Consider the following 72,089-nt stretch of genomic DNA (forward strand, 5'->3'; position numbering starts at 1 on the left):
CTCTACCTCTCATTTCAACCAGATGATGCCACAGTAGCTGCACGAATCTCAAGCTGTCTGGCGGACATCTCGGCATTGATGAAAAAACATCACCTGCAGCTTAATCTAGCAAAGACTGAGCTGCTTGTTTTCCCTGCTAATCCCACCATACAACACGATTATACCATCCAGCTAGGTTCATTTTTGATTACCCTTTCAGGGTCGGTCAGAAATCTTGGAGTAATCTTTGATGACCAGCTGTCCTTCAAAGACCACATCTCAAAGACAGCTCGGTCATGCAGGTTTGCATTGCACAACATCAGGAAAATCAGACCATTCCTTACGGAGCATGCAACACAGCTTCTTGTCCAAGCCCTGGTCATTTCTAGACTTGACTATTGCAATGCGCTTCTGGCTGGACTTCCATCTTGTGCAATCAAACCGCTGCAAATAATCCAGAACGCTGCGGCACGTCTTGTATTCAATGAGCCCAAAATGGCTCATGTCACACCTCTATTCAACTCTCTGCATTGGCTACCACTTGCTGCCCAGATCAAATTCAAAGCTCTGACTCTTGCTTATGGATCTTCCACAAGCTCAGCACCCGCATACCTCGACTCACTCCTACGAGTCTACATACCCACCAGAAGCCTTCGCTCAGCTAATGAGCGAAGGCTTGTGGTACCATCACAGAGAGGCATGAAATCCCCCTCTAGAACTTTTTCTTTCATTGTTCCTGGTTGATGGAACGATCTTCCGTCCTCCATACGCACGACAGAATCACTCGCTTCATTCAAAAGACAGGTAAAAACTCATCTAAAAGACAGGTAAAAACTCATCTCTTCCATGAGCACAAAAAGTAATTCCTGTAAATTTAATAGTCAAAATTTAAATTACAGCAAATATCTGTAAAACAACAGGCATTTTACTGTATAATTAAAAAACGGGAAAATTCTGTAAAAAAAATACAGACCATAAATTTTAGTTTGTTACATAGTTTACACAGTGAAGATGCCATGAGAGCTTTGCAGGTCAGGTTCTTCACTCTGAATTAACCTCAGACACAAAACCCATTGTGTTTTTTTCATGTTTCTTGTAAGTGCGTGCATCAGCTCAGGTGCATGCTTTCAGAAAGTCCTCCAGTGAAAACCACAATACCACAATACTGAAGGGGTTTTATGACGCTGACTTCAAATAAGAATCAGGCCATATCCATAACTCTCTGTAATCTTCATAACAATGTACAACATTGAAACTCAATAGAAGTTCTATAATGCAAACTTTTCATCTAAAATTCTGAATAATTATAAAGACATTGATTTTCTCCATATCTCCATGGAGATGGAGATGTTTTCTCCATAGCGCATCTTAAAAAATAAATAATTAAAAACACAAAAGGTTGGTCTTAATTAGTTTTAGATGGCCAGTGCTGGTCTTTTACTGGTACACACTCCATAACTACAGTCATAATGAGCTCTAGAGTCAGGAAAATTGGATTTTGATTCCTAAAATCTGATAAAACTCTGTTCTTCCTTCTTCACTCAGTCCCGATGAAAAAGTTTCAACCTATAATGAATATATTTGTAAAGTTTTAGGATGATCTTGCTCCATTAAAATCTAGAACAGTACTGTTTACTCACTCCTCTCCTTGGTTCACTCCTGAACTAAGAGATTTGAAAACAAAATAGGTGTCTCGAAATCCTCCCTTCTTGTGCATTCCATGGCTTTCTTGGATTCAGTAGTGGAATATAAAGAAGCACTTAACATTGCACGATCTAACTATGTCATCATCAAAGCCAAGTGCAAACCTAAAGTCTTTTTTCTGAAATAAACAAACTGGTTAAACCCTCACCCATATACTGGCTCAGTATATCTTTGTGAAAGTTTGCAGTCATTTTTTCTACAAAGAAATGTATACCATTTATCAAACTTTTCTCCAATTGTCTCTTCCTATTCAACTCCTTGTCTGATAGGTTGTCCACTTGACACTTTTTACTCATAAATACATACGTGGTTGATATATCTTCTAAAAACCTTTCTGCCTTCACTTGTTCAACCGATTACACATATTATAAATATATATCTTGCCACTGGTTATGTTCCGCATGATCTAAAAGTAGCAGCTGTCACTCTAATACTAAAGAAGTCTGGCCTTGATAATACTATCCAGGGGTGCGTTTCCCGAAACCATCGTTCCAACGAACATTCGCAAACAGCATGCTTGTGTGGTTGCAAAGACAGCTCTCGACCTGTGGTTAGAAGCATATTTTCTTTTTTGCATGACGTGGACTAAGATAAATCCTTATCTTGAGCAAAATAAGCAAGCTGACATTTAGTACAATCTATATCTTTTTTCAAAATACATACAAATTTAATTTGTCTTTTAGTTTGTAAAGAGATTTAAAGTGTCAGTTTTGAAGAGTGAGCTTGTGCGGACGTGCTCTACTATGTAAGAACGAGCCTATGACTGTCACGTTTTGTGAATACATTGTCTCACCTTTTCTGTGTGTGTGGTTTCGTTGGAGACGTGGTTTCCGATTACTCTCACTCGGATCACGGACACCTGCTACACTCATCACCGGGGCTATTTATACACGGTTCTCACTCACTTTTGTTGTCAGATTATTGCAGTTCGTGTGGTTCCTGTCTGCTTGGTGTTTCCTGTTCCTGTGAGTCTTGGATGTTCTGCTCGTCACTCCAGAGTCCCGTCTCCCATCGATTCAGATAGCCCATTCGCAGCCCTGCGTCACAGCCCGGCGTGTTCAATCTGCCTGCCTTCCCAGCTGGTTCCTGATCTTCAGCCTGCCTGTTCTATTGTGTTTCTGAGTATTCGTCTCACGTCTTCCAGCGAACTGTTTGTGTTCATTCTGAACTTGAGTATAATAAATCATTTAATTCTCGCTACTGGATTCTCTGTCTCTTTTCCACTAGCAGACGTAACAGAATAATCTGACCACCTCATCATGGATCCAGCGAGAATGGCACAGCTGCAGGAATATTTAACTGCTAGTAGTCAACGTATGGACCAGCAAGCGGGACAGATCTCCGCTATGGCTCAGGTGGTACAGGCTCTTGTGATGCAAGTGGCCAAGCTTTCTACCCAGATCCAACAACGATGGTTGATGATAAGATCGCCCACTGTGCCTGCCACACCACCTGTTCCCCTCAACCCGAGTGACAGCTTCCATCAGCACGAACCCAGGATCCCTACGCCAAAGAAATACTCGGGTGAGATGTGTCGGTCTTTTCTGACGAGATGCTCTTTGTTTTTCTCACTCTAACCAGTAACATTTTCCATGGAGAGTTCCAGAGTGGCGTTAGTGCTGAACCTCCTCTCTGGACGTGTGGCTCAGTGGGGAGCGGCGGTGTGGGAGAACAAGGATCCATGCTGTTCCTCGTTCCATTCGCTCCAGGAGGAGATGAGACGGGTGTTTGACCTGGCGGTGACGGGCCATTGGGGCAGCCTGGAAACTGTCCGATCTCCATCAAGACAAACATTCCGTCTCCGACTATATGATTCAATCCCGCACCCTAGCTGCTGAGTGCCGCTGGAACGAGGAGGCGCAGTGGGACCGATTCCTGCATGGGTTGGCTGACTGTATCCAACGAGTAATATATACGTTGGACCTTCCCAAGAGCCTTAATGGACTGATGGAGTTAGCACTAGGGGTCGATTCCAGGCTGGAACGGTACAATTGCGCCCGAAGGCGACCTGAGACTGTGGAGTTCATCGCGGGGGATACGGTCAGCCCACTCAACGATCCCAACCCCATGCAGGTGGGTAGAGCTCAACTCTCCCGGGAGGAGAGGGAGCATCGGAGAACTGTAGGCTTATTTCTCCACTGTGGCGTGGCGGGGCATTTCCTCAATTGCTGCCCGTTAAAAGATCAAGCCCGCTCAGTAGAGAGGGGGCTACTGTCGGGTGGAGCAGCATTGGGGAAATCCTCGTCTGAGACTCTCCTTCTGAGTAGACTGCAAAGGGCTACCTGATCCCACGACTGCCAGGCCCTGGTGGATTCTGGAGCGGAGGGTAATTTTATGGATTTTGCATTTGCCAGTCATCTCTGCATTCCCATCACCCCTCTTCACAAACCCATTGCAGTTCTAGCACTCAATGGTCAGACACTTCCTATGATTACACTACACACCATGGACACCATTACCTTGACTGTTGCGGAAAATCACACTGAGACACTGGAGTTTTTTTTATCACAGACACCCCCCTCAGCCCCATCGTCCTTGAGCACCCCTGGCTGATGAAGCATAATCCCAGGGTGGATTGGGGTCAAGGCTCCATTTCCACATGGAGTACTCAGTGTTATGCCTCTTGTCTTCTGTCTGCTTGTTTGTCTGTATCTAGTTCTGTGTTTCAGGAGGAGACGGTGGATTTATCTAACGTGCAGATGGAGTACCTCGACCTGAAGGAAGTGTTCAGTAAGTCCCGGGCTGCTTCTCTTCCTCCGCATCGTCCCTATGACTGTAACATAGATCTTATACCAGGTACTTGCCTAAGTGCAAGTTATATTATCTTTCTAATCCCGAGAGGGAGGCCATGGAGAAATATATTTCTGATTCGTTGTCTTCCGGGCTCATCCTTCATTCCTCTTCTCGAGCGGGGGCGGGGTTCTTTTTTTGTGGGTAAGAAGGATGGATCTCTGCAACTGTGCATTAATTACGAGGGCTGAACAACATCACGGTGAAGAACACTTATCCTTTACCGCTGATGTCTTCAGCCTTCGAGAGGTTGCAGGGAGCGTCCATATTCACAAAATTGGATTTACAAAATAATGCTTATCATTAGGTCCGCATAAGTGGAAATGAGTGGATGAGTGGAAAACAGCATTTAATACTCCCAGGGGCCATTTTGAATATTTAGTCATGCCTTTCGGGCTTTCTAACTCCCCAGCCGTTTTCCAAGCACATGTTAATGACGTGCTGAGAGACATGGTAGATCAGTTCATTTATGTCTACCTGGATGACATATTGATATTTTCCTCTTCTCTCCAGTAATTTGTTCAGCACGTCAGACTAGTGCTCCAGAGGTTGCTAGTGAATGGGCTTTTTGTCAAGGCGGAGAAATGCTCTTTTAATGCACAGTCAGTCCCTTTTTTGGGTTACATCATTTCGTCCAAGGGAGTGCGCATGGACCCCGACAAGTTTAAGGCTGTGGTTGATTGGCCAACCCCAGATTCCCGTAAGGCCCTGCAGAAGTTTCTGGGGTTTGCCAATTTTTACTGACGTTTAATTTGTAATTACAGCCAACTAGCTGCACCTCTGACCGTGTTGACCTCCTCCAAGAGTACGTTCAGGTGGTCTGGTGTAGCCGAAGCTAGATTTTCCAAACTTAAGAGCTGCTTCATTTCGGCACCCATTCTCGTGGCCCCTGATCCATCACGTCAGTTCGTGGTGGAGGTGGACGCGTCAGAGGTGGGGGTAGGGGCAGTTCTTTCCCAGCGATCTTCTTCGGATGACCAGATGCATCCTTGTGCATTTTTTTGCATCGCTTATCTACAGGCGAACGTATTTACGACATTGGTAACAAAGAATTGTTGGCGGTTAAGCTCACATTGGAAGAATGGCATCATTGGTTGGAAGGCTCGGGAGTTCCTTTTATCTTATGGACCGATCATAAGAATTTGTCTGGAGTGCATCAGATCTGCCAAAAGACTTAACTCTAGGCAGGCTTGGTGGGCCCTTTTTTTTGGTCGTTTTAATTTTTCTCTATCGTATCGTCCGGGTTCTATCTAACCCGATGCTTTCTCGCGTGTTTTTGACCTTTCCGAGCGCCTGTCTACTCCGAGTGCATTTTTCCAGAGCAACTGATTATCTCTACACTCACATGGGAAATCGAGTTGAAGGTCAGGCCAGCCTTAGAAGAGGTAATGCCTCCGCCCGGTGTCCCACTGAGTTGTTTGTTTGTGCCTGAGGGGATCCGGTCCGACGTCATTCGATGGGGTCACAGTTCCAATGAGGCTTGTCACCCAGGGGTTAATAGAACTAGATTTCCAGTCAAGCAACAGTTTTGGTGGCCAGGGATGGCTTGCGACATTCGGGAATTTGTTTTGGTGTACTCTGTGTGTGCCATAGGTAAGAATTCCAATCAATCACCAGATGGGTTACTCCAGCCGCTGTCTGTTCCTTCGAGACCCTAGTCCCATATCACGCAAGATTTTATGGCCCCAATTTATATTAGCTGGCCTTAAGTACTTTGTACTTACATCAAAATATAAGTACAATGTACTTACTGTGTTCAAATTGTATTGCAAAACACCTTTGCTGATATTCAGGTGGGATACGGGTAGAGATAGCGACAGGTGTGGTGGTATGGGTAAGTTTAAGGGTAGGCGTAAGGGAAGTGTCAACTGTGTAATTACAAATGTAACTACAGAAATTACTTACAGACATAGTTAAATGCAGGCATTTTTTTCAAATGTAAGTACAATTTAAAAACATGTACACAATAAGTGCATTATATCAAATGATTAATTACAATGTTAGTACGTAGTAGTTAAGGCCACCTAATATAAAGTGGGTCCGATTTTATTACCGCCCTCCCGCCCTCCCAGGGCAAGACGGTGTTTTTAACCGTCGTAGACCGGTTTTCTAAAATGGTTTATTTCATCCCCTTGGCCAAATTACCTTCTACAAGGAGACAGCAGTGGCTGTCGTAAATCACGTCTTTTGTTTACATGGTCTTCCGCTAGACGTAGTTTCCGACAGGGGACCTCAATTTGTGTCCAAATTTTGGCGAGAATTTAGTAGGGGACTACTAGGGGCTACTGTGACACTGTCTTTGGGTTTCCATCCCCAAAGCAATGGTCAGACCGAGCGCACCAACCAGGATCTTGAGAGAGTGTTGCGATGTTTGGTCTCCAAGAATCCTTCCTCTTGGAGTCAACAGATTTCTTGGGTTGAGTACGCACATAACTCGTTACCAGTGTCAGCCACAGGCCTATCTCAGTTCAAGTGTAGTTGAGGTTACCAGCAACCTATTTTTTCCCTGTCTGGAATCCGAGGCCGCTGTCCCCTCCGCTCTTGCATTTGTCCAGAGGTGTCGCCAGACCTGGTGTAGAGCACGCAAAACTCTACTCCAGGTGGAAGAGTGCACCAAGGCCCAAGCCGAACGCCACCGGTCTAAGCCTCCCATCCACGTCATGGGTCAAAAAGTTTAGCTTTCTACTAAGAACATTCCTTTGCGGTCCGTGAGTAATAAATTAGCCACTAACTTTATTGGGCCGTTAACAGTCACCAAGATTATTAGTCTGGTGACTGTCCGCCGTGTTCAATCTGCCTGCCTGCCCAGCTGGTTCCTGATCTTCAGCCTGCCTGTTCTATTGTGTTTCTGAGTATTCTTGTCACGTCACATACAAAGGAAAATGGTGCGAGGACTCATGTGCAGGAGAATGACAATTTATTTTCAAAAAACAAAACATAAACTCAAAACAACAACCCACGAGGGGGAAAAACACATAATAGAATAATATAAATACAAACTTAAACAAACCAACAGAATCACGGGGAGGACGGAAGACGCAGACATTACACAAGGATCCAACCCAGACTGACAAACACAAGGAGCTTATAAGGGGAAGAAATCAAGAGGGAACAGGTGGGAGAAATCAACACTAATCAGATAACAAGGGGGAGGGATCTGACAATGACAGGAGCACATGCAAGACATGACACATGTGCACACAAGACAGGACAGGCATGTGACATTACCCCCTCCTTAAGGAGCGGCTACCAGACGCTCCACTAGGGATGGGAGGAACAGACCAGGGCGGGACGGGAGGGACAGACCAGGGCGGGACGGGAGGGACAGACCAGGGGGGCACGGGAGGGACAGACCAGGGGGGCACGGGAGGGACAGACCAGGGGGGCACGGGAGGGAAAGGGGAAACAGACAAGGAAGGAACAGACAAGGGAGGGGTAAACAAGGGAGGGACAAGGAAAACAAAAAGTTCAGGAGGCCATGGTGGCCCACAAAGTTCGAATGGCCAGGGCGGCCCGCCGAGTTCGGGAGGCCCACCGAGTTCAAGCGGCCGGGGAGGCCCGTAGAGTTCAGGCAGCCAGGGCGGCACGGGTAGAGCAGGGCGCCAGGGAGGCACGGTGAGAGCAGGGCGCCTCAGCGGCACGGGGAGAGCAGGACGCCTCAGGGGCGCAGGGAGAGCAGGACGCCTCAGGGGCGCAGGGAGACCAGGATGCCTCAGGGGCACAGGGAGAGCAGGACGCCTCAGGGGCGCAGGGAGAGCAGGACACCTCAGGAGCGCAGGGAGAGCAGGACGCCTCAGGGGCGCAGGGAGAGCAGGACGCCTCAGGGGCGCAGGGAGAGCAGGACGCCTCAGGGGCGCAGGCAGGGCGTCGGGGAAACTTCTCCAGTCCAGCAGTATCCACCGGCACTGGGACCTCCGGAATACGATCTGCCGGCATTGGGACCACCGGAACCCGATCCGCCGGAACTGGGACCACCGGAACACGATCCGCCGGAACTGGGACCACCGGCACACGATCCACCGGCACAGGGACCACCGGAACACGATCCACTGGCACAGGGACCACCGGAACACGATCCACCGGCACAGGGACCACCGGCACACGATCCGCCGGCACAGGGACCACCGGAACACGATCCGCCGGCACAGGGACCACCGGCACTGGGACCACCGGAACACGATCCGCCGGCACAGGGACCACCGGCACTGGGACCACCGGAACACGATCCACCGGCACAGGGACCACCGGAACACGATCCGCCGGCACAGGGACCACCGGAACACGATCTGCCGGCACAGGGACCACCGGAACACGATCTGCCGGCACAGGGACCACCGGAACACGATCCGCCACCACAGGGACCACCGGAACACGATCCGCCGGAACTGGGACCACCGGAACACGATCCACCGGAACTGGGACCACCGGAACATGATCCACCGGAGTGGTGGATGACACCCTGTGCTTCTCCCAAGCATGCAGGACTGCCACCACAAAGCCTCCCATTACAGCCCTCCAGGCCATGTCTGGACTCGGGTTTCCCTGACTCGGGACCCCCGGAACTGGCACCGAGGGAGACCTTCTCTGCTGAGTCCTTATAGTATGGTTGGATCCTTCTGTCACATCACATACAAAGGAAAATGGTGCGAGGACTCATGTACAGGAGAATGACAATTTATTTTCAAAAAACAAAACAAAACTCAAAACAACAACCCACGAGGGGGAAAAACACATAATAGAATAATATAAATACAAACTTAAACAAACCAACAGAATCACGGGGAGGACGGAAGACGCAGACATTACACAAGGATCCAACCCAGACTGACAAACACAAGGAGCTTATAAGGGGAAGAAATCAAGAGGGAACAGGTGGGAGAAATCAACACTAATCAGATAACAAGGGGGAGGGATCTGACAATGACAGGAGCACATGCAAGACATGACAAAACCCACATGTGCACACAAGACAGGACAGGCATGTGACAATTCCTCTCACTTCTTCCAGTGAACTGTTTGTGTTCATTCTGAACTTGAGTATAATAAATACTTTGATTCTCGCTACTGTATTCTATGTCTCTTTCCACCAGCAGACATAACAATGACTAAATCTGGAAATAAAGCAAAATAACCTCGATCAAGTAAATAATAAATAATAAAATAAGAATTAGTCCTCAGATGCCATGTCCATAATTTATAGCAACAACAAAAAAAAATTAAAGCTGCGAGCAGCGATGACGGGCCCAAGCTGGTGGCACCACCACCCCGGTGGCTTCAGGCAAATTGTGCAAGACAGGCAATATGCATTTAAACAGGAGAGTATTTTAAAATCCCTCAAATATGCCACATTTACCGCAGCAGCTGGTGCCGCTATGACCACAAGCCACGCCCATGATGTAATTTAAATTTACATGAATTCTAATGTAATATGACATAATAGGTAATTTTCAAATATGTGTAAAGTCCAGAAGGCCAGTATTTAATTCATGGTCTTTTTATTTTATTAACACAATTATTAAACTAATTTTATAAAACTATATTGTTAGTGCTCTACAAATGAAGTTGGATTCACCACATTAACTGCAGCAGTTGGTGCTGCTATGACAACGAACCACAACAGTCACATCTATGAGATCAATTAAATTGAATTAATCAATTTCATGTCAGATTATGTCACATCAATTTCAAATGAGCGCAGAATACCGTCCGAATGGTGATATTGTATTATCCTAACACTTCTCTTCATGTGTTTTTGACCTACCTTAGCTATTTACAATCTTATGCAATTAAGCATGCTTTCATTTCAATATTTGTAGCATTCAATAAAAAATGTTAATTACAAAATGACCAATTGGAGCCAAATCACAGAAACTGCAGCAATTATTTTAATATTAGTGTCAGGTAAGAGTAAGATGCGCGTCTAAATTTTATGGAAGTTTATTATAAACATTATTATAAAATTTACTTAGACTGACTGGGTAAACCCAGCCTGATCTGCCAGCGATTTGACTTTGCCCTGCAACACAGTCTGAAAACCCGTACATTCATTTCTACTGCTTCTGTTACACTTTTGCGGGAACAAATCACAGACTAACTTATTCACCTGGCACGCTATTGGCAAATTTAGTAGTCTGTTTAGTTGACTATCCAATTGCATACAGAGTCATTCAAATAATGCTCATTGATCAATCTTAAATTGAGCTTGGTCTGGTGATACCAGACAACTTATAAACTAGAAAATCATGTGAAATTCACTTTTTAAATCAATTTGATTTTTATCAGTAAATAATTAATTTTAAGACATGTGTCTTTTCAAAAACAGCAAATGACCTTCTGTAAAGCCCATGTATAAAACACACACACACACACACACACACACACACACACACACACACACACACACACACACACACACACACACACACACACACACACACACACACACACACAATTTCAAGCATGCTAAGTCTCAAAAACACCCAAAAAGATAATTAAACTGACACTTTGCCATAGCAACAGCATATAAAATATCAGGAATCCATTCGTATGTCTATATCTGTCATGTTTTCACATTATACTGATGAAGTTTGAAGTAAATCGGGTGAAAGTAAGACAGTGATTCAAAAATTTTTTAAAAAGTGGCACATCCTGCTGCCAGTTGGTGGCGCTATAACTTTGACTGAATATTGGCATGTTTATGTCTTCAGGCCAGGACTCTTGTCAAACATGTGAAGTTTGAGGCAGATCGGACATTGTATGCCTGAGGTACAACAACTTCCTGTGTCATGGCGAAACATCAACATTTGTGAGGCCGCCACAGACACAACCTGCAGGGAAAACTCAAGATCTTCCCAATTTAACACCACAAAGGCCTTTAGATTAGACTGTGCTAATACGATGTTGATATGATTCAATCTCTAGGAGGAGTTTGTTAAAGTACAACGTCTGGCAATGGCAAAAACTGCACCAATTTACCAAAGAAAATTCAAAATATCTCAGTTCCTGTTGGTTTTTCAGATTTGGCGCCTTGGGTCTTTTTTGTAGGTATTGGGCTGTTGAATGCGTCTACCGAATTTTCATACTCATACTTGAAACGTAGCACGAATGACGCTTAATTTAAATTTTGTAGGTGGCGCTATCGAACCATTTTGCCACACCTAATTCTGAAACCCATATCAGATGTATGTTTTCACCACTTCTGATGCGTGTGCAAAGTTTCATGAGTTTTCATGCGTGTTTAGGTCCTCAAAAATGTAATTCATTTGGGAAAAGAAAAATGATGGTTTGAGCAATTACAGTGAGGTCCTCACACCTTAAGCCCTAAATATCTGAGTTCCTGTTCGTCGGAGCTAATGACTGTAAATTAGAAAGTTGTTTGGCTCAAAGAGAACAATACATATACAGAGTTTGGTGACTGAAGATAAAACTAACCCCCCCACTTTTGACAAAAGATTGCATTACTTTTGTCAAAAGATGGCGCTACTGAGCTCCTCCACCATGCCCGTTTTTAAGTCTTTGCCCATATCTACTGGACAGCATGTCTGATGTGTGTGTTGAGTTTCATGTAATTTGAAGCATTTTAAGAGTCTCAAAAGCAGCGAAAAAGAATGTTATAGTTTGATGTGTTGCCGTGGCAACAGTATATACAATATCAGGAAGTGCTTACCAGCTTTATATCTGCTATGTTTTGACATTATACTGATGAAGTTTGAAGTAAATCGGGTAAAAATAAGATGGTGATTTCAAAGCATTTTGAAAGTGACACACTTCCTGCTGCCAGTTGGTGGCGCTATAACTTTGACTCACAGAAGTCATATCCATGTGATCGTCCTCTTACAACGAACACACAGCTGAAGTTTAATCAAAATGAATTAATGAATGCAGAAGTTATAACACACTTCCTGTTTCCCTTTTCTCGCCATAAATTCTTCTCTTCGCCACGGCCAAACCATTTGAGATATCAAAAAGTTGCTCGCAATTTAGCATCCTCAGTGTCTTGACTTCATGCTGACCGAGTTTGGTGCTGATCGGGTGAATCGTCTAGGAGGAGTATCGCAAATTCCACAGCATGCGTTTTCCGAACAACCCATAACAGCTCACTTCCTGTTGGGCTGACACATAACTTAGAGCACGAAAGTTGTTCGGCCCAATGAGATCTATATGTGTACCGAGTTTCATATATGTACGTGCAAGTGTGTTTGATTTATAGACCATGTTTTCAGACCCCACTTTAGGGGGCGCTGTCGAGCCCCCCTGCCACGCCCGGGTACCAGCATTGGTCCGGCCCTGATGGCCACAGATTCCGATGTGTGTGCAAAGTTTCAAGAGTTTGTGTAAGTCTGAAGAAGCGAGTTTAGGTATATTGGTGCAGAGCCAGATTTGAGACAATATGGTTTCGGGAAACAGTCGTGACTAGTATAGCTAGTCTAGTTTCTACAAATATGCATCGTACCATGGTAATTAAACAGTGAGTTACATAGTTGTTTGGGAAACACACCCCACATTGGGCGCTCAAACATTGGGCGGGCCAGGGACCTCAGGCAGAGTGCTGACAGGGCCAGCGCCATGGCATGTTGATAGTATCCCCAATTCGATGGTCAGTTCTGACAAACGTCAAACATGACCGACTGAAAGGAAATCATCTCGGTCACGTATGTAACCCTCATTCCCTGAAGAAGAAAACGGAGACGTACTTCCCGTCGTCACAGGTGCTTTGCTTCCATTGAAGGACCGAGTCACTAGCTCAGCTCAGAAAAGCAAAGATACAATATTCCACTTCCTTATTTATACCTGTGCTGTGTGAACCGCATGCCAATGTTCACTGGCTTGTTTTTAAAGCTTGGATTAGGAAGGACTTTTTAAAATATAACTGATATTATTAGTCTAAAAGAAGAATTGTTTCTACACCAGATTTTGTTTTAGTGCAGAGAGGATTGTGAGTGTAACTGTTACTGCCATAGTGTTGCCTCTGCAGTTACTTGTAGATGTATGTGTGGTCAAAGTAGGGAAAAAAATAGGCCGTTTCAGTTCTTTACCACATCCCATTGGCATTCAGATGGTTCAGCATAAAAGGCTAAGGTACTGAGAAAAGACTCACAATATTTGATCAGCAAAGCATAGAGCCATATCTAAATAAGAAAGGCGATCAGTAATGGACCTGGCTTCATCTCCATATCCTCAGGGTGGAAATGCTGGAAATCTTTATGCAGTCCACCCCAACAGCGTCCAGCTTAATGCCCAGCTCCTGAATCACCACAATGAGCCTGTGGTCATTGTTCAACCCCCTGTGTACCAGACCCACGCTCCACAGGCTGACCCTGTGCCGGATTACATGTGTTACTCCAAATTTACCACGCTGTGCTGCTGCATCTGTCTGGGAGTTGCTGCTGTTTATTACTCTAAGGCTGTAAGTATTCATTTAGTTACCCATGAATGTATATGTTTTATATTTTTTCTTCTTTTTTTTGCACATGTATTTTTCATATTATGCAAACATATTATGCAAAATTCAAATAAGATGCATTCATACTACCGTTCAAGAAGTTCAAGAAGTCTTGAATGCAATTTTTTTCAATATCATCAGTATTACAATAATTATTTCTGAATTCTGTACAGTTTTTCTCAATCGCTTTGGCTAAATTTTTCAATAAGACTTTTTTTTCTCAATTTTCACAATTTTTTTGTTTTTAACAAGAGTTCAGATCTCTTCAGATCAGATCAGACTTTCTTATTTGTGCAAATTTCATTTGTTTTGGCACATCTGTGCAAAAGAGTTAGTACAATTGTACAGTTTGCAAAATAATTAAATGCACATGTTGAGTTGATTCTCAAAAAAACAGTCAAACTCTTTACAACTTATAAACATTATTTCATTGTGTAAGCCATTACATGCAAAATTATCCATTCAGTTATGAAATCCATTAGACATGTATTCTAAATATTCATGACATGGAATTTTTACACACGCCCACATTGTGTTTCCATGTTTTATTGGGACTTTCCTTAGTTGTAATGGTTTTTATCCCCCTACACTATCCCTACCCATAAACCTGCCCATCACAGGAAACATTCTGCATTTTTACATTTGCAAGTAACATCAATTCGTATGATTTATAAGATGTTTTCCTCATGGGGTCCAAAAAATGTCCCCACAAGGACAAGGATTTCAGATATTGCCATCTTTGTGGGGACATTTTGACCAATTGAACTTACAGTTTAAAGTAAGTTTAGACGAAAAATGCACCAAAGTGATTGAGTAAAAATGTAAAGAATAGCAAGAATATTAAAGACACGACTGTGTGATATTGATGTGGGTCTTTATGCAGCTTAATTTGCCAAAACAAATTTCCCTTAAAAGGGAAAAATAAAGTATAACCAATATAAAACAAGTGTTTGGCTAATATGACATCTAAAAAACAGATGGTCTTCTTGATTAGTTTTAGATGGGCAGTGCTGGTCTCTTACTGGCACACACTGCTTAACCGCAGAGTCAGTAAAATAGAATTCTCCAGAAGCGGTTTCTCTGTCTCTAAATAAGCACTCTTGTTCACAGCATGTGGTTTATGTTTACAGGCCTGATTTTGCAGTAAAATTATTTTACCTTGTACAATGAGTGGTTGACATTTGTGATTTTTACCTTTACTTTCACAGACTCGCAGAGCTAACGGTGCTGGACAGAGGGCAGAAGCAGCGAGCAACTCTCAAACTGCACTCATCCTGAACCACGTCGCTGTTGTTGTGGGCTCCATCATACTTATATTATATTTGCTCAACCTATTTTACTTTGATAGAAAACTTTTTAGTTTCTAAAGTTACACCCAATACTTTTTTGGTAAATTTTCCTATTATAGTGTGATTTGTTTTTGTTCTGTTTGCAGATCTGGATAGTTTTATCACAACATAAGGCATATTAAACTGTATATGCTTTTTAAATTACAATAATTTGCTTTTAATAAAACATACAATGAAAGTTTAAAATGAAATGTGTTATAAAGTTCAATGATGTATTTCATTTTTAATTGTTAAAAATAAATTAGTCAGAATTTCCATCGATATGCTCCATTATCTCTGTGCTGTGTGTTTGTGTGGCGTTTACGATGATGTCACGGCAGCAAAGGTGGCACAACTATAATCCCAACCACTTTGAAGTGGTAGGCCTACTAAAATTGAAAAGCAAACAGGGCCAAAGTAAAGCTAGCAGAGCAGTGCTTTGCTGTGCTGAGTTGTACCACTTAAAAGTGACATACAAATGCATGTTTGAGCTGTTTTAAATGAAAGCAACTTCACTGGCATATCTTTAAATATGCAAGTGCCATTGTTTTGTCTAAAGATTCACACCGGTAATGTTTTATCCCTAAGACATTTAATGATTAAATTATGCGAACAGAGTTAAATCCAGCTACAGCAGCTCTAAAAGAAAAGGTGTTACCCATTATGGAGTTTCAACTAAATAAAAGTAGACAGTTTATAATTATGTCTTGAACGTATCTGTATAGCTAAAAATGACAGAGTATTGTGAATTGTTTCGGCTGTCTTAAAGGAAGAAGGAAAAAATGAGAAAACGTTGGCGCCTTTATCGGCCATGGGTTAAAGAAAACATAGCCTAACTACAAAACTAAATAGGCTACGTTTAGGCCTAAACATTAGCCTGTAATATTATTATTTTAATTTATATGTTGATTATGATAAGTGAGCAGCATGAGTAAGAATCGCAGCCTATGTTTGAGACCTGGGGAGTCACATGATTTTGATCACTTCGAGTTTTATTTTCTAGAAAGACTTTCTTAAAAAAATTATTTAGTTTTGTATAAATTATATTTTTATTTTGATCGATGTTTCATCAATTAATTGCCTGTATATCAAATAAGAAGCAAACTAAGATCGTCTGGAATGGATTGACGTGCGTAACTGGCCTGTTTCCTCTGCCTTTGAGTAAGGCTGATAGGCTAGCTCTTTCTGTTTTAATACATTTCTTGTCTTAATTACAGTATATATAGCCTATAGTCCTTATTAGGAGAAAATATATGTCATTTCAACTACATTATATATTGTTATTACGACACAATTGAGTGGAAAATATAATATATAGGCCCTATGTTGCAGCAATGCGTCACCGCAACAGGTGACATGTAAATGTGAGGGGAAAAAAAAGGTTTCCATTGCAGTTTTGCAAAAATGTCCTTTTTCGAATTGAGAGACCATCTCATGAGAGCGTAAAAACTTTTTTGCGATATATGGGAGTTTTTGCGAAATTGCTGCGTTTCCATTGGGCGTATTTTCAATTCGCAATTTCAATTTGCGCAATTTGAAGGGTAATGGAAACGCGGCTAGTGACTGACGAATGGGGTTTTCGCTTAGAAGCCAATCATCTTCAAGATTTTAGAAAACACCCAATGGCAGTGCCAATTCCATGGGCATGCGAGATTTGCATGCGTAACTCCGCCTACCCACATGGGTATATAAGGAAGTGGCTGGCATGATCGCATTATGTTTACCTGCTGAGGAGCCAAGATTGAACTCTCTGTCGTTCTAGTGGTACAGCGGACCGAGACCGAGACGTTCCCTTTCATTCAGCCACTCCGAGTAACGTCAGTGACTGACAAATGGGGTTCCCAATTTAATCACGCCACTCGGCTCAATTTAAGGACTCCCACTTATCCGAGGTATCCAAGGTACACCGGTAAGCATACTCCAGGTGGAGATATGCGCAAAAATGCCTACAGGTAGGGAGGACTTAGGGAATACACATATGACCCGCTAAGGCCTGCATATGGAAGATCACTGAGGTACCAGCCGCAAGTAGAATTTTAACCCCAGGGGGCGGCAAACTAGCCAAGGGAAGACACCCGCTCATGGAGGCACATGTGGGGGTCGCCCGGTGGGGGAACCATGCACACGGAGGCACCTGGCCGGACACGAGTGTCTGGGCGAGATAGGGCAGACTTACTAGTGTCGGCGTCGACAGTACTGGAGGAGCTCAGGACTTTCAGGGAAGCTCACCTGAGAAGAATATTGCACGTATCCAGTCTGTGGAGTGGAATGGCGAGCAAGTGTCTTATATGACGCTATCTGACGCTAGATAATGTCTTATCTGAGCCTGGTCCATTACCGGCCACTTGTAGAGGCGAGTACATAGTCGGACACTGGCTCCACTCGGAGATTATAGAATCTGGCGAATGTGTTTGGTGTCACCCAGCCTGCAGCTCTGCAGATGTCTGTTAGCGGAGAGCCATGTGCCAAAGCCCAAAAGGAGGCCACACTCTGGGCGAAGTGTGCCCTTACCCCAAGGGGACATGGAAGCCCCTGCTGTTGGTGTGCCAAAACAATGGTGTCCACTATCCAGTCAGACAACCTCTGCTTTGAGAGAGCCTTTCCCTTCAGCTTCCCACCATAACAGACAAAGAGCATGTCTGAGGTCCTGAAACACAGAAAAACGCATTCTGTCTACGTAAACGCGAAGGGCACGTACTGGACAGAGCAGTGCCAAGGCTGGGTCTGCCTCGTCCAAAGGGAGCGCTTGCAGGTTCACCAGCTGGTCTCTGAACGGAGTGATGGGAACCTTGGGCACATATCCGGGCAGGGGTCTCAGGATCACGTGAGAAATGCTCTGCCCGAACTCCAGGCACGCTTTGTCAACCAAAAATGCCTGCAAGTCCACCACCCTCTGGATGGAGGCCAAAGCAATCAGAAGCGCTGTCTTCATTGACAAGAACTTAAGATCAGCTGACTGCAATGGCTCAATGGGAGGCTTTTGCAGAGCATCTAAGACTACTGCAAGGTAGACTCTGCCCTAGCGGAAGTTATGGTAGCTACCACCGCAGGTGGCAGCGTATTCAAACCTGCCGCGTCCCATCCAGGAGCCACACGTGGAGGTTCCAAAGATCGGGACGTGCCCCGTCTCTGAGATAGTTACTTCCTCAGAGGAATTAGCCAGGGAGGGGCTTTCGCAAGAAGTAAGAGTTCTGGGAACCAGGTCCGGCCATGACAATATGGGGCGACCAGAAGGACCTGCTCCTTGTCCTCCCTGATCTTGCACAAAAGCTGTGGGAGAAGGCATCCGTGCCGAGTGTGCCCTTGGTCAGGGAATAGTACAGGCTGCAGTGGGACGAGTCGTGAAAGGCAAACAGATCTACCTGTGCATCGCTGAACTGATCCCAAATCAGCTGGACCGTCTCGGGATGGAGTCTCCATTCTCCAGGGAGGTGCCGAACTCACGACAGCTAGTCGGCTGCCCGGATCAGTTCTCCCGGGATATGGACAGCACGAAGGGACCTCAGATGCTTCTGACTCCATAAAACGAGATGGCGGGCAAGTTGAGACATACAGCGGGCAGCAGGAGCGTAGACCCCCTGGTGGTTGATGTACGCTAATATGGCCGTGTTGTCCGTCCTGACTAGTACATGTTGACCCTTCAGCAGCGCTCGGAAGCGGTGCAGGGCGAATCGTACTGCCAGCAACTTAAGGCAATTGACATGCAGGAGGCGCTGGAGTCCTGTCCAGGAGCCCGCGGCACATGTCCATTGCACATGGCACCCCAGCCTGTGGCGGAGGCATCTGTTGATACAACAACATGCCGGGAAACTCATTCTAAGGGCACACCGGCCCGTAGATAACTGACAACTCGTCAGCTGTGCGTACATGGCGACCGAGTCAATCTCCATACCGAGAAGAGAGATCCTCTGCACTGGGCAGAGTCTGCTCTTCTCCCAGTTGCCCTGAAGGCCCAGACAGGCTAGATGCTGGAGAACAAGATCTTTGTGTTCGCACACCTGGTCCCGAGAGTGACCCAGTATGAGCCAGTCATTGAGATAGTTCAGGATGCGAACCCCTTGCTGTCTGAGCGGCGCAAGGGCTGCCTCGACTATCTTGGTAAAGACCCAAGGGGACAGAGATAGCCCGAATGGAAGGACCGCATACTGATATGCCCGCCCCTCGAACGTAAACCACAGGAACGGACTGTGTCTTGGTAGGATGGACACATGAAAGTACGCGTCCTTCAGGTCAATCGCTGAAAATCAGTCGGCTGGATGAACGCATTCGAACATCTGTTCGAATAACAACTGTTAACATCACGAACGGAAGCCTGTGAAGGGATCGGTTCAGGATGCGCAGGTCCAGGATTGACCATAACCCACCGGTTTTCTTGGGTACAATGAAGTAGGGGCTGTAAAACCCTGACTCCATCTCGGCTGGAGGGACAGGCTCGATCGCACCCTTCGCCAGTAGGGTGGCGATCTCCGCACGCATGACAGGGGCATTGGGCCCCACCATGGTATAGCGGACTCCCTGGAAGCGGGGAGGAGCCTGCGCAAACTGAATCGCATAGCCGAGCCTGATAGTCTTTGCGACCCAGCGGACAGCCCTGGAAAATGAAGCCAGGTTTCCAGGAACTGCACCAGCAGGGTCATTCGGATCACAGACGTACCCTGGGTGGGGCAGCGAGGCAGCATTACCGACCCGGACATGGGAGGTGTAGCGTCCCGGTGTGGGGGAGTGGTTGACGGCCGTGTACTGACAGAGGAGACCAGGGAAGGATGCACGTTCCACAGGGGTCTGCTCTGAGAGGAGGCTGGCGACAGAGAGGGACGAGAGTGGCGGGACCCGAGGGTGGCGTGCACTGTCATCACCGGTCTCTGGTGAACCGTGGGCCAGCAGCTGAACAAAAGATTCTCCCCGGGAGGGCCGGGGGAAGGAGCGGTCCTGCTACCGTCTCCCTGAAAGAACTGCCCATCCCTGAGCTGTTCACGTCAGGAGTGCCGCTTAGCCTGCCGTTTCTTCGCGGGCAGCGGGGCTGGAGCGGACTGGGGCTCCTTCCTGCGGTTTCCTTGGCACGCCCGAGTGGAGGCTGCTGCTGGGGCTGCACACAAGGGGTGGGAACCGATGGAGGGTACCCTTGGCGGTGAGCAGACTGAGACTGCGCGGGCGGCTGGGTGGATATGCTTAGTATAAATGCTTAGTATATGCTTAGCCTCAGTCTGATTCTGGGCGGCCAAGAACTGTTGGCCGCAGTCCTCGGCCTCGCCACTGAAAAGGTTTGAGGAGGTGGGCTCACTCAGCCTTCCCACATCGACCAGGTAAAGCCAGTTGTCTTTCCCGGACCACAGCTGTGGACATCTCCTGACCCCTACACCCCTACGTGTGGTCCCCTACACTGCCCGGGGGGCGGGATCGGTGGTGGCACGCAGCTCGTAAGCCCTGGATCAGTTCTGTCCTCGTGCATACGCATCGGGGCGGCGGCTTACCCAGTAGCACTGATGGACTACACCACCGGAGTAGACGAGCCGACAGGCTTGGGAGGGGGCTTAGGATAGCCTCACCACGTCAGGTCAAAGCACTCCGTGGACACCGTAGTGCGCAACAGAGCATTCGACTGAGGGAGAGGGACCCCAGTGTACCCTTAGGCCACGAACCCATCGAGGGCAGAGAAGGCGGAGGAGGCCACAGAAGTCATGGGAAGACACAAGGATCTTCCAGACCGCGTGCGCTCCTCATGCATCTCGGGAGCAAAGTGGCATTGGGGGTGGGGCCCAGCAGCTGTCAGGAGCCGCCCCAAAAACCAATCGCCCAACTGCGAGCACTCGTAATAGGGCAGAGTTCCACGGAGTTCCACACCAGCCCGAGACCCGCGGCTGCCCGAGATAGCATGGCTGTCAACTCTAGGTCAGATCCAACAGTGCTAACACACCCAGAGGCGGAGCATAGCTGAATCGTCATCCCCAAAGGACTCTAGCCCACCTTGAGATGTGGTAATCGAATTCTCGCTGCTATCTGGAGTGTGAACGAAACAAACAGGGCGTCAGCAGATGGTCCTGCCGCTTCAGTCCAAAACTCGCGGGAAGCGATTTGCGAGAGTGCGGATGTGGCCCGAGGAATGATCGTCAGGGTTCTTAATACCACAGCACCACCCTCAGGTCACCCTGGCCACCAGTCAAAGTACCACCTCTCTCAGAGATGGTAGATCGGGGTGTGGCAGAGGGGACTCTCTCTCTTTACAGAGATCATTTAATCTCAACCACAACATTGTGATGGTCATGTTCCTGCAGAGGGAACACAGCAAATCCACAAACACTATCCGAACGTGCTGAAGCCCAAACACATCGAGCAGTGAATGCGCCCAAAGTCAGCAACGGATATCGATCGCACCCAGAAGTGCGTGGGCAAACCGTCTTGAAAAAGACGTGTCACATGCAAGCTCTTTTGTGAGAGGAAAGCTCTGCAGAGTGCCGAAGCGCCAAGGGAAAACACACACACAGCTGTAGCAAATCCCTGCACAGATCTGCAGGCAGGCAATGTGAGATCGCTGGAACGCGCCATTACACCAACACCCTGGAGAACCACTCGTCTTGAAGACTGAAGAGAGGAATTCAGAATTCAGGCTTGCAGGAGTGAAGAGATGCTCTTGGCTCCAAAGCAGAAACATAATGTGATCATGCCAGATACTTCCTTATATACCCATGTGGGTAGGCGGAGTTACACATTCAAATATCGCATGCCCATGGCATTGGCACTGCCATTGGGTGTTTTCTAAGATCTTGATGATGATTGGTTTCTAAAGCTTTATCTACCGAGCTGACACCAGTCACTTTAATTTAAAGGGAAAATTCACCCATATATGATTTTTGTTTTGTTTTGTTTTTCACAATGATCACATTTTCATGTTTGGGTGAACTTATCCTTTAAATGCTATACATGGACAAGACTTTGTTGAATGAAAAAAGAGAGATCATAGTCAATATGTCTAAACAAGAAAAATATATTTACAATGTGTTTGTGTGTGTTGTTGTGTGTGTGTGTGTTGTGTGTGTGTGTGTTGTTGTGTGTGTTGTGTTGTGTTGTGTTGTGTGTGTGTGTGTGTGTGTGTGTGTGTGTGTTCATATATGTACAAAAATGTCATTCAAAGACTTACATGACATTTAAAACTATAAAAAAGGTCCCTCGCTTCCTCATACCTACCATTACTGAGCAGATGCTTGCCACAATTTAAACAAGCATATTTTGTTCCCACAAATGTTGTGATGTTTTGTTATTGAGAAAGAGATGTGTTATATACAATGTCCCAATTTCACTATTTCTTTTGCATGTCTTTGAATTTTCCTCTATATATTGACAATCATGTGAAACTAATAGTGCACTTTTGTTGCAAACACCAAATAATTTTGATGATTCATAAAAAAGATAATACAATAGATAGATGATCAACTTTAGACAAAGGGAAGAAACCATTGCAGGACCTAACATGCAGTTTAATAATTTTTATTAATAATAATATATATTTAAATAAAAAAAAAATTAAACCCAAATAACCCCCAAAGACTTATCAAGCTGCACTTATAATCTTAAATTTTGCGATCGTTATAAAAGATTTACAAATATTGCACCTGCAGTCAATACGGTGTGTATGTGTAACTTCCTGTGTAGATGAGGAAACTGACGCATGTTGTATTCTTGTCTCTCCTCCTACAATCCGCCTACCATACGATTTCAGTAAATCCTCATGTGACCATAAGAAGACAAAGTCCGTGACAGAGTAAACAGAGGTGTGCCAGCGCTCTGTGAAGTACAAAGGAAATAAGACAGTGCAAGTTTACTAAACAGAACAATGGAGCCTCAAGAAAACTGGAATGCATCTGATAAATCCAAGTTGTTCCAGCCTGAGCCACCACCATACCAGGGCCATTCTGGATACCCTCCTCCAGGGAGCTTTCAGAGCACCTCTGGGTATCAAGGCCAGCAATACGGAACTTCTGGACCATACAGCCAAGGGCCATATCCAGGACATCCTGCTGTCACTGTGCAGCCAGCAGTTTATTTGATCAACGCTCCACTGGCTTATCCACTGCCAGATTACCTGTGCTATTCCATCTTTACCCTGTTGTGCTGCTGTTTTCCTCTGGGCATTGTTGCTCTTATTTACTCTTGCAATGTAAGTATTAGTACACGTATACCTTTCTTAACCCTGAGCACTTAATTGCATAGAACTGTAGCTTTTACTATTACTTTGTCTGCTTTCACTTTTTATGGGTGAAGGTAAAGTTCACCCATAATTGATTTTTTAACATTGGTCACATTTTTATTTGTACATGAACTTCCCCTTTTAAGGCTACATGGACAAGACTTTGTTGAATTTAAAAAGAGAGATCATAGTCAATAAGTCTAAATAACAAGAAACATAATATACAATGTTTTTTTGTGTTCGAATATGTAAAAAAAAAAAAAAAAAAAAAAAAAAATATTATAAGACATAAAAGTTCACTCATGTAGCTTCCTCATTTCTGACATTACTGAGCAGATACGTGTCTCAGTTTAAACAAACATATTTTGTTCCCATAAATGATGTGGCGTTTTGGTAGTGAGAAAGAGATGTGGTATGCAACATCCCAGTTTCACTATTTATAGTGCACATCTGTGAATTTTCCCTAAAGTGCTCTTTTGTTGATCTGCAACAACAAAATTTTGTAACAAAATACAAAATGTATTTTATTCGTACATTACAAATTAAAGACACCCAAATAATTTTCATGATTCATAAAAAGTAAATACAATAAATGATCCTTTGGATAAAGGAAATTAAACCATTACAGGATCAAAAATGCAAATTTATGATTGTCGTATTTGAAACTGGTTCTGGGTTTCCAACACAAAAAGTCACATTAGTAACATAATACACTCTAAAAAATAATTCAGTGGCTTAGTAAATATCACAGTAATAATTAACTTTATTAACTTAATAAAATCTCTCAATATCATTTACTTGATGGTTTTAGTTAAACATACCAAAATAATTGACTAAAAATCCAACAGTTAATTTTGTCTAAAATTTATAGTTATATTTAAGTTTTTTTCACTAAAATAATTTAGTATTCAAATAACCAATTCTTTATTTTAAATATACTTAATACATTTGCGAAATTTATTTCAAAATATTTGAGAATGGAGAATTAAACCGATCTGTTTCAAGAACCACAAATATTACTTAATTAAAATCAAGATTATTAATATTTAACACACACTGAAGAAATTGAGTAAATTTACTCGATTAAAACAATGCACCCCTCCCCCACCCTCTGACGTGACGACAGCTCGACGGTTGAGTGAGTGCGGATATTTGAATTCTCCTCAGTCACCAGAGCAGTTTCTTCTTCTCAGCGTCGCAGAATTGGGGCATTTCCTCTGTGAAATTCAGGTTTGTATGTTTTTTTTTTAAATCTATATAATCATTACTGTGCTAAAAGGCATTTTATTTAATTCAAAACAACATACAGGGACAGTGTGAGTCACCTTAAGTTAACGTGTGGCGTTGGTCTTTGAAACGCCTGCTGTGTTGCTCAAAACACACAACTTTATTCGTAAAGATAATGAATATAATGAATTTGGATGATAAAATATTATTAAAACTGGGCACTGTTTGTTTATTGTCAGGTTATGGAGTCTGGCGCCTCGCAGCATCTTTCAGCTACAAATGAAACGCAGGACAGCGGTCTCAAGTTCAAAGTCCACCCGCAGACCGCTAACGTTAGTCCATCTCAGGCTCGAGAAACAGTGCTGATACGGTGGAAATGGGATAACAGACCGGTTGATTACACTTGAATTACTTTTAAATGTTTAATTTTACTTCTAAAATGTTTGTTACATGAGTTTAAATGTTGTAAAATAACTGTTATTCTTTACATGTCAAAACAGTCATATGCTGTAACGTTATTGCTGTAAGTTACTCGTTGACAATAAAGGCCATGTCATGTATAAGTGTGTTTGTGTGGACTGTGGAGTATTTTACAAAGGTTTAGAGGAAATTAAAGTTATACTATACAAGTTAGTAATACTCATAAATAAAAACAGTTCATATTAGTCATAAATATTGGTTTTTAAAATGCTTTTTACCCAATTTTTTCTACTCAATTGAATTTGTTAATGTAACAAATGCAGTTACTCAGATCTACTTAATTTTTTTACTTACATTTACTCAGTTCATATGGTGTCTATAATTGATTTCACTGCTTTAAAATTTACTCAATTTATTTAGTGTAAAAATGTTTCACCAAAAAAATTGAGTAAATCATAGTATTAGTTTTTAGAGTGTAGCTGGTGTGAAAGTCTTTTAAAAAGTATCTGTTTGAACATCTGTGTTTCCACATCTCGATTCATGAGCATGTGAAACTGTTATTATTGACACGTCACTGCTTTGCTACAATGTTAACCACTTAAGCACTCTTGCTTAGAGAAAACTCAGAATGGGTCATTCTGAAAAACATAAGTAGCAACTGACATTATGTTTCATATTTATTTTCACAGACTCGGAATGCCAACATGTCTGGACAACAACAAATAGCAGAGAAAAACTCCAAAATGGCGCTCACTGTTAACCATGTGGCTCTTGGTATTGGCCTTGCCCTCCTCGTGTTGTACATTGTCCTTGCGGTGGTTAACAATGATCATCATCAAAAAAGACCATAATTGTTATAGATATCATAGCTGGACACCTGAGGGCTTTCCAAAAATAACATCATATAATGCCACAAGTATAATTTTATAACCACATCGTGATGATTTTTAGACTATAAACTAATGTGTAGTTTCGTATGATTGACTATGTTTGATCAGTCTGGCTCATCTCTAATGTAAAATTATTCATGTAACTAAAACATGATTTAAAGTTGATTATCTTATAATCACAAAAAATGTCAAAATAGACATATTGATGTTTGTTTGTCTTCCTGTCTTTTGATTTTATTTAATTAAAACTTTAAATGACTAAAAACCAGTGCTCTTTTCTTTTTTATAGCCATTAATGTTGTTGTCATTTAGATTCCTAAATGAATCACTCTTATGAACAATCTCTGATTAGTCAATCTAAAACAAATACTGAATTTATCTAGCTGATTCACTTAAAGGTGGGGTAAGTGCTTTTCTGGTAACCGTTGTTGATATTTCAAATCACCAAAACAAACACGCCCCTACCCCCAAAAGGGCTCCGCCCCACACATACGTAACCCAGGCAACGACTATGGCAGAATCTGTGTGTTACAGATCGAATATTCAATGAAAAAGTCACCCCTTCTATCACAAAATACAAACTCGATAGTACACGGGCATGACAGTCCAACTAATGAACATTACAATTATGACTAGATTAGAGTTATAGCGATCACAAAAACACAAACAGTTCTCATGAACAACTCAAAAGTACACGAGCCGACAGTCCAGCTAACGACATATTATAATTATAACAAGATTAGAGTTATAGCGATCACAAAAACACAAACCATTCTCATGAAGAACTCGATAGTACACTCGCACGACAGTCCAACTAACGACATATTACAATTATGACCGGATAAGTTTTATATAGATCATGAAAAGAGGAAACAAACATATATTAGGAGTATAGTATCTTACTTGTCGGACACATTTTGTGAGGTGACTCTTGAAAAAGTGAGGAGATTTAGATGCTCCATATGAAATGAACTGGTCTTTATCATCGCTGAAGTGAGTGGCAATACGACCGCAAATGGACAAACAAGCAAATATGACACACGAGCATATTCAAGCAAAAGCCAGCATATAATGTTATTAGTTCTCGGCTAATGTCCGTCCTGTGTGACTCGTGTGTTTTGAATAATGACGTGCATTGAGCATCTCTTTTCACCATCGTAGACACGCCCCTTACCTGCTGATTGGCTGCAAGTTTGTTATTGGACTCGGCCTGAGTCCTTTTTCTGAAGCGTTTTTTTTTAAATAACACTTACCCCACCTTTTACCACAATTTTTATGTTATGTCCCATTTGAAATAAACTAAGCACTGTTATTTAGCTATTTGGAAGCCTAAAAATATGCAACCTGTGATTTTAGAAGTCCAAAGTCACTTATAGGCTAATACACAGTCATTGTGTCACCAAACAGGGAATAAACAGACGGCAGGCAGAGAAGCAGGACCCAAATGCAGGGGAAATTTAATAACCAAAACCACCAAAAATCAGGAACAAAAAACACTGACCGAACGAAAAGAAAACACGGGGAACAGAGAAATGGAAGCTTCAGCTTAAGTTCTGCCAGGAAGACTTAACCACTTCGTCACTTATTATAATAAGGTTATAACCTAATCTCTGGCCAATCACGTCTTCATATTTTCTGTATAAAGGTCTTACTTACACATGTTTGAGTTCGCAGATGCCAATGCGACAATATGCAGATGCCGATGCGACTATTCACCGCATGACGCTCCAATCATGGCAGGTGCTGACGCGACAGTTAGTTGACGATCCTAACGTCTCGTAGTGGTCGATCGAAGGCCCTACTATAAAGTAGCAACGTACAATACAGTGGTGTTCCATGTCAGCTATCATTTGTTCCTTGGGCTGTCGCGGCAAAAGTCGCACGTTCCTTAAGGCGAGCAATCTCGCGTTCAGATCAGACAATCACTTTCACGGAGGACTAACTGGGCACGTTAAAGATACGGCTGAGTTCTTCATCACCATTCTGGCGTCATAACTACATCAGCATTCATCGCAGGGATATGGTTATGCTTGTCGATGGAACTGGGTGTAGTATTTTTCTCTTTCTCATTTTTGTGCAAGCGTGATTAGAGCACACGCACGTGTATGGGACGCAGCACCTGCTCGTGCAACGCGATCGGTCATCATTGTTGTGTCGTAAACTAACCCTATAATACCTTGGAAATATTATGCACGGGCTATCATTAATAATAGTTTTGAACAGGGATTCTCATGGGATTTAAAGTAACATGCACCCATTTAATCGGGGCTTCTCAATGAACGAAGTAAACTGAAGTGCTCAGTGTTATGAGATTGCTGAAGTAAATTAACATGTTAACACGCTCTGAGTCGTCTTAAGTAGGCTACAGCATCGACATAGCCGACATGGTTATATCTGTCGGCTATTGAGGCCTGTCTAAGTCTGGCCTAACGTGGCTACGTCTGTCCGGTCTATCGAGGATGTCTGTCTGGCCTAACGTGGCTATATCTGTTGGTCTATCGGGGATGTCTGTCTGGCCTAACGTGGCTACGTCTGTCCGGTCTATCGAGGATGTCTGTCTGGCCTAACGTGGCTATATCTGTTGGTCTATCGGGGATGTCTGTCTGGCCTAACGTGGCTATGTCTGTCCGGTCTATCGAGGCTGTCTATGTCTGGCCTAACGTGGCTATGTCTGTCCGGTCTATCGAGGCTGTCTATGTCTGGCCTAACGTGGCCATGTCTGTTGGTCTATTGAGGCTGTCTATGTCTGGCCTAACGTGGCTATGTCTGTTGGTCTATCGGGGATGTCTGTCTGGCCTAACGTGGCTATGTCTGTCCAGTCTATCGAGGCTGTCTATGTCTGGCCTAACGTGGCCATGTCTGTTGGTCTATCGAGGCTGTCTATGTCTGGCCTAACGTGGCTATGTCTGTTGGTCTATCGAGGCTGTCTATGTCTGGCCTAACGTGGCTATGTCTGTTGGTCTATCAAGGTCTGTCTACATCCAGGCTAACGTGGCTATATCTGTCGGACTATCGAGGCCTGTCTATGTTGGCTACGTAAGGCTGAAAGGAGAAGAGAGAAAAAAAGGAAAAAAAAGTGTATATATAAAACAGGTAATTAAACAGTCATGGTAACTCCTTCTTTTTATATAGTTATTTATTCATTTTCTATCTTCAGGAACCTCAGGATTCACGTCCAGCGTGTATTCTTTCCGTTTACCATTTTTGGGGGGAAGGCTGGCCCCGTCCGGTGGATGTACAACCACCTGCTTTTGGGGGTCGGCTGCGCCCCTGCCTTCATCTTCAGGCAGGAATATGTTGATCCGCTACCCTCGGATTATAAACTATGGACGGGGCCTATGCCAAAACTTTATTATGCTTGCTGGGCTGTCAATAAATGTATGCTTCATTCATCATTCTGTCTCCCGAGTCTTTCTGGTAGAACTGAGAAATGCCTGCATAACAGCAAACAATGATCGACAGAGAACAACTGAATCACAGAGGTATAAATACACACCAGGGAACAAGGCTAACAAGATAACAAGGGGAGTGGTAAATGGGAAACACCTGGGAAAACTAATCAACATAAAAAACTACAAAAACTACAAACTCCACAGGAAACAGGACACAGAACAAGACACAGATACCTTCAACATAAAAGTCTCACAGAGTGCCAGACACTGAACAGATGTGACATACCTCTCTCGTCTCAGTGCGTGCACTTAATCTCTCTGACGCGCGGTGATGATCTGATAGCATTTAGCTTAGCCCACTAAGCCCAGTTCATTCACTATGGTACCAAACAGAGATCAAGTTAGAAGTACCAAACACCTCCACGTTTCCCCTATTTAAATACAGTTACATGAGTAGTTGAACGATCAAGTATGGTGACAAAATAGAACGTGGCGTGTTTCTAATCTGATTAAAAAGGAGAACTATAATGTATGGCGGAATAGCACTTCTGAGAGTACTTCGGCTCGGCGCAGTAAAAAGTCCCGGCCGAAACATCCCCCTATTGACAGAAATGAGAGAGTGAGGGGGAGATGTGAGGAAAGATGTTTCGGCCGGGACTTTTTACTGCGCTGAGCCGAAGTACTCTCAGAAGTGCTAATGCTGAACTGGGCTTAGTGGGCTAAGCTAAATGCTATCAGATCATCACCGCGCGTCAGAGAGATTAAGTGCATGCACTGAGACGAGAGAGGTATGTATCAACTCGTTTTAGTTAAGGGAATAACATAGTTTAATATGAAAAAGCGGTGAAGTAACCCTTTAACCGGTTCTTTTTAGTGAACCGGGCGAACCAGTTCACCGAATTGGACTGAATCGTTCTAAATGGTTCGCGTCTCAAATCAGCGCTGACGCAGCACACACGTTACTTTAGTTACTCACTTTCTGACAGTCCCTCCGAATATAAATAAACTAATGTCTTGAATTATATGTTGTAACTCCAACCGTTCACTGAACTGAGACATGTTTTGCTGAGAGATCTGATGAACTCACGAGCAGCTGATACTGAGCATGAGCGAGTAACTGAACGAGCAGCAGTCCTCAGGATCAGCAGGACAGAATCGAAAACTATTTCAGGACCAACAAGCCGATGAGCAGCGCCTCTTCATAAACACGATGCTCTTCTTGACTTTCAGGCTGCCGATGAGTCCCCACAGGACTTCAGCACGAGACACAGCTAGCCGGCTAAAACAGGTGAATTTAAACAATGGCTAAGTGGCTAAACGCATCTCGTTGTCATGTGAGGGACCTTTTCATGTTGCACAGACATTTTAATTGTATTTTGTGTCTGTTAAGAGGCACAAAGACACCCTTTACGTCTAACGGTCTATGCCCCAAAAGCTGCCGTTTTAGCTGAGGGGGGGCTCTGGCATAAACTGTAATAACTCCGTGTTGCAAGCACCAATCCGGTTCGATTTTTTTTCTATAGATTATACTCACAAAGATATAACTATCAAGATAAACGTAAACATTTGCCGGAGTTGTCCTTTAAGTCCCACCCTTTAATTTCCGAGCCATTTCACTTAGATATACTTAACAGCAGGGATGAAAATGTAGTAGGATGATGTAGATACAGATGGTCAGAAACAGCATAGCACATTGCATGAGGCAAAGAACCTTTCGAGATGTACTGCCAACGTGGGAATGTAAATGTGTTAAAATGGGTAACACATCTCTTCAGGAAGGTCATGGGTAGCATATCGTGTGAGACGACCCTTAACCTAAAACGATGCAAATATAGCGAGTAGATCAACCTGAGCAGTAGGTCAAACTTTCCAGCCATAGGCCTAATTTAACCCCTGGTGAAGAGTGAGATTATATTGTTCAAAGGGTTGCTTTAGCTTGCTGTTTTAAAAAAAAAAAATAGAACATGGGCAACAGTTCCTCTATTTGTACGTCTATATCCACTGCTTGTTTAACTTTCTAAGGTGCAATATTACACCTATTAATAGACAAGGAATATTATTGTAACACTGGGTACACACTATAAGACAATTGGGGCAATTTTGGGCAGATCTCTCCCCTTCGACCACCATGTTTACTTTGAAGTCACGTTTGATGCGAGACATTTTGCGAGATTTCCCGTGTTCAGAGGTGGGACACTGTTGTTTGTGAAAGGATTCTGTTAGTATGTGGTGTACTTTCCTGTGGTGTATTCCAAAAAGCAAGGTTAACTTACTGGAACATATACCTTGAACTCTCAGTTGATTAACCCACACCTTGTTTACCCAAGGTATGCTAGTTCCTGAAACGAGTCAGGGAGTTCAGCCAACTCAGATGTTAACCATGAACACACAAGACATTCTCAACAGAGCAACAAACCGATGATTCCCAATGTAAACAGACACTAAGAAAAAGTGAGCTATCTTTCTTCTTTAGTTTAATGGTGATTTATATAACCTACTTGGGCTAATGTCGCCAGAGGTGGGTAGAGTAGCCAAAATCTGTACTCAAGTAAAAGTAGCCTACAAGTACTTAAGGAAATATTTACTCAAGTAAAAGTAAAAGTAACAATCGTAATAGTTACTTGAGTATTCAAGGAAAAAAACTACTCGAGTACTTAGTTACTTTCGATCTGATTGATAAGCAAAAACCCTGATTTTCAGACTTGGAGCTTTCACACACCTCCAAATGTGTGTGTGTGTGTGTGTGTGTGTGTGTGTGTGTGTGTGTGTGTGTGTGTGTGTGTGTGTGTGTGTGTGACCTGGTAATCCCTACGTTATGGGGACAAAATGTCCCCACAAAGATGGCAATATCCGAAATCCTTGTCCTTGTGGGGACATTTTTAGGTCCCCATGAGGAAAACATCTTCTAAATCACACAGAAGGAGTTTTTTTGAGAAAGTAAAAATGCAGAATGTTTCCTGTGATGGGTAGGTTTAGGGGCAGGGGCAGTGTAGGGGGATAGGATGTCCAGTTTGTACAGTATGAAATCCATTACGCCTATGGAAAGTCCCCATTAAACATGAAAACACGACATGTGTGTGTGTGTGTGTGTGTGTGTGTGTGTGTGTGTGTGTGTGTGTGTGTGTGTGTGTGTGTGTGTGTGTGTGTGTGTGTGTGTGTGTGTGTGTGTTTTAAATGGTTAAACAGTGTAAATTAATGGTGTGCTGGGCTGACCAGAGCTCTTTTTAAAACATACTTTGTTCTTATATTTTTATAAGTGTGTGCATTCTTTAGGTAGGAATAAAATACAATCCTGTTTTTATTTGTATGTATACACTTCAGACAGGTGTCTGTCCGGATTTATAAATGCAAGACATCACCAGGTTGTTCGTTTTGTGAAGAAAAAAAAAGCATATGTAAAGATGTAATGTTTGTTCGTGTACGTGTGTTGTTTGGAGGATTCAAACGATTTGTCATTGCTTGTACAAGAGCGCATATGAGGCAAACAATCAGACAGTGTGTGAAATAGTATTGCAATAAGGGAAAAGTGGCCATAGTTACCAAATTACCATTAATAGTGTTCAAATATAGGCATCATTGTGACACTTATCGCTATATGTTTTTTCAGGTTTGAGCTGGAATATAAGCGGGTGATGCATAGCCTCTCGCGAAGCAGCCTTTCCAACGTTTTGCGAGATTTTTTTATTAAAGCCACTGAATGTAACGAAGTAAAAGTTAAAAAAAAAATTTCCAAGAAATGTACTTGAGTAAGAGTAAAGTACCCATTTTTAAATATACTCTAAAAGTACAAGTTACCCAGATAATTTAAAGTAAATGTAACAAAGTAAATGTAATTCGTTACTGCACACCGCTGCTTATTATCATCCTGTGGTCTTTCACATTTTGAAAATCTTATAAGATTTTAGTGTGCTGCTGACTGTAAATTGAGTTAGAGGCATAATGTTCCAGACCTTTTTTTTTTTTTTTTGCATGAGGCTCTTAGTGAGGCACTTACCTCTTAAATTTCAGTGCTAACATCTCCAGAGACAATAGCATAGACAAACTGCAGAATAACACCACAATGGATATCAGAAATCTCCATGATTGTCAGAGATATTATACCAGGATGGGCCCTTAAATATAATTAAACAAACACATTTAATAATATTTTAGTTATTTTTTGGTATACTTTTTTATTTTGAATTCAAACTAATGAGCATGGAGAATGAGCCAGTATATGTATTCTATCTGGCTAATGTATTTATGTAATTAAAAACGCAGAAAAATAACATCATGTGAGAGCATACAAATTAAATATTTCAATAAAATGTTCGCTCATAGCTTCAGCCTGGTAACTGTCCGGTATAGCGGGACACTTGGCATGCATTAATTGTTGCCATTTTTACCTATAACATATAGTAGTATTGATTATTCATGTCTCTTATCATGGTCATCGTGAGACCACAAGACAGCTGCTAAAGTAAGATGGGAACAGTGCCAAAGCCACTCCCCTACTCCTAACTCCCATTCCAGTTGCTGCTCCCTTCACAAGACTGTCTGAACCAGAGTACGGCAGTACATACGGCTCTGCAGAGCACAGGGCAAAGGAAATTACAATTCAATTCAAAAGCCAATAATCAGACAAATGGACCCCAGCAATCAGCCCAAAGGCGCCTGGAATTCATCTGAGAAATCAGGAATGCTTCAGCCTACACCACCACCACCAACATACCAGGAATTTCCTGCTGGATACCCTCCCTCATTTCCAAGCCAGCCAGTCCCCCAGGGCCCCTATGCCCAAGGGCTATATCCAGGGCAATCCGTGGTCACCATGCAGCCTACAGTTTTTGTGACCGCCGCTCCGCTGGCCAATCCAGAGCCAGATTACCTGTGCTATTCCATCTTTACCATGCTGTGCTGCTGCTTTCCTCTGGGCATCGCTGCGCTGGTCTTCTCCTTGTTTGTAAGTATTAGTCCATGTACTCTACTTTTATTTATTAACTATCTCATTATTTGAATCATTACATAAGCATAATTAACATAACATTAAATAAAAAATTATCCGAAAAATAAGGTTCCTCTGTTAGACAAAATAGTTAGGAATGTCTATACCGTGCTTTACATTTTAGTTTTAGGTAATGTAAAATATCAAATATATAAAGATCAAGGAGCTTGATAATCATCAAGCTCATAATTACAGGCATTAATTATTTATCCACCATGCATGCAAAGAAAATGATTAATTATTTACACTGTATGAAAAAATGCATATGAGCCATGATCAATGTTTATATGTCCATTAGTCGGGGAAAAATACATTTAAAAAAAATGCATTGGAGTTTGGAGAATGTATTTAGCACTTATAGATGGAATCAGCATCTATAAAAAAAAAAATATATATATATATATATATATATATATATATATATATATATATATATATATATATATATATGAAGATGAGTGTAAAGGATCTTTGTTGTGAAAATAATTTAAGGATAAACAGATAAATACCAACACGAACATCATTTTTGGGATGCGAACAAGTTCTCTGTTTAGTAAACAAATTCAACCCAAACACGCTTTGGTAACTTAAATGCTTACGTTACGGTTTATCTTCTGTCCATCATCGTATAGCCTAAAGCCTGTCCTGACAATTTGATTGGTCCGAACAGCTACGGTTCGGAGTTGCACATGAACGCCACCACGAAGTCGTAAATACCAGTGGGAAGTTCTGGATTTACTTTAAGCCCTGATCGGTATGAGTTGAGGGGGGTGTCAGTGTGAAATATGGTGGAATCAATGGATGCAATGGATATTTAGCAGTGACAATGTCAGGCTTTGTCATTTACAACAAAGCTAGCATTGTAATATAACTGTCACGTGTCTGTCTTGTCTTGTGTAAGAACATGTTTTGTAGGCTATTTTTTATTTCTGGGCACGTGCTTTTCCGGTCTATTGTCAACTCCGCTCGTCTTTTTATTGTTTAATTGCCCCACCTGTTCTCCCATTACCTGCCTTGTTTGTTCTCTTCATAATATTCTTGTGTTTGCAGTCCTGTGCTGGATTGTTGTCTGATGTCTTCTGTTCCCTGTTGTGCTTCATGTTCCCTATGGAAGCCCGTTTCCGCCACTAAATAAAAATTTAAAAAAGTAATTGCGACTTTCTATCTCAGAATTCTGACTTTTTTTCTCGCAATTGCGTGATATAAAGTCAGAATTCTGAGATATAAAGTCGCAATTGCGAGTTATAAAGTCATTGATCAATGACTTTATAACTCGCAATTGTGACTTTATATCTCAGAATTCTGACTTTATATCACGCAATTGCAAGAAAAAAGTCAGAATTGTGACTTTACAACTCGCAATTGTGAGAAAAAAAGTCGCAATTACTTTTTTTTTTTTTTTATTTAGTGGCGGAAACGGGCTTCCATATATTCCTGCTCCTATGTAGTTTATGTCAAGTTTGTTTTTCCCTCTCGTGGCTACAGGGCCGGCCCAAGGCTTAAGCGAACTAAGTGGCTGCTTAGGGCCCCCTTGGCCACCAGGGGGCCCCCAAGAGCTCTTGAAATGACATCTTGCTGCTGCTGTATGTTCCTTTTATGTTTGAAATCGCAAAATGGCCTTAAAACAATTACTAAATAAACTGCAAAATGTTACGTTTTCTAATATATGCACGGATTGATTCTGACACCGCCGCACAAGCTCGCGGTGCCTGCTATAGCTTGTTCGTCAGGGTTCAAAGTCCACAGTGCGAGAAAAAAATCGGCGCTGAAACGGCGCTGCTTGACAGTTGCCCGGTAACCTTTTTATGAATGGATGGATTTGAGAATGCGCTTTGGTTTAGTGCAAATATCTTATTTGACATGCTGTATGTTTTGGACTGAGTACAGCATAGCTTCCAGTTTCTGTTCACAGTAAATGCTTCTCTGCAAAGTGCTATATAACGTTAGTTTGAGTCGCTCAAAATTATCTTCTTTTTTTGGGGGGGAATGCAAATTCGTTCTTCCCAAAAAGCCTTCCCAAATTTGTAATGAGAATCATTTATAAATATGCTGTTGTCAACAAATAAAAGTACTAAAGTTTTTCTGCGTGAATTTCTGCCAAAATAAAAGTTCTGCTGAAAGAAATCCACCATTTCTTGTTGCAAAAGAAGTCTCTTTCAACAAAAGGCTACATTTATTTGATAAAAACTACAGTGAAAACAGTTATATTGTGAAATATTATTGCAATTTAAAATAGCTGTTTTCTATTATTCTATTATAATTATTATTATTATTATGTATATATACACACATGTGATATTCATATGTGATATGAATATCAAGTAAATTGTAATGTGTTCCTCTGATCAAAGCTGAATTTTCAGCATCATTACACCAGTCTTCACTGTCACATGATCCTTAGATTATTCTCATGATGATTTGCTGCTCAAGAAACATTTATTTTTTAGTATCATGTTGAAAACAGTTGTGGAAACATCTTTTTATGATTCTTTGAAAGCTTTCTATTTTAGATAAATCCTGTTCTTTTGAACTTTCTATTCATCAAAGAGTACTGGGGTAAAGAATTGTGAGCATATTTAGCATGAGACTTCTTTAAAAAAAAAAAAAAAAGTTTAAATATCCGTACATATCCCAGTCTGAACTGTACTGTAAGACTTTGAATATTAAAGTGCACACCTGAGCACTCTTGTGGGTTTGCTACTTTTACAATTAAAAACCGTATAAGGGTAAAAACATGACAGATAGCCATGAAATGCAAACATGCAAACAGCAACACGACTACAACTAATAAAATTGATAATGGGTGTGCGATAATTATCAGGAATTGGCAATAGTCAAACGGTCCCGAGGGGCCCCCAAATAAAATTCTGCTTAGGGCCGCATGAAGGCTTGGGCCGGCTCTGCATGGCTATTTGGTAGTTAGTGTCCGAACTATTTGATGGCCTTTGGGGGAGCCCACTTTTTGAACTGAATTGGGTTTGTGTTAGGGGGCGTGCTGTGCCCTTATATGTTCATTCCTTGCGCGTGCCTCAAAAGAGGACTTACAAAGATGCAACAGCATCAGTATATGCACTACTTGCTTAATGCAATCACTATAGAATAAGTCAATATTTTCCCTATTACCGGTATACTACTTTTTGGACTCGAATTGATAAGTCTAACAGCAAACAGTCACCCACAAATAGTTTATAAACAAACTTGAGTCTTTGAGTTCACATGAACAGCGATTAAGTTACTCGTCAGGCAGACCTATAATAACAACAGCCACAAAAACATAATTGGGTATAATGCCTTACCTTAAAACCAAAATTAATTACACTGCCTTGTTTTCTTTTTGCCATGATGCTATATGAATTTCTGAATGGATTTCAAGGATGCATGCAGATCAATGAACGTTATATTCTTTCTATGAATATTTGAGTTAAATATGCACTAATCATGAGTGGAATTTGCACCGCAGCGCCCCCATACATTGAGGCTCATGACAAGAATAGCATGTATAGTTATTTTAGTGAAGGAAATTAGGTTTAAATCGCCGTCATGCAAGACTGAATTGTAATTTTGCAGTTTTACACATAATAATCCAAGATGATCAAAACTGAAAATGCTTCATGTTAACGCAAAATAAAATAAAAAATAAAAGCAAAATGAAGATAAAGATGTGTTCTGGCATCTGAGGTTTTTCTTGAACCAATCAGATAAGAGTAAATCGAGCAGCTCCGTATTGACTCCAGAGGAAGGTGGACAAGCCTTCCTCCTCACGCTTGAAAAACTCAGTCAGTGACAGAATCGTGCCAAAACTGTAAGCGCAGGTAAAAGAAAGACAGAACTGTACAAATCGGTTTATTTCGGGAGCCTTTTTTGCCCTATAAACACAACAAGTCATTTAGACATTTGCAACAGTTTTTTTTTTTTTTACACAAAAGTTGCTTTTACACGGTCAATCTATTTCGCAGTTCCTGACTCTGTTGTTTTCGCTTGCAAATCGATGTTCACAGGCGTGCAATGCTTTGAAACGTGATCCAAACTGTTGAAATCACGTGACAAACTGTGTTCCGATGATGAACGGAGGTCTTTCGGGTGTGGAACGACATTAGGTCATCAAATCCATTTTTTGGGTGAACTAACCCTTTAAGGGGAGCCGAGCTCCCCCTAGCTCCCCCGTAGTTCGCACCTTGTTGGTAGTGATGGGCAGACCGAGGCTTCCTGAAGCACTAAAACATTTGAAGCAAATGTGCCATATTATTTCGAAACTTGCAAACAATCTAACACCAGTCTTTACGGTGACACCTCACTTACATTTGTCGATCTGAAATAACTTTGACAATGATCCATGTTAAAAAAAAGTTTTTAACATCTGTCAGACAGCTAGGCCTACATGATCTTGGTTTTGCAACGTCTTGCCTCCTCCTTGTGAATAACTATAGGGGGGTTTTTTTTGGTCATGAAAAATGAAGATTAATAAAAGAAATAAAGCCACAATGTGTCACATTTGTTGCATAACATTTTTATTCAAACATATTAATTGCTCCGCTGTTGAAGAACTTAGCCGACTTCATTTTTACATATAATTTCTCCAGCCTTTGAAAAAAATTGTTGCTGGCATGCATTTTTTAGCAAGTACATACAAATGAGGGGAAATTACTGCGCTCTGTTTCCAATAAATGAATGGATCATGCGTTCTGGGCAAAATCTAGCTGCATTTCACAATACAATACACAGTAGGCTACACACATCTCACTTTATTTGGTGTTTCCAAATGGAAATGCTGCTACACCACAGATGCATAGCATCTCTTATGGGGAGCCTCCATTTTTAGCTATTCTATTAATATATCTTTAATTAATTAATATATTTGTGTACTGTGCTAATTAATTGAGATTTCTTACAGCTCTTACAGGTTGTTGGCCTTGTTTGTTTCGTTGCTTCTATTGCTCTCCCCTTTTTCGTAAGTCGCTTTGGATAAAAGCGTCTGCTAAATGATTAAATGTAAATGTAAATGTAGCTGCATATCACAATACAATACACAGTAGGCTACACACATCTCACTTTGTTTGGTGTTTCCAAATGGAAATGCTGCTACACCACAGATGCATAACATCTCTTATGTGGAGCCACCATTTTTATCTATTCTATTAATATATCTATATATCACCTATGAATCTATATAATTCTATATCTCTAAATTATTTTGTACTGTCAATCACTATTTAACTTGGCCTATATGAATGTTTCACTTTATTCGAACTATCTGTCAAAGTCTATAGCCTACCCTTTTATAACTAACCTACCACAGCGCACTATAAATCTAACTTATAACACAATATCTCTCCTCTCACAAAACCCCACGAGGTGAAGATGCATTAACTTCACTTTTAAACTGTGGGGAATTAGGTTCATACAGATGTGTGACTGTGTGGTTTGTCCCCACCCCTTTCAATCAAACGCAGTTTCGACAGGCGCCACCTGAAGCTTCATTTAGCCGTAGTCACATGACATGGGTGTTTTGAATCACAGTTCAGATGGAGCAGTGTTTCGAAACCTCTGCGCTTCGGGATCTCGACAAAGCTTCAATCATCAGTTTCTCGTCAGCCATTTCTAGTATTTGGTTTGCGTTTGTTTTATTTTATTGTTTTAATGAAGTAACCTTTTCTTCCTGGGGTGTATTCCAGAAAACAAGGTTAACTTACCGTCACATATACCCTGAACTCTCGGCTGAATAAAGCTGCACTATGTAATTTTCCCGTCCGCTAGAGGGCACCTTTTCAAAACAAAGGCATAGTTTGATGATGCCAAGGAAACATTTGGGATATTGTAAGAACTCAGCTAATATATAATAAATATATAACACTGGCCTAGTGTTTTTTGGATATTTTACTGCAAAAATACTACATAGTGCACCTCTAACCACATCTGGCTTAAGCCTAGTTCATACTGCCCGATATTTGCCCCGATTTTGAGTCGCCGACAGGTTTTGTGAAATCGCCGACAAATGCCCGAGATCACAGGTAAATTGGTGCTCGTGCACGCGAGTTACAATCATGCAGTGTGAATAATCAAAAGACGCGATCAGAGAGAATCGCCGACGAGTCGCCGACGCCGGTGAGATATTTTGGCATGCTAAATATCTGAACCTGTCGGCGATTCAAACTTCTGCTGTGTGAACTGCGTTCTGACTGAAAATTACACCGACAGCCAATGAAAGAGTGAGATACAGGGCAGCAGGAGGTTCAGGGAGGAGTTATAGAGCAGAGTTTCATTATTTGAATAGACATATTTATAAGCAGCAGCACATTACAAAAGTGTTTATTTACCTCAAACTGTCTTTGCAGAACACAATCCTGGCTCCCTCTGTCTCTCCAATAATTTCTTTCGCCATAATCTTTTTTCTTTTTCTCCACCAATCAGCGCACATACTATTTGAAGCAATTTTGTGCAGTTTATCATTTTTAATAACAATTCCAAGTCTCGCGCGAGAACTCCGTTCTGACGCACGTGTGATCTCGCGTTGTTTACTTGACACATCGCACGTGTGTTTGGGAAATGTAGTTTGCGCACCGGAGAGAGAGAGAGTTGTTGGCGATTCTTCCTCTTGTTCAGTCATGCAGTGTGAACTCCTCTGTCGTCAAACCATCGTGCAGTGTGAACACAGCAGTGACTGAATGATAATCCAGATAGTCATGCAGTGTGAAAAGAGCAGTGAACCGACGAGTTTGAAAATCGTGCAGTCTGAACTAGGCTTTACTTGAGGTATGCTGGTTCCAAAAAACGGGAACATATTCTACAAGAACAAAGAAATTTGTTTGTTTTCTCAAAGTTTTTATCAGTACATTCCATACTTCACGAGAAAAGCAGATGCCGATCATCTGCGTTTCGCCGCATTAACCACGCCCACTTTAAATGTCTGACCAATCACAAAATAGTTCTCGGACACCCGCAAGAAAAAAGTTCTGCTCAGGCGATGTGTCGAGAACAAGCTGTGAGAACTCCCAAACCAGGGCTGAGAACAAAATGACGTCATTTTGCTCTCGCAGCCCTGGGAGCGAGAACTTTTTTCTCTGTTCTTGCGGAGTATGTTGCAGCCTTAAGTTGAGACAATTTAACACACAAGACATTATCAACAGAGCAACGAATCAATGATTCACCATGGAAACAGACGCTAAGAAGAAGCCTATGGACGAAGCGAGCCATTCTACTTTATTATTCTTTTGTTTAATGGCGATTTACATAACCTATTTGGTGGTTATGCAAACTTTTTTTGTTTTCTCACTGAGAATAAGGATGATATTGTTTGTTTAATGCTAATTAATTGAATGCAGATCCATGAGTGAGATGACACTAAAATAAATAAACATATTTGAATCTGCATTAAAGCTGCACTATGCAACTTTTCCATCCACTAGAGGGCGCCTATTCAAAACAAAGGCGTAGTTTGATGACGCCAAGTTTGAGCGCAGCATCTTGGGACATGTGGTCTTCACCTCACAGCCGGTGGAAAAGAATCGGGATAGGACTCGGGCAGCAATCATGTTCATGGATGCGGTTATTAACGTTACTGTAGTGTGAAGCAGGGCAGGACCGAGTGTTGTCGAGCTGAGCACGGCCGCTGGAGTGATTGTTACGCAACACACGCCTCGCGAGCAGCGGGACTTTTATTATGATGAGACGGGACACAGTCGCAGGCGCTATTTCAACTTTTCCGATCATGAGTATAAGGTTTGCAGCTCTGTTTATCATATCAGATACATTTAAGTGTGTTTAAAATGATGTTATGACGTTACTCTGTGTGTTCGCTCAGCGGCTGCTGTGACACTTATTCACACCGCTAAGAGAAAAGTGCTTCTGCCAAATAAAAGCAGAAACCGAGGGTAATGCAGATATGACGTAATTGACAGGCTCCTTGGTTAAAATGGCAATTTTCTCACAATTTACAAATAGTTGGAAACATTTCGGATATTGTAAGTAGTAGGGCCTAGTGGTTTTTGGATATTTTACTGCAAAATGTACTCTTTTTTTTCTAATTATTTAGAATAAATATACAGTATTGTTCAAAATAATAGCAGTACAATGTGACTAACCAGAATAATCAAGGTTTTTCGTATATTTTTTTATTGCTACGTGGCAAACAAGTTACCAGTAGGTTCAGTAGATTCTCAGAAAACAAATGAGACCCAGCATTCATGATATGCACACTCTTAAGGCTGTGCAATTGGGCAATTAGTTGAATTAGTTGAAAGGGGTGTGTTCAAAAAAATAGCAGTGTGGCATTCAATCACTGAGGTCATCAATTTTGTGAAGAAACAGTTGTGAATCAGTTGGCCCCTATTTAAGGATGAAGCCAACACTTGTTGAACATGCATTTGAAAGCTGAGGAAAATGGGTCGTTCAAGACATTGTTCAGAAGAACAGCGTACTTTGATTAAAAAGTTGATTAGAGAGGGGAAAACCTATAAAGAGGTGCAAAAAATGATAGGCTGTTCAGCTAAAATGATCTCCAATGCCTTAAAATGGAGAGCAAAACCAGAGAGACGTGGAAGAAAACGGAAGACAACCATCAAAATGGATAGAAGAATAACCAGAATGGCAAAGGCTCAGCCAATGATCACCTCCAGGATGATCAAAGACAGTCTGGAGTTACCTGTAAGTACTGTGACAGTTAGAAGACGTCTGTGTGAAGCTAATCTATTTTCAAGAATCCCCCGCAAAGTCCCTCTGTTAAAAAAAAGGCATGTGCAGAAGAGGTTACAATTTGCCAAAGAACACATCAACTGGCCTAAAGAGAAATGGAGGAACATTTTGTGGACTGATGAGAGTAAAATTGTTCTTTTTGGGTCCAAGGGCCACAGGCAGTTTGTGAGACGACCCCCAAACTCTGAATTCAAGCCACAGTACACAGTGAAGACAGTGAAGCATGGAGGTGCAAGCATCATGATATGGGCATGTTTCTCCTACTATGGTGTTGGGCTTATTTATCGCATACCAGGGATCATGGATCAGTTTGCATATGTTAAAATACTTGAAGAGGTCATGTTGCCCTATGCTGAAGAGGACATGCCCTTGAAACGGTTGTTTCAACAAGACAATGACCCAAAATACACTAGTAAACGGGCAAAGTCTTGGTTCCAAACCAACAAAATTAATGTTATGGAGTGGCCAGCCCAATCTCCAGACCTTAATCCAATTGAGAACTTGTGGGGTGATATCAAAAATGCTGTTTCTGAAGCAAAACCAAGAAATGTGAATGAATTGTGGAATGTTGTTAAAGAATCATGGAGTGGAATAACAGCTGAGAGGTGCCACAAGTTGGTTGACTCCATGCCACACAGATGTCAAGAAGTTTTAAAAAACTGTGGTCATACAACTAAATATTAGTTTAGTGATTCACAGGATTGCTAAATCCCAGAAAGAAAAAAAAAAATGTTTGTACAAAATAGTTTTGAGTTTGTACAGTCAAAGGTAGACACTGCTATTTTTTTGAACACACCCCTTTCAACTAATTCAACTAATTGCCCAATTGCACAGCCTTAAGAGCGTGCATATCATGAATGCTGGGTCTTGTTTGTTTTCTGACAATCTACTGAACCTACTGGTAACTTGTTTGCCACGTAGCAATAAAAAATATACTAAAAACCTTGATTATTCTGGTTAGTCACATTGTACTGCTATTATTTTGAACAAGACTGTATATTGTTGTATATTATATGACTAAAACATATAATGATGCTTAATTTTCAAGAAGTTAGTTCAGGGTGCAGGTGTGTTTGAACAGTTTAAAGGTAAAGCAAACAGCAGATGTTTTATTGACACCCTGTCAATGCCTGGGAAAACAGCCTGAACCGGCCAAACTAATTAAAGTAAACAGCTCAGAATGATGTTCCATTACCTAACACAGCACTCGGATCAGTTAAACGGGAGGTTTCCTGCAACCTTTAAGATTTGCAATGGCATTAACTTTAAAGGGATAGTACACCCAAAAACGATTACTCACCCTCATGCTGTTCCAGACCCCTAAGACCGCCGTTCATCTTCAGACACAAATGAAGATATTTTTGTTGAAATCCGATGGCTCAGAAAGGCCTTCATTGACACCAATGTCAGTTCCTCTCTCAAGACCCATAAAAGGCACTAAAGACGTCGTTACAAAGCCCATCTCGCTACAGTTGTTCACCAATTTCAAAACACTGCTTCATGAAGCTTCGAAGTGTTATGAATCATTGTATCGATTCATGATTCAGATCACCAAAATCACGTAATTTCAGTAGTTGGCCGGTTTGACAGCGATCCGAATCATGAATCGATACACTGATTCAAAACACTCCGAAGCTTCATGAAACGTTGTTTTGAAATCGGCCCATCACTATATAAGTCGTTATTTAGTTTCTTGTGCAGAAAAAATACTCGTCGCTTCATAAAATTATTGTATAGCCACTGAAGTAAGATGGACTTTTTAACCCGACGTCTTTAGTGCCTTTATGGGTCTTGAGAGAGGAAATGACATTGGTGTCAATGAAGGCCTTTCTGAGCCATCGGATTTCAACAAAAATATCTTCATTTGTGTTGCGAAGATGAACGGCGGTCTTACGGGTCTGAAACATCATGAGGGTGAGTAAAGTATCTAATTAATGACTGAATTTTCATTTATGGGTGAGCTAACCCTTTAATTTGCATTATCATGCTACCAATAATTAAAAAATAACTAATGTTGAAAATGTATATATTTGATTATATTTGTTGGTGTGACTTGGTTTTAAAACAAAAACAAAAAATATAACTAAAATACTAAAAATATAAATAACTAACTAAAAATAACAAAAAATATAAAAATTTTGTTCGCGTGATAAAGTAAGTAGTGTTTTAAACACCTTTAACCTGAAACCTTCAATAAAATGTAAATGAAACATTATGTGTTGAACCAAGAAAACCAATCCATGCTCCTCCATGTTTCATTGCCTCAAAGAAATTCAGAAAGAGAACAGAAGTGGTTAACATTATGTTTCACAATTGTCTTCACAGACACGAAATGCCAACCACTCCGGACAGCAAGCATTAGCAGAGAAGAACTCCAAAACGGCACGCACCCTGAATCATGTTGGCCTTGCTATTGGGCTTATTTTAACTGTATTCGTTATTGTCTTGGAGTTTACGGTTATTAAGCATTGATAACAGCTATTAAAGCTGTAATAATTGAATGCAGATTACAAGCTCTGCATGTAAAATGTTATTTGCTCAATGTGTCATTGTACTTAAAATACACATACACTAATTATGGTATGCTTAAAACAATGAATGATTGGTCAATTAAATTTCATAATGAAAAACAGTAAATTTTATACACTTGTCTGTCTTTTTTTCTTTATTACAATACATATTTGTTTTAGAAACTGCATTGGTAAATGATAGGTATGAGATTAACAAATCAAAATTTCTTTGAAATACTACAACGTTACTAAAATTGTATTTACACATTTTTGTATATTACATTTGATATATTCTTGTAATATTCTCTATAAAATCTTTGGGTTTGGGGTGAAGAGATCTAAAATTGATTTATTTCATTTTTTTTATTTATGTAAATGCATAATGATTACATAAAAATGTTGTCAATACATCCATATTGTATATTTCATCATCTATCCAAACATATGTTTTTACGTTTTGTACCTGTAAACACATATTAATGAGACCAGGCTGATCTATCAATCAGGGGCCTTTCATCTGAGGAGGCAAGGTAGGCAGTGCTTCCTCAAACGATTTGGATGAGAAAATAATCCACAGTACAAAAACAGGAAAAAACATGACAATAAAAAGTATGTAAATCACTCATTTAACATTGTCCGACAGTGACACCAGTGGTTAAAATTACAGCGGGTTATCTCTCTGTCCTCCCTGAGCCCACTGAGTTTGAAAGTGTGCCTGTGTTTGGAGGGAGGATGGCTGGGGGTTAATTTAGAATGAATGGGGAAAAGTCCCAGGAGCGTATATGTCACTACATGTGTTTAATGTGTCTTCAAGATGGAAGATCTGAATTTAACAATGTGAGGATAAAGCGTGGAGAAACCCATCGCTATCTCAGCTAATAGATATGATCCAGAATCTAATTCGGAGGCTGAAATAGAAACGGCAACAGCAGGACATCCGTCTCTGTGGTATGTACTGTATTTAGAGGCCTGTCAACATGACATGATTCGGTTTATGGACTATTGTATGCGACCAAACTCATTAGTAGCAAGCAAAATGGTTTTGCACGTCAGAGTAGTGTAACGTTATACATAAAACAACAATGGAGTAACCGTTAGCGCATTTGAATGACGAAGCACACTTTGTGAGAACGCTAGGTTTATGTTTGGGTGGTTTTACTGACACCTATAACGTTAGTGGTCAGCTAAACAAATGTATTTAAACTCACACCATAGATCGCATGCTTCATTGATAAATTAACTGTACACGATCATGTTGTTTACTGATGTTTACTCACGCGACGATAGGCAACAGCACAGACATTTGAAGAAGTTTCACTCACCATCTGCTTCCAAAGCAGGACCGAACCTTTATCGCTGGGACGGCTCTGTCAAAAACACACTTCTTGGAGTGTGGAGATCCAGTTTGCGATGCTACTGAAGCATTTCTGCGTTCAAATCGGTTCAAATGCAGCGCTGCCTTCCCGGAAAGCTGTGCTGAAGCGTTGAAGTCGCTTAATGTCAAAGTGGAGGAATGAAGTGGAGCGTGGCGCGGACTATAACCGGCATTAGTGTTCACGGACGACTGGATCTGCAGCTGAGAGCAGTGTTTACGGCTGTGCATTTCCTCTCTCGCTCTAGTGACGCGCGCGCACCCTACCGGGAGAAGAGCCCGTACGGCCCATACAAGGACCTTCCGCTCTATCGACGTCAAGTCGACCCATACTCGAAAAAAACTCTCCGAAACTTGTGAGAAACCGGAAGGAGTATTTTTGACACAGAAATACTCTATCAAACGTCCAACATTAGTTTTTGAAACTTTGACTATGTTTAGGATGGGAATCCAAGTCTTTAACAGTGTAAAAAGCTCAGTATGCATGAAACAGCATTTCACCCCCCCCCCCTCCCCTCCCCCCCCCCTTAACTAAGCTGAGTAAAATTTACAAAGTGCACAAGTACATATAACTTGGCCTGTTAAATTTTATTGAGTCATTTTTACTTACAAATTGGATAGTTGATATAATTAAGTCAATCTATTGACTCTTTTTAATGCATTTTACTTGTTTTATAGTGGTTATTACCATATTTTATATTCATTTAAATCACTGATCCTTTTAATACAGTTTACTTGTTTTATGCAGTGCTGGTTATTTTAAATTAAATTAAATTAAATGTTGCTTTTATAATGTGACAAAATAATACTGTAATTTATTGACAAGAAATAAAAAATAATCACATACAGAAACATGTAGCTAATGCTTCACTCAGGTTTAAATGTTTAAGATAGCATCTTAATCTCTATCAAAACCTTTTGAAAGCATCTCAAACTAAACACTGAAACAAAACATGAAATACAAAATCAGAAATGCATAAATGTAAAAACATTTTTTCAAAATATTTTTTAACAATTTTAGATTTAAACCCTCATTATCAACTCAGATGTTGTAATACAACATAAGAAATTTGCAAGCAACTTATACAAGTGTAAATGTAAAGGTTACACACAACTAGTGGTGCAACGGATCGTCATTGATCCGTGATCCGTTCGGATCAATATCTTCGGTTCGGCACACACGTGATCCGCGGATTGATTTCTGAAAAAAAAAAAAAAGTTGTGCGCATGTTCAGTCCACACACAGCGTGATCATGGCGAGCGGAGGAACGGAGGAGCTCGAACGCCCCATGTCATTTAAATCACCGGTGTGGGAGCATTTTGTCTTCCCTGTCAAATATAGTGATGACGGAAAGATGTTAGTGGATAAAACCATGACGGTGTGTAGGCACTGTGGCACAAGAAAGCCATATGACAGTGGAAACACATCAAGCATGGCCACGCATTTGAAGCGACATCACCCCGGTGTTTCACTGACAGGAGTGAAAACGAAAGCTGCTCAACAACCGCTTATCACCGCGGCATTTAAGCAGCCCCTTAAATGCAAAATCAGACCGGGCTAAAGCCATCACAAACGCTATCGGTGTGTTTATAAGTGCAGACATGAGGCCATATTCAGTTGTGCAAAACGAAGGCTTTAAACACATGCTGAAAGAGCTTGAGCCACGTTACGACATCCCATCGCTCACTCACTTCAGCGAAAAGATTGTGCCAGATCTTTATGAGCAGGAGAAGAAAAAAGTTGTGGATGAACTATCAACTATACAAGATATGCTAAAGCTGCCTTCTCATAAGCTTATACATGATGTTCCAACAAGGTGGAACTCCACTTATGATATGTTGGAGCGTTATCTGGAGCAGCAGGCAGCTATATATTCTGCATTGACCGACAAGACCCTTAAGAAAAATGTCAAAGACATCATCAGCCTGTCTGATGATGATGTGAGAGTAGCAGAAGAGGTCCTCCAGGTGCTTAAATCCCTCAAAACTGTTACATCTCTGCTGAGCACTGAAGCTTCACCATCTGTGTCAATGATCCTGCCACTGAAAACAAGGATTCTACAATCCATGGCTCCAAGTGTGGAAGACAGCACCATCACTCGAGATGTCAAGACTGCCACCAGAGAGGACCTGCAGCCCAGATACACTTCACCCCCTACTCTACAGGACTACCTTCACAGATCTACTGCCCTGGATTTGAGGTTCAAGTCCCTGTCTCACATGGACCCAGCACTACGCCAGAGGACATACAGTGACCTTACCACTGAGATTGTGAGCAGTCTGGGCACTGAAGACTCTGATGAGGTAAAGAAAATGTTATTGCCACATTTTTTATGTCTATGAAACATGAAAATAAATAATAGGTTTAATTAAATCAACAAAAATGTTCCTGCAGGGTCAAGCTGCAGAGTCAACAGGAGCAAACTTGGACACATCTCCTCCACAAAAGAAGTTGGCAATGGCAGAGCTTTTTGGAGAGACCTTTGCCAGCAAAGACATGGACATGACTCCTGCTGACATCATCAAAGAGGAGGTGGCATCCTAGCAGCAAGCAGCATTACAGTGGATGGTGATCCACTGACATGGTGGAAAAGCAATGAGTGTAAATACTCTCATATTGCCAAGATGGCAGGGTGCTATCTCGCTGCGCCAGGCTCTTCAGGTCCTTCCGAGAGAGTGTTCTCAACAGCAGGAGACATAGTGACTGCAAAGAGGTCCGCACTCTCCCCAGACAATGTAGACATCCTTGTCTTTTTGAAAAAGAATTTGAAAATATAAGCTCGGGTACATTGACCTCAAGTGATCATGCGCTGAAGGCTATTGGACATCACATTCGACGTAATAAATTATATAAATATTGTTGGGTTTCTCGCACAAACTGATTATTTTGTGTCTTAGAACATCAATGTGTCGTCACAAGCCGGTTTGATATGGATTTCTCCTTGCATATTTTATTAACTCTTATGGATTTTGTTTCCATTCACATGCATTATATGACAGACAGACTGCAACGGTTGGAGCTAAACATATTATTTTGTGTTCAACTGAAGAAAATAAGTCACCTATATCTTGGATCCCCTAGGGGTAAGCAGAAAAACATCACATTTTCATTTTAGGGTGACCTATACCTTTAACCAAGCCACCAAATCAACTGTACCACGGAGTAGACTTCAGGACAACCATAAGTTGGTCTCTCTCCTCCTCCCCTTGCAACCGGTTTACATCAAATGCACAAAGGACTGGATGCTAAATATTCTGAAATTAAGAAAAAAGACACACAAAAAAACAATAATCAGTAAACAGCAAATATTTTAATATTAATATTTGCATTTACATTCACAGCTTTCACTAATTTGATGATGAAAAATCATTTTGAAACTGCTGAAACATCTCTAACGTTAAAAAAACAAGCCCATGCAGAGCGTCTCTGAGTTTTATATTTGTTTGCTGTTTAGTCTGTCGACCAGAATGTCAAAACGCAAAGCGTGTTTAAAAAAATGATCAAAAGAACTCAACGAAACATCATCATAACTACCTAACGTACCAAATCAGATAAGACACATTAAAACTGTAATACGAGGTTCTCGTCGCCATTTCCTCACAATAATGCTAGCATGTGGTGCACAACATGAGAAATATACCCTGACCACGAATTAAGGATTTGTTCTCTCGGTTTACTCAGTCGTGTCTACATTGTAACTACTAATTTAATTTGTTCAACTTAACAAAAGCTAACGTTATACTGCTAACGTTCTAGGAAGTTAGCTCATCATTAAAACACTCAAACTGTTGAAATATACAGAATTAGGTGATGACAGCAAAACCATTCCATGAAATTACATTTACTGAATAAAAAATAAAATAAAAAACGACTATATAATGCTGTTTATTGCTTACCTGTCGAGACCATGGACAAGACTTGCGTGCAGTGCAGATTGAGAAGCCCTCAGCGGTCACGGTTCTTTCCACGCATGCGCAGCTTCCTTGCTCCAAGACAACGTAAATTTTACTTGATTTTTTTTAATAGCTTCATGTACTTTATTAATTTGTGTAAATATGCCAGAAAGTCACAAGTGAAATTTACTCGTCTGTTGGATGTCTAATATTTACAAGTAAAAATTGAGTACATGTTTAGATTTTACTTAAAACTCTAGAGTTTTCACTTTTACAAGCTAATTCTTAGCAAAATAAGCATAATTTTTCCTGTTTTTACTTTGCCATAAAATCATTTTTTACAGTGTGGTGTAATAGGCGAATATTCTGTTTTGCATGAAACGCCACCCACACAGGATCAAGCCGCTTCTGTCAAAGCTATACCTCCACCTAATACAATTAAAACACTCTGATCACATTTAGGAACTGCAGGTTACTGTAGACCTTGGATTGAAGAATATGCCTCAATTGCACAGCCTCTCTATGACTTGTTGAAAGGGCAAGTTAAGGATTCTGATACTTTTTGTATGAAAGAATTTCAGATCAAAACTTTAAATGATTTGAAGAGAGCACTATGTCAAGCACCAGCATAGGCCCTTTGTGCTTTACAGTATGTCCATGAACACTTAGGCTACATGACTAATGCAAGATCATGGGGAAGTTTTCACCCAATTCATTACTATTGTGGTAAACTTGACATAATTGCTCAAGGGATGGGCCCTTGTCTTAGAGAAGTGCAGGCAGTTCATCGAGCTTGTGTTAGTAATCAGTAATGGTGTTAGGACAGAATGTAGATGTATGCCTTCATGCAGTGTCTACACTAATGAATCAAGCAAAAGTCACTTTTGTCACCTCTTCTCGATGAGGAAATTAGTTAACAAGCTTGTTCCTATGCAACTGTACAAGTGTGTTCAGGTTGTACAGCATAGAAGACGATTTTGTCTCCTGAATCAATCATTGATATGTACAAAGATGTTCCTCTAAATGAAGCATGGGCATGGTTAGACAGAGGAGCCACAATGGATTCATCTGGCTGCTGGACCAAAGGGGAGAAAGTATGTTGCCCCTGAATCACTGCTTCCATATTTGGGTCAACAAATACACCATTTGAGTCACAGCGGTCCAGCAGCAATGAATCACAGGTTCTCAAATCAGAAGTCAAGTCAGAAATGTAGCCACCGAAACAGTCATAAGATGCATTACATGGCAGAAAACTAATGATGTCCGGGCAGCATCTACAGCAGCAACACATAGCCCAGTTCCACCAGGACCATTTCGTCACCTGCAAGTTGATTACATATCATTGCCTCCTTAAAAGGGAAAAACTGACATTTTTGGTTGTGATAGACAAGTTCTCAAGATGGATAGAAGCTTATCCAGCAGGGCATGCTACAGCTGCACATACTGCTAAATGTCTTGTTGCTGATATCCTTACCAGATGGTGATTACCAGATTCCATTGACTTCCATTGAGTTCAGGCTGGGTTTACCCAGTTATATGTATAACATACATTTAACGTTTTAAAATTATTATAAAACTTGTCTTGTGCTGAAATATTTTTATGCATACTTCTCTTTTCTGGTGAAGGGTTTGCTATTGTGAGAGCTGGGCAAACTGTCTCACATGTGATCACAGCAATAGCAATCCACAATGAGTTAATCAATTCCCCATGGACAAAATTAAGTCCCACCCTTTAATTTCCGAGCCATTTCACTCACATATACTTAACAGCAGGGATGAAAATATGTAGTAGGATAATGTTGATACAGATAGTCAGAAACAGCATAGCACATTGCATGAGGCAAAGAACCTTTCGAGATGTACTGCTAACGTGAGAATGTAAATGTGTTAAAATGGGTAACACATCTCTTCAGGAAGGTTATGGGTAGCATATCGTGTAAGACGACCCTTACCCTAAAACGATGCAAATATAGCGAGTAGATCAACCTGAGCCAAACTTTCCAGCCACAGGCCTAATTTAAACCCTGGTGAAGAGTGAGATTGTATTGTGGTTGCAAATGGTTGCTTTAGCTTGCTGTTTTTTTAGTACATGGGCAACAGTTCCTCTATTTGTACATCTATATCCACTGCTTGTTTGACTTTTTTTAAATTATTTTTTTATTGGAGAAATATATAGGGTACAGATAAATTTAACAGAAATCAAATCTCCAGATCCTCCATATTTTCCTTATGTAAACAAAAATCTAAAAGTTATAATTCTTCTGCAGATATTGACTATACATTTTACATACATATGTACACAACTACACATACATGCATAGATAACATTCCCATACATGCACATGCCACCTAAGTATATCTATAGTACATACATGTTAACATATGCGCCTATTCCGACATGAAGAAAAAATAAAAAATTAAACAAAGCTCTCTAAATCACCCACCCACCCCTCCGTCTGCCTGTTACGCACCACATAGGGAGAATTTATCTATCTGTCTCTATGTGCTGGGATTTAGCTGACTTTGCTGACGTGAGACAGCTAGCAGACGGTAGGTTTAGCCAGTTTGTCTGCTTCCTGACCTGGGCCCCAGTGAGTCAAGGTTTAGCTCTAAGACTATGTGCCAAATTACTAGAGAGAAGAGCAGCACCAGCCCAGGAGGGATGAATGCCGTCTATCTTCAACAGGTCAGGTCTGCCCCAAAAACTTTTCCAATTGTCTATGAAACCTATGTTATTTTGCAGACAGCACTTAGACAACCAGCCATTGAGTGATGATAATCTGCTAACTATTTCATCACTCCTTTTCGCAGGGAGAGGGCCAGAGAAAAATACGGCCTTTGACATTGTACTTGCGAGTTTACACACCTCTTTAATGTTAATTTTGGTGATCTCCGACTGGCGAAGTCGAACATCATTAGTGCCAACGTGAATAATAATCTTAGAGAATTTAAGATTAGCTTTAGCCAGCACTTTTAAATTTGATTTGATGTCAGGCGCTCTGGCTCCCGGTAAACATGTGACTATGGTGGCTGGTGTCTCTATTTTCACATTCCGTGTAATAGAATCGCCAATAACTAGGGCACTTTCAACAGGATCCTCAGTGGGTGCGTCACTGAGTGGGGAGAACCTGTTTGATGTTCTAATCGGAACGGAAGAGTGGTTTTTTGATCCGCGACTATGCTTTCTCATTGTCACCCAGCCCTGCTGCGCAGGCTCAGCCGGAACCAAACAATGAGTGTTCACTAAGCTAGTCGCATCCAAAGCAGTATCTAAAGCTGTTACATTCTCACTACTCTCACATAAAGCTTGGATGCGTGTCTCTAAATCTGAAATCTTATCCGTCAGCCTGATTAATTCCTTACATTTATCACATGTGAAGCCCTGTTCGCCAACGGAGATAGATATGTTAAACATGTAGCATGCAGTGCAAGTGACAATGACAGGAGAAGAAGACATGGCTTACCGCATTTGTTGATGAATCCAAAACTTACCACAGTTGTCTGATGGAGTCTTTTAATAATCCAACTCACCACAGTTGTCTAAAGAACTCAGAAAACAGGAGACCCGGATGCTGGGATGGAAAGCTACCAGGCTAGCGAAAAGCTAACGTGTGGTAGTGATTTAGATTAAAAGCTAGTAATGTCAAATTTAAATTGATAGGCTATATTAAACACTATATGGTGATGAGTAAGTTATATTTAGCAGTGTAGATAACAAAGAAAATATATCAAATAGAGATTCAAACACAGCTATACAGAGCTACAAACAATGAGGCAGCAGCAGCAGCAGGCAGACAGACAGGAGCAATCGATCAGGCAAGACCCAGGAAAGGCAAGACCCCCCACATTTCTAGGTTTGGAGAGATGTATTTGTTTAATTCTGTGGTTTTTATAATTCCAAATAAAGGGTAGGATAATTGAGTCCAGTTGCTTAAAAAGGATTTGGGAAGAAATAAAGGGATGTTTTGTAACAGATATAATAGTTGTGGGAGAAAAAACATTTTGATAGCATTTATTCTACCTATTAATGAAATAGGAAGAGTTCTCCAAAACTGAATATTTCTTTTCAATTTTTCAAAAAGGGGGGCATAGTTGGCTTCTTGTAAAGAGCTAAACTTCCTAGTTACAGCAATTCCAAGATACGTAAATCTCTCCCTTGCTATTTTAAACCTAACTGGATAAATTTGTGAAAGATCTTTGAGCCCTACTGGCATGAGTTCACTTTTATTTAGATTGATTTTATAGCCGGAAAATGAGTCGTATTGTTCGATCACTTTTAAGATTACAGGAATACTAGTCGCGGGTTTAGTCACATATAGTAAGACGTTGTCCGCATATAATGAAATTTTATTTATGGATGTTTCAGTACGAAGCCCATACATTCTCTCATTAGAGCAGATGGCTTGTTTGACTTTCTAAGGAGCAATATTACACCTTGTGACAAGTGTCCCGAGCGCTCATCAGCGTCGCCCTGGAAACAAGGCAGTCACACCTGCACCCACTCATCACGGGCTGAGCCGTCACACCTGCGGATAATCAGCGGGCGGCTTCATAAAGCTGACAAGCGACCAGAGAGGGGAGAGATGTCTCCAGAAGACTCGGCTAACTGTTGTCTCCGTTTTACCCCTAGAAAGCAGCGTGTGAGGGCCAGCCCTCACGATGGAAGAAGGAGCACGGACCCACATCACCGCGAGCACTAAAGGGGGGGGAAGAGAGAAACACGCTGAGCACCGAGCACTCTACATGCCGCACTTTCACTTTCATTACTTCAGTCACGAATAAAATCCACCCTTCGGGGAATTCACCTGCCATCCTGTGTCGTGTGCTTCTTCACCCCGTCACACTGGTGGAGAATGCAGGCAGAAGCGTGAAGAAGTACCAACATCAGGTTTTCACGTGGAGTGGTTTTTTTCCCGAGACTTTTTTTTCCCTGGATTTTTTTTCCCCGGCTCACATTCGACAGAAACTCACTGTTTTTTTTTCCTGTTTCCCCAGGTGGTGCTCCTCCCTGCAGCGATGGAGGAACTCTCAAAGCACCTCGGTGAGGTGAGCATCCGCCAGCAGCAAATCATGGAGCATATGGCCTCTCGGCAAGATACCGCAGAGCGGGAGCTGCTCACACTCCGCGCGGCAGCTGCCCACCGCGCTCCGCTGCCTGACCCTCGCGTCAAAGCAACCCAACTGCTGCCGAGGATGCCTGACAACAATGACGTTGCAATATATCTTGAGATGTTCGAAACCATCGCCACCCGCAAGGCTTGGCCGGAGGACAAGTGGGCACGCATTGTCGCCCCGCTGCTGACAGGGGAAGCCCAGCGAGCGTACCTTGCGCTTTCCCCCGCGCAAAGCACTTCATATTCTGAGTTAAAGAAGGAGATTCTGGGGCACGTCGGGCTCTCGCCGATCGGAGCAGCGCAACTCTTCCATGACTGAGCATACGACCCACGGGCCCACCCCGAATCCAAGCCGCGGATCTCTCCCGAATCGCTCAACGTTAGTTGCTGGCCGAGGGTCCCACCGCCATCCAGGTAGCGGAGCGCGTCGTCGTTGACCGCCTTCTGCGGGTTCTCCCGCGCCACCTCCATCAAGCTTTCGGGATGCAGAAGCCCACCACCGAGGACGAGCTGGTGGAGGCCATCGAGCTGGCGGATGCCACCTACCACCGGGAGGTCGGGGAGCGAGCGCCGCCTTTTCCCCGAAGGGTGGTCCAGGAGCGATGCACGCCGGAGGGTACCTCGCATCCAGTAGGCAGGCCGGCGGTTCCCGGGCCTCCGGACGAGCCCATGCCCACGGAAGTCCCGCGATCCCCTGGACGAGCATGGCTGGCAGGCTGCGCCGTGCACACCGAGAACGTGCCACGGGCGGAGGTGAAGATTAACGGCCGTCCCTTCCTGGCTCTCCTGGACTCCGGCAGCGACTCTTGTGCTGCTGGCCTCCGACAGCCCCAGAGATGGTGAGTCCAACCCCAGTCGGCTAACCTCTTCTATGATCTCTTCCAGCAGGTGTCGGGGGCCGGGGCCTTCGCCTGCGAGCAGCACGAGGACGACTGGCTGAAACACTGCTGGGCGTAAGTAAGGGTTGAGGAGGGGAAAGACCTACAGCCCGCGCCGCACCCTACTCCTCACTTCAAAATTGAGGTGATAGAACCTGAACAAAGAAGACAAGGACCAAATTTGACTCGAGAAGTCTGTGTAACACTTATCAAGGTAAGTCAAGGACTGACACTGATGGAAGCTGGACAAAGATTGCCTCAGTAATTCGGACATTTCATTGAGAAAACAGGTAAGCTAACCACACAGTATACATTGAAAATGAAGCTTGTATAATCAATATTGTTTACTGTGACATTTGATAGTAGGCTGCATATATATTTTATTTATTTTTATCTTTTTTTTTTTTTGTTACATAGGATTGAGGGTTGAGGACACCAAGGTAGAAGGGGCCCCATGTTTAGTTGTGCACAAGAAGCCGCCATTGTGAACATGGTTTTGGCCAATAATTGTATCGTGCTACGAGAAATCCAAGCCAATATCATCAATGATGACAATATTTTCAATAACATCCCACGAGTCTCTCTGTCAACATTAGGTCGAATCCTAAAGAAAAATCAAATATACATGAAGCAACTGTATCGGGTACCATTTGACAGAAATTCAGAGAGAGTGAAAGAGACAGTCAGAGACAGTCTACATCTGCGCAATGAGTATGTGGCGGTATGCATTGTTCATCTGACTATGGTGTGGTATCACGCATTGCTCATAATGTTCGGTCACAAAAAAAAATACTGTGCTATAGATATTGAATAGCATCCTATTTTCTTTAATGTGTTTCAGAGAGTCTTGCAAATGGATGCTGCTGAAATTCAACATGAATTTATATATGTGGATGAGGCTGGATTTAACCTTGCAAAAACAAGAAGAAGAGGGAGAAATGTAATTGGGCACAGGGCAATCACCAATGTGCTAGGGCAGAGAGGGGGTAACATCACCCTTTGCTGGGCCGCATTAATGCACAGGCTTACCTGGGCTTAAAGGGGTACTTCAGCGCTGGGAATATGAATCTGCATTTAAACTGGGTCATCAATGTAGTAGAAATGTGAAATTATTTTTGAATTTAGTGCTTTCTAGACTGAGAAAAGACAGAAAATGTATTTTTGTCTCATGGGGATGAAAGACTACAATTCCCAGAATGCTTTGCTGCCCTGTGAGGCCATTCCCAAAGCCACCAAGTTGATTACTCTGACTGAGTTGAAGACACTACAATAAAAAACTGAATGTGTCTTTTCAATATAATGAATGAGTCACCACGCGAGTATCACAGCGCTGAGCACTAACTGCAGGAGTGAGACAAATGAGCTGATGAGCTCTCGTGATGAGAGCTGAGGTAATCGTGATCACACTCGCGCCATACATTCACAGCGCAAGTTCAATCTGCCGCTTTTCAGTTCATGCCTTTGCAAGCTTAACTTTCATAAAAATTAATTTGAGAAGTTAAAAGACTTACATTGCTCACCATAGCTCCGTTTAAATGAGTGCCTGTAGCTGCGAGCTGAGCTGTGAGTGTGATCTCCATCCCCCATGCCCGGGTTCAAAACATGTGGAAATGGCTCCCTCTGCTGGCTGTAGTCTTTAGCCTTTGGCCAAACGTTCCTCCTATGATGCAAATATCGTGTCTCAAAGTAGGGAATTTTTCCAGAAATAAAATGCATAAATCTCTTGTCTCAGGGGGATATGAGGGGGGAAAGCACAATCATTTGAATATACTCCAGGGTTTCTACTGATACAAAGCCATATGCTAAAATCGCTGAAGTAACCCTTTAAGGAACAATATAATTTTTTGATTGGCATATGGCCCAAAGTATATCATATAAAGGATACATTAATAAGTTACAGTAATAACTTTGACTGTATCATTTAACATACTTATACAACGGTCTATGTATACGTTCAAAATAACTTTTCACCTAAAAGCTAACTTGGCCAAACTCAGTACATTTCAGTTGACAATGTGGGCATCATTTCTTTCTTTTCATTCGTGTCAAACAAGTAAAACTCAAGCATGTTAATCAAATAATACAAAATGTACTTACCCAACAGTAGATTTTTAATAATATATCGATACCTCTCCTCGTGGTTGTTCAACGGTCCTCTCCAGCCTTCCGGGAGAGCATATCTCGTGAGATAATATCCTATCGCGGGATTTTGTAATATCACAAGATGTATTAATAATAATAGATTTTATTTATAACGCACTATTACTATATATTGTTACTACATCTTGGCAGCACAGTTTTGGCTACTAAAATGCAGCTTTACAATCACTTAACCACATGGGCAATTTGTGAAATAATTAATTAAATGAGATAAAGTAAATATATTTATTTTGCATGCAGCTTGACGTCAGTGGATGTCTTATTCACAACCTCTTAAAAACTACTTGGTGCACTTAAATTAATTATTGCAGTATTAACCAATGTTTAAGGTAAGCACAGCTTTCATATTTCACAAGGATTTCATAATATAAGGGTCAGGGTGGACTATAATTGCACGTGTAAAAGACGTCGCCAGGTGACGTCCTCTCACAACCGAATCACAACAGGGTAGCCTATATATTGAACTACACGGAGCTAAAAGTCAAAGTAACAATTATACATACAACGCCAGAGAACTGTAGACATGAACAAACGTATCTGAATACATTTTTAAGAAATGTTTCTGTATTACACATTTTTACTGATTCATGCCGTCCTACCGCGACTATTTTTGGCCAGGGACACGACGTTGCCGTCGGACCAATGTTTGCTGGGACACTGCTTAATCAGGACACACTGGAAGAATGTATCCACCAGGACGGCACTTGATTGGCTGCAGAGACGGCACCTTGATGAAGAGTGACAGTCGTATGGAGAGAAAACAGTATCAAAACCATCCACAAATGTACGTGAGAGATCCACATTCGCGTGTACCAATCCACAAATGCACGCGAGAGATCCACATGCGCACGGCCGCACGCACCAATTCACAAATGCACGCGAGAGATCCACACACACAAAGCAATCCACAAATGGACGCGAGAGATCCACACACACAAAGCAATCCACAAATACACGTGAGAGATCCACACACACATTTAATTATGTGTAAATTACACACCTGTAATTTAATGCACAGTAAATCACAAGTCTTTTGCATTGGTGTTCTTCTTAGAATGCCCCTGAATATGCGCTTTTGTACCTGTGGAATATTTTGAGACTGTCGTTCCGTGGCCTTGATTCACAAATGGACAGAAGCCTATCCGTATCTGTCCCAAAGATGCGATACAGTGTTCTTCCTCCAGAGGGCGCTTACCGGCCTTCGAACTGAATCTTCCAAAGGGCTAAATTCATTTTGTTTTCTGACTTGGCTTACTGCACTAAGACAGTGTTAAAAACACACCAAACTCAGGAAATATCATATTAATACTGTCTTAGTGCAGTAAGCCACGTAAGCGTTTCCATGGTTTTCTATGGGAGAAAAACGCTTAACGTGTAATAAAACGCGTTGCGTTCATATTCTGGGCTCACCTGATTTTTTGTGCATAGTATACTCAATTAATATGATATTTCCTGAGTTTGGTGTGTTTTTAAAAGTCTTAGTGCATTAAGCCACGTTAAGTTAAGCGCTATGGCAACACTTAGACCGACTGATAAGAAAAAATAAACAGACATTTTCCGACTTTTGAGCCATTCGTTAATATTGTACACATTGTCATGTTATTATAAGTCAAATTTATTTTGTTTTATTGACCACAAATATTATCATTGATATTTGTCTGAGAGGGGCACTTTTGATTTATTTTGAAAAAGGGCTAGGGCTCGAGCACCCAAAGCTCCCCCCTCTGACCGTGCCTGCCCTGTTCAGTCTCACACTTGGCACAGCACTTGCGATAGTACTGAGCCTAGTAATGACCAACAGTTACAGAAATCATTTTAAAGACTTAAAAGCTTTCCTGTTATCCGAATGTTTTTTTTTAATAGGCTATATTTTCTGATCTCATGTTGAAGAATAAAAAAAGGTTTGTTTTCTATATTTGTATTTATGTATAAGATATTTAGTGAAAAATGTTTAGACTTCAGTTGTCTCACCAAGTCAGAAAACAAAATGAATTTAGCCCTTTGGAAGATTCAGTTCGAAGGCCGGTAAGCGCCCTCTGGAGGAAGAACACTGTATCGCATCTTTGGTACAGATACGTATAGGCTTTTGTCCATTTGTGAATCAAGGCCACGGAACGACAGTCTCAAAACATTCCACAGGTACAAAAGCGCATATTCAGGGGCATTCTAAGAAGAACACCAATGCAAAAGACTTGTGATTTACTGTGCATTAAATTACAGGTGTGTAATTTACACATAATTAAATGTGTGTGTGGATCTCTCACGTGCATTTGTGGATTGCTTTGTGTGTGTGGATCTCTCGCGTCCATTTGTGGATTGCTTTGTGTGTGTGGATCTCTCGCGTGCATTTGTGAATTGGTGCGTGCGCATGTGGATCTCTCGCGTGCATTTGTGGATTGGTGTGTGAGCATGTGGATCTCTCGCGTGCATTTGTGGATTGGTGCGTGAGCATGTGGATCTCTCGCGTGCATTTGTGAATTGGTGCGTGAGCATGTGGATCTCTCGCGTGCATTTGTGAATTGGTGCGTGCGCATGTGGATCTCTCGCGTGCATTTGTGAATTGGTGCGTGAGCATGTGGATCTCTCGCGTGCATTTGTGGATTGGTACACGCGAATGTGGATCTCTCACGTACATTTGTGGAAGGTTTTGATACTGTTTTCTCTCCATACAGTCACTTCCTCCAATCAGCAGAGACCTGAGAACAAGACAGCACAACCGCATGTGGTCTTCTCTGCAGAGAAGGCAAGGCAGACAAAAACTAACATCCGATACACTCGCAAACCGTAACACAGGCATGTAATCTTATTGAAGTTTGAAACTTCAGTGCAGGGGTGGATTCGTCACACAAGGCGATTCTTCCAAAGGTCCCTTGCCAATGAAGACAGCCTGTGATGTGGATGAAATCTTATGGCCTGATACAGCCAGACGGAGAGACGGATAGTTACAGTATTTTTGTTGCTTTTACAGTAGTTTAATTTTTATTTCTGTTTACTTTTACTTTACTTTTCTTCAGAGTCAAAGTGTATGTACTGTAATTCATGCAGTAATTTTTATTTGTCTATAGATTTTATTTGTTTACAGTAATTGATATCATTGTTGGTTAAATACTGTAACTGATCATGGTAAGAAATACTGTAAGTATTGAAATAAATACTTTAAATATTCAGTCTGCAGCATCAAGTGTTGTGGAGTGCACGGTAAGGTTATAGTAGGCCTACAGTATTTGTCTACATTCTCCTTATATCTCAAAACAAATCATGAATAATGTCGTGAGTTTCTCTCTATTTTTTGTCACCTAAATTATCTCTTACATACAGTAAGAATTTCTGGCCAAAAATCATTTTTTTTTATTTTTTTTTATTTTTACAAATGTGTTTTTATTTATCACAGCAGTGTGAAACTGACTGCAATAGTGTATGATCATTGATGACTGTGTTGGTTAAATGAAAACAAATAGCATTTTCACAAATATGTGTATATGTTTTGACTGAAGTGTGTATGTTTTGACTAAAGTGTATATGTTTTGACTGAAGTGTGTCATTTTGCAAACAATCTTAGGAATTTTGCTAATTGATTGTGGTGTTTGGATAATTGTGATTATATTTTGACAAAAAGAACTCTGTTTTCAAAATTGCGTGTAAACAATTGAAAAAAACTGTAACTGTCCGGTATAGCGGGACACTTGCCATGCGTTAATTATTGCCATTTTAACATATAGTAGTATTGATTATTCATGAGCTAAGTAAAATGGGAACTGTGCCAAAGCCACTCCCCTACTACTAACTCCCCATTGCAGTTGCTGCTCCCTTCATAAGACTGTCTGAACCAGAGTACGGCAGTACATACGGCTCTGCAGAGCACAGGGCAAAGGAAATTACAATTCAATTCAAAAGCCAATAATCAGACAAATGGACCCCAGCAATCAGCCCAAAGGCGCCTGGAATTCATCTGAGAAATCAGGAATGCTTCAGCCTACACCACCACCAGCATACCAGGAAATTCCTGCTGGATACCCTCCCTCATTTCCAAGCCAGCCAGTCCCCCAGGGCCCCTATGCCCAAGGGCCATATCCAGGGCAATCCGTGGTCACCATGCAGCCTGCAGTTTTTGTGACCGCCACTCCGCTGGCCAATCCAGAGCCAGAATACCTGTGCTATTCCATCTTTACCATGCTGTGCTGCTGCTTACCTCTGGGCATCGCTGCGCTGGTCTTCTCCTTGTCTGTAAGTATTAGTCCATGTACTCTAATTTGATTAGTTAACTATTAAATTATTTGAATCATTATATAAGCATAATTAACATAATTTAATTAAAAATTATCCACAAAATAAGGTTTATGTGATAGTCAAAATTACGGCTGCACTACTGGGCCACTTGTGGGCCACAACACAACAAAATCACCATAGCACAAGGAAATGCTCCCGTCCACGAGAGGGCTCTCGGAGTGCAATAAAGTTAGTTTTCCTTGCCATTGCTCTATAGATTGGCCAGTCTTAAAATATATAAACACTACGATCAGTTTTAAGTGTGTAACTATTGTATATCGATATGAAATATCAACTCAAAATCACTTACATGCATTACAGCTGCATATTTACTCAAAAACGTTTTTCCTCGCGATCACGGCGCTTGATGTCAAGGGAACGTCTGCCAATTCCACCATGTGTTTGAAACGTATAATTTTATTAATTAAAATTACTTTTTTTGTTTTGTTTAAATGTTCAAATTCTAATGTTATGCATTGAGTCGTTTTTTTAGAATACAAAAAGCTGTGGGATTTTAACATGTCTGTTTTTGAATGTTAAAATTAATTTTAATTCATACATATTACATGTTTCAACTGCATGGTGGAATTGGCAGACATTCCCTTGGGCATCAAGCGCCATGGCAGCGGGTAAAAGCGTTTTCGAGTATAAATATGCAGCTATGCCTGTAGGTGATTTTGAGTTGATATTTCATGTCGATATAATGGTTACACACATACAAATGACCGTAGTGTTTAAATCTTTGTAAGACTGGCCAATCTATAGAGCAATGGCAAAGAAAACTAACTTTATTGCACTCCGAGAGCCCTCTCGTGGACGGAAGCATTTCCGTTGTGTTGTGGCGATTCCGTTGTGTTGTAAAGTTAGTGATTTCGTTGTGTTGTGGCTCGTTTCCGTTGTGTTGTGGTGATTTCGTTGTGTTGTGGCTCGTTTCCGTTGTGTTGTAAAGTTAGTGATTTCGTTGTGTTGTGGCTCGTTTCCGTTGTGTTGTGGCTAATTTGTTGTGTTGTGGTTTAATTTAGTACGGCTCCACTACTGGGCCACCGTACTACGAAATAGTTAGGCATGTCTATACCGTGCTTTACATTTTAGTTTTAGGTAATGTGAAATATCAAATATATAAAGATCAAGGAGCTTGATCATCATCAAGCTCATAATTACAGGCATTAATTATGTATTTTACCATAACCCTTTAAGGCATGCAAATAAAATGATTAATTATTTATACTGTATGAAAAAATGCATATGAGTCATGATCAATGTGTATATGTTCATTAATCAGGGAAAAAATACATGAAAACAATTGCATTGGGATTTGGAGAATGTATCTTGCAATTATAGATGGAATCAACATATATATATATATATATATATATATATATATATATATATATATATATATATATATATATATATATATATATATACACGTGTGGGGGGGGGGATAAAATCCCCCATGTTGATCCCACATTTTGATTTGTAAACCATGCACGAAAAATTAGAAACCTCTGGCCTACTTTATGTAAGATCTGAATTTCTGTAAGGTTTGAATTTTAGAATATTGAATTTGTGATCTGAATTTCTTCTTCTTCTGAAATCTTGAATCTGTATTTTCAAAAAGGGAATATTGCCAGTCTATTAATTCAGAACAAAATACCTGCTGTTTAAAAGTACATGTCTATACAATTTCGACATAAAAACATTTCAGATGTGTTAAATTTCAAATGTTCTATATTCAACATTTAAAAATTCAAATTCAGAACTATATAAAATGCAACATAATATTCAATTTTGTTAGATTACACTTGTCAATAATTCAGATTTATACAATTCAAATTCAGATCAGTTTGTCATGTTTCTAGCTCAATACCTCCACGGCAATATTAGAGAAAGTGCTCTTTATTCTTCCCCTCTCCCCTTTTAAAACCATACAACAATAATATTTGTCCACAGTTGTGCTCACCCAACCTGTCACTCCTTCCATGTTTGTCGCTATAAATGATGTCACACAACAACCATCAAATGTGAATTATTACAATATAATGTAGGTTTTAATAAGATTTTCCCAACAAATAGGCAAGAATAAACCTGGTGTCCACTAAGATTCATTCCGACAACAAGACACTTGAATGTTGTAATCATGACTTCTTAAATTGGAATTACAAAATTTCCGAGCATGTGAAGACAGCATTAACTGCATGCTGGAAGAAGTAGAAGATGAAGATGAGTGTAAACGGTCTTTGTTATAATTAATATTTTTTTTCTTACACTTGAAAGGCAATTTACACCTTTACAAAACGTATCTTGTGCATGCAAATTTAATTTACGCCTGCAATCTTATGTACACTTTCACAAATCTTTCCCTGCGCTTGCGATTCTTTAAGGTATTAATTTACCTTCATACCTTGTCTTATTAAAGGGTTAGTTCACCCAAAAATGAAATTGATGTCATTATTGACTCACCCTAATGTTGTTCCACACCCGTAATTTCATTTTTGGGTGAACTAACCCTTTAAGGGTAGCCAAGCTCACCCTAGCTCCCCCGTAGTTTGCACCCTGTTGGTAGTGATGGGTAGTCTGACAAGCCAGATCCACATCAAGATGTCTGGTCTGGAAACTCACCATAGACAGCTCAATCCGAGGGGCGGGATAAACGGTTGTCTTTCAAACTCCCTCTGCACGCGATAGGATAGCGCTACACCAACCAGAGCAACGAAGGTGAAACAGAGCTCGCTGACAGATTAAACATTCGCCGTATCTGGTCGGCAAAACTCTGAACACATCTTTCCTTTTTAAGAATGACTTCAGTGCCGTTCTTTGTTCTTTTCTCAGAGAAAAGCTTAAAGGGGGGGTGAAACACTCAGTTTCAGTCAATCTCATGTCAATCTTAAGTACCTATAGAGTAGTATTGCATCCTTCATATCTCCGAAAAGTCTTTAGTTTTATCATATTTATAAAAGAAATATAGGCTGTACCGAGTCTTTCCGGAAAAAAACGAGCGCCTGGAGGCATATCGTGTGGGCGGAGCTAAAGAATGACAAGAGCGCAAAGCGGTGACGTCCTCAAGCGTGGAGAAACCCATGGCTATCTCAGCTAATACAGATAATGATCCAGAATCAAATCTGAGGGAGAAATAAATTGAACAGGAGAAACGGCAACATCAGGACGTCCGTCTCTGTGGTATGTAAGTTACTGTATTTAGTGGCCTCTCCACATTTCTGTGTCTTTACTCGCAGTGTATGAGGACATGATTCGGTTTATGGACTATTGTATGCGACTAAACCTTAGCAGTAGCAAGCAAAACGGTTTTGCACGTCAGAATACTGTAACGTTATACAGAGAACAACAATGGAGTAACCGTTAGCGCATTTGAATGACGAAGCACGCGATCGTGTCGTTTACTGATGTTTACTCATGCGTCCGTGACTGCTCTGTCAAAAACACACTTCTTTGGTATGATTTGGTGAAGTCCTGACAGCAGTGGCGTGTAAATCCATTTTGAGACACAACTGAAACGATGTTGTGAAGCTTCCCGTCATTTCTGCGTTCAAATCGGTTCAAATGCAGCGCTGCCTTCCCGGAATGCTGTGCTGAAGCGTTGAAGTCGCTCGACGTCACCCATAGGAATAAAGTGGAGCGCGCCGCCACAGAAGTGTTCACGGACGACTGGATCTGCATCTTAGAGACTGTTTACGGCGTGCTCTAGTCACGCGCGCGCGCACCCTACCGGGAGAAGAGCCCGTACGGCCCATACAAGGACCTTCCGCTCTTATTAACGTCAAGTAGACCCATACTCGAAAAAAACTCGCCGAAACTTGTGAGAAACCGGAAGGAGTATTTTTGACACAGAAATACTCCATCAAACGTCCAACATTAGTTTTTGAAACTTTTTCTATGTTTAGGATGGGAATCCAAGTCTTTAACAGTGTAAAAAGCTCAGTATGCATGAAACAGCATTTCACCCCCCTTTAAGTCTTCCAGAATGGCAGTCAAAGCTGATTTGAAAGTCCGCCGCGTTTCGCCAGTTTCTGTGTTTACTAGAAGCACGCAAACGCAACTCGGCCGTCGTCATTATGGCCCCGCCTGCCGACTCTATACATGATGTGATTGGCCCGTCCAGATTGTGAGGAATACAGCTCAGAAGGGTATTGAGAGTTCCTAGACGACACTTGCGGGCAGATTAAATTTGCTGCCGCTAGGGTGCGTCTAGATTTCTAGGCTAAGTGATGGGCAGACCGAGCACTGAAACAGTTGAAGCACATGTGCCATATTATTTTGAAGCTTCGAAACAATCTAACACCAGTCTTTACAGTGACACTTCACTTACATTTGTCGATCTGAAATAACTTTGACAATGATCCATGTTAAAAAATAAGTTTTTAACATCTGTCTGACAGCTAGGTCTACATGATCTTGGTTTTGCAACGTCTTGCCTCCTCCTTGTGAATAACTATAGGGTTTTTTTTTTTGGACATGAAAAATGAAGATTAATAAAAGAAATAAAGCCACAATGTGTCACATTTGTTGCATAACATTTTTATTCAAACATATTATTTGCTCCGCTGTTGAAGAACTTAGCCGACTTCTTTTTTACATATAATTTCTCCAGCCTTTGAAAAAAAATCTCTCACACGGGTTGTTGCTGGCATGCATTTTTTAGCAAGTACATACAAATGAGGGGAAATTACTGCGCTCTATTTCCAATAAATTAATGGATCATGTGTTCTGGGCAAAATCTAGCTGGCCAGGAACTAGCCAGGAACCTTGGAGTTGTGATTGATGACCAGTTCAACTTCACTGACCACATTACTGCAACAGCCCGGTCCTGCAGATTTTCTTTATACAACATTAGAAAGATTAGACCCTTCCTATCAGAACAGGCTGCACAACTCCTGGTTCAAGCTCTTGTTCTCTCCAGACTGGACTATTGTAATGCTCTTCTGGCTGGGCTTCCAGCATGCACTATCAAACCCTTGCAGCTGATCCAGAATGCAGCGGCGAGGGTGGTCTTTAATGAGCCGAAGAGAACGCATGTTACGCCTCTCTACATTAGACTGCACTGGTTGCCAATGGCTGCTCGCATCAAATTCAAGGCACTAGTTCTCGCCTACAAAACAACCACTGGCTCTGCACCAATATACCTAAATTCACTTGTTCAGACTTACACACCCTCCAGAAGCTTGCGTTCTGCGAGCGAGCGGCGCCTCGTGGTTCCATCCCAAAGAGGCATGAAATCGTTCTCACTGACATTTTCCTGGACCGTTCCCACCTGGTGGAATGACCTGCCGATCTCAATTCGTGCTGCCGAGTCTGTAGACATTTTTAAAAAACATCTTAAGACACATCTTTTCCAATTGCACTTGACCAATACAGAATAGCACTTACTGATCACCACAGCAACGACCAAAATGCGCACACTCCTGGATCATATTTACGTCTCTCATCCGGATTTGTGCCTTCAGGCGGGTGTGTTACATAGTTATCATAGCTATCAAAATCCAGTGTTCTGTATTTTGTGTACGTGAGGTTTTTGTTGTAGATGGCTATTGCTGCGCGTTTAGCTAGAATGCCATACAAAACCAGCCCATTGGGGCTCTGAATCTGCATTAACGACAACAGCTGGGGCATCAGCCTTAGTCCTAATGGGTTGTTATCATAGCTATCAAAATCCAGTGTTCTGTATTTTGCGTACATGAGTTTTTGTTGAAGATGGCTATAAAATAAAATAAAAAAAACTGTGTACTGTGCTAATTAATTGAGATTTCTTACAGCTCTTACAGGTTGTTGGCCTTGTTTGTTTCGTTGCTTCTATTGCTCTCCCCTTTTTTGTAAGTCGCTTTGGATAAAAGCGTCTGCTAAATGATTAAATGTAAATGTAAATGTAGCTGAATATCACAATACAATACACAGTAGGCTACACACATCTCACTTTGTTTGGTGTTTCCAAATGGAAATGCTGCTACACCACAGATGCATAACATCTCTTATGTGGAGCCACCATTTTTATCTATTCTATTAATATATCTATATATCACCTATGAATCTATATAATTCTATATCTCTAACTTATTTTGTACTGTCAATCACTATTTAACTTGGCCTATATGAATGTTTCACTTTATTCGAACTATCTGTCAATGTCTATAGCCTACCCTTTTATAACTAACCTACCAAAGCGCACTATAAATCTAACTTATAACACAATATCTCTCCTCTCACAAAACCCCACGAGGTGAAGATGCATTAACGTCACTTTTAAACTGTGGGGAATTAGATTCATACAGATGTGTGACTGTGTGGTTTGTCAGACGGAGCAGTGTTTCGAAACCTCTGCGCTTCGGGATCTCGACAAAGCTTCAATCATCAGTTTCTCGTCAGCCATCTCTAGTATTTAGTTTGCGTTTGTTTTATTTTATTGTTTTAATAAAGTCACCTTTTCTTCCTGGGGTGTATTCCAGAAAACAAGGTTAACTTACCGTCACATATACCCTGATCTCTCGGCTGATTAAAGCTGCACTGTAATTTTCCCGTCCGCTAGAGGGCACCTTTTCAAAACAAAGGCGTAGTTTGATGACGTCAAGGAAACATTTGGGATATTGTAAGAACTCAGCTGAACAAAATATATAACACTGGCCTAGTGTTTTTTGGATATTTTACTGCAAAAATACTACATAGTGCACCTCTAACCACATCTGGCTTACTTGAGGTATGCTGGTTCCAAAAAACGGGAGTAAAGCTTGGAACATACTCTGCAAGAACAAAGAAATTTGTTTTCTCAAGGTTTTTATCAGTACATCCCATAATTCACGAGAAAAGCAGGTGCCGATCATCTGCGTTTCGCCGCATTAACCACGCCCACTTTAAATGTCTGACCAATCACAAAATAGTTCTCGGACACCCTCAAGAAAAAAGTTCTGCTCAGGCGATGTGTCGAGAACAAGCTGTGAGAACTCCCAAACCAGGGCTGAGAACAAAATGACGTCACAAGACATTATCAACAGAGCAACGAATCAATGATTCACCATGGAAACAGACGCTAAGAAGAAGCCTATGGAAGAGCGAGCCATTCTACTCTATTATTCTTTTGTTTAATGGCGATTTACATAACCTATTTTGGTGGTTCTGCAAAGTTTTTTTTTTCAATGTCTTTGTTTAATAAACAATATTTAGTCACTGAGAATAAGGATTATATTGTTTGTTTAATGCGAATTAATTGAATGCAGATCCATGCGTGAGATGACAATAAAATAAATAAACATATTTGAATCGCATTAAAGCTGCACTATATGCAACTTTTCTGTCCATTAGAGGTCTTCTATTCAAAACAAAGGCGTAGTTTGATGACACCAAGTTTGAGCTCAGCATCTTGGGACATGTGGTCTTCACCTCACAGCCGGTGGAAAATAATCGGGATAGGACTCGGGCAGTAATCATGTTCATGGATGCAGTTATTAACGTTACTGTAGTGTGAAGCAGGGCAGGACCGAGTGTTGTCGAGCTGAGCACGGTTGCTGGAGCGATTTTTACGCAACACACGCCTCGCGAGCAGCGGGACTTTTATTATGACGGGACGGGATACAGTCTCCGGCGCTATTTTCGCTTTTCCGATCATGAGTATAAAGTTTGCAGCTCTGTTTATCATATCAGATACATTTAAGTGTGTTTAAAATGATGTTATGACGTTAAGGGGGTCCCACACCGGACGCGGAGCTCAGCGGCGCACCACGTCGAACACAAAATTCGAACACATTGTTTTCAATGAGTGTACGCACAGCGGTGGCGGCATTTGGCAATTGTCCGCGGCGACTCAAGAAGTTGTTCTAAATCCTGCCGCGCCACAGAGCGCCATTTCAAGGCTTTATATTAAAAGTATATTATCGTTAAGGTATACTGATTTCACCCTTTGCTACAAGACACATTTGTTTTGCATTCAGAGTTCAACAGCTTGAATGAAGTCTAAACATATTTTGGGGGAATATATAATAAACGTAGCCTTTTAAAATCCTTTTAGAATGTGCGCGTTCGGTGTGCAATACCAGAGACGCTGCGCGGCGCGCCGCCGAGCTCTGCGTCCGGTGTGCGACCCCCTTTACTCTGTGTGTTCGCTCAGCTGCTGCTGTGACACTTGTTCACACTGCTAAGAGTAAAGCGCTTCTGCCAAATAAAAGCAGAAACCGAGGGTAATGCAGATATGACGTAATTGACAGGCTCCTTGGTTAAAATAGCATAAAATATTTTCTCACAATTTACAAATAGTTGGAAATATTTCGGATATTGTAAGTAGTACTCAACTGAACAAAAAATATAACATAGGCCTAGTGGTTTTTGGATATTTTACTGCAAAATTTACATTTTTTTTCTTCTAATTATTTAGAATAAATATATATTGCTGTATATTATATGACTGAAACATATAATGATGCTTAATTTTCAAGAAGTAAGTTCAGGGTGCAGGTGTGTTTGAACAGTTTAAAGCTAAAGCAAACAGCAGATGTTTTATTGACACCCTGTCAATGCCTGGGAAAACAGCCTGAACCGGCCAAACTAATTAAAGTAAACAGCTCAGAATGATGTTCCATTACCAAACACAGCACTCGGATCAGTTAAACGGGAGGTTTCCTGCAACCTTTAAGATTTGCAATGGCTTTAACTTAGGGATAGTGTACACCCAAAAACGATTACTCACCCTCATGCTGTTCCAGACCCCTAAGACCGCTGTTCATCTTCAGACACAAATGAAGATATTTTTGTTGAAATCCGATGGCTCAGAAAGGCCTTCATTGACACCAATGTCATTTCCTCTCTCAAGACCCATAAAGGCACTAAAGACGTCGTTACAAAGCCCATCTCGCTACAGTTGTTCACCAAT

At 41.6% G+C, this 72,089-nt stretch overlaps 1 protein-coding gene and 2 long non-coding RNA genes across 3 annotated transcripts in view; all 3 read left to right on the plus strand.

Annotated features, from left to right (window-relative positions):
* The first annotated feature begins 22,975 nt into the window (after positions 1 to 22,975).
* LOC137082665 (interferon-induced transmembrane protein 1-like) lies at positions 22,976 to 26,227 on the plus strand. The gene is made up of 2 exons (XM_067447997.1): positions 22,976 to 23,395; positions 25,762 to 26,227. The coding sequence occupies exons 1-2, from the start codon at positions 23,072 to 23,074 to the stop codon at positions 25,921 to 25,923; spliced, it is 486 nt and encodes a 161-aa protein (XP_067304098.1). The 5' UTR covers positions 22,976 to 23,071; the 3' UTR covers positions 25,924 to 26,227.
* A 7,608-nt stretch (positions 26,228 to 33,835) lies between these two features.
* On the plus strand, positions 33,836 to 45,668 carry LOC137082666 (uncharacterized). The gene is made up of 2 exons (XR_010906387.1): positions 33,836 to 34,296; positions 45,352 to 45,668. It is a non-coding gene; the product is annotated as an uncharacterized lncRNA (long non-coding RNA).
* A 16,717-nt stretch (positions 45,669 to 62,385) lies between these two features.
* LOC137083590 (uncharacterized) overlaps positions 62,386 to 72,089 on the plus strand; it is an 11,583-nt gene continuing 1,879 nt past the window's right edge. Inside the window, exon 1 of the long non-coding RNA XR_010906534.1 lies at positions 62,386 to 63,178. This is a non-coding gene — a long non-coding RNA (uncharacterized lncRNA). The remainder of the gene's footprint in view (positions 63,179 to 72,089) is intronic.

This window comes from Pseudorasbora parva, chromosome 7 (assembly GCF_024679245.1).
Source record: "Pseudorasbora parva isolate DD20220531a chromosome 7, ASM2467924v1, whole genome shotgun sequence".
In the NCBI taxonomy this organism is placed as follows: domain Eukaryota; kingdom Metazoa; phylum Chordata; class Actinopteri; order Cypriniformes; family Gobionidae; genus Pseudorasbora; species Pseudorasbora parva.

Coding starts and splice junctions, on each gene's coding strand:
- LOC137082665 (XM_067447997.1), top strand. CDS start 23,072: ATGGAGCCTCAAGAAAACTGGAATGCATCTGATAAATCCAAGTTGTTC. Junction 23,396..25,761: donor CTCTTATTTACTCTTGCAAT/GTAAGTATTAGT, acceptor TTATTTTCACAG/ACTCGGAATGCCAACATGTC.